Source organism: Melanostigma gelatinosum (assembly GCF_949748355.1).
Source record: "Melanostigma gelatinosum genome assembly, chromosome: 11".
Classification (NCBI taxonomy): Eukaryota; Metazoa; Chordata; class Actinopteri; order Perciformes; family Zoarcidae; genus Melanostigma; species Melanostigma gelatinosum.
In genome coordinates, this window is record NC_136644.1 from 25,106,895 (window position 1) to 25,167,156 (window position 60,262).

At 41.1% G+C, this 60,262-nt stretch overlaps 5 protein-coding genes across 5 annotated transcripts in view; 4 read left to right on the forward strand and 1 right to left on the reverse strand.

Annotated features, from left to right (window-relative positions):
* Positions 1–21,671: 21,671 nt before the first annotated feature.
* Positions 21,672–28,915, forward strand: LOC306784925 (uncharacterized protein). Its single transcript, XM_079279123.1, has 2 exons — positions 21,672–22,140; positions 26,571–28,915. The coding sequence occupies exons 1-2, from the start codon at positions 21,948–21,950 to the stop codon at positions 27,983–27,985; spliced, it is 1,608 nt and encodes a 535-aa protein (XP_079135249.1). The 5' UTR covers positions 21,672–21,947; the 3' UTR covers positions 27,986–28,915.
* Positions 28,916–32,801: 3,886 nt separating this feature from the next.
* Positions 32,802–36,723, forward strand: ccsapa (centriole, cilia and spindle-associated protein a; the record flags this gene model as incomplete). The annotated part of the gene is made up of 4 exons (XM_079277966.1): positions 32,802–32,832; positions 33,943–34,322; positions 35,448–35,791; positions 36,547–36,723. The coding sequence occupies exons 1-4, from the start codon at positions 32,822–32,824 to the stop codon at positions 36,721–36,723; spliced, it is 912 nt and encodes a 303-aa protein (XP_079134092.1). The 5' UTR covers positions 32,802–32,821.
* Positions 36,724–39,791: 3,068 nt separating this feature from the next.
* Positions 39,792–45,444, reverse strand: cdc6 (cell division cycle 6 homolog). The gene is made up of 12 exons (XM_079277944.1): positions 45,325–45,444; positions 43,763–44,090; positions 43,247–43,513; positions 42,540–42,739; positions 41,994–42,142; positions 41,669–41,775; positions 41,362–41,501; positions 41,164–41,264; positions 40,847–40,914; positions 40,581–40,759; positions 40,355–40,495; positions 39,792–40,142 (listed from the first exon to the last, which is right to left on the reverse strand). The coding sequence occupies exons 2-12, from the start codon at positions 44,076–44,078 to the stop codon at positions 40,050–40,052; spliced, it is 1,761 nt and encodes a 586-aa protein (XP_079134070.1). The 5' UTR covers positions 44,079–44,090; positions 45,325–45,444; the 3' UTR covers positions 39,792–40,049.
* Positions 45,445–45,571: 127 nt separating this feature from the next.
* LOC306785083 (uncharacterized protein) lies at positions 45,572–55,157 on the forward strand. The gene is made up of 4 exons (XM_079279307.1): positions 45,572–45,658; positions 46,914–48,556; positions 52,246–52,342; positions 53,118–55,157. The coding sequence occupies exons 1-4, from the start codon at positions 45,587–45,589 to the stop codon at positions 54,762–54,764; spliced, it is 3,459 nt and encodes a 1,152-aa protein (XP_079135433.1). The 5' UTR covers positions 45,572–45,586; the 3' UTR covers positions 54,765–55,157.
* Positions 55,158–59,103: 3,946 nt separating this feature from the next.
* Positions 59,104–60,262, forward strand: part of LOC306785084 (uncharacterized protein) — a 9,161-nt gene continuing 8,002 nt past the window's right edge. The window contains exons 1-2 of the mRNA XM_079279308.1: positions 59,104–59,182; positions 59,959–60,262. The exon at positions 59,959–60,262 is cut by the window's right edge and continues 1,342 nt beyond it. Of these exons, the coding sequence (XP_079135434.1) occupies positions 59,968–60,262 (295 nt within the window). The 5' untranslated portion in view covers positions 59,104–59,182; positions 59,959–59,967. The remainder of the gene's footprint in view (positions 59,183–59,958) is intronic.

Sequence of the window (60,262 nt, forward strand, 5' to 3'; positions counted from 1 at the left end):
CCGCATATCCCTAGGGCGGCGGCTAAATGTAGATTTTTCGGGTTGTTCCTGGTCGAACCATATGTCTCACGTTCCGGAAACCAGACCCTCACCACCAAGCTCCACTCCCAGGTCTGGCTCCAGAAAGGGGCCCCGGTTTCCCTTTTTTCAGCCCAGCTGCCACAACTCTTTTCAGATGTTGAGTAAATTCTTGGTCTGAGAACACAGGTCACACACACGGCCTTAAACCACGTTAAGGTGATGATGTATTGGAAGGGTTTAACATTCAAGACACGTTGCTTTCTGTTCATATTATAACGTTACCCAGCTTTATAGTGTTGTTTTTACCGTTTAAGTTTTGCTGATTTGCCGATGTAAATATCTTCTTGTGTAAAGTTATTTTGCATGTTTAGATCCAGATTTGCAGAAAAATACCAGAAGGCAATTAATGTGTTGATGCATTGACTTCTGCAAATGTGTGTTTTCCTTTATGTAATGTTATAGTTTCTGTTGTCTCTGTTTAGTCAGCCAGTCCTACGCACCTTTTTACTTTACCCACCAGGTGTCCCTGTTTTTCCTCTTGTAGATATTGTTTTTAATGGTTTTGAGGAAATGTGTTGTTGTGATTTAGGTTAGATGTTTTCCCGGTAATATAATATCTCTTTTCTAGTAATGTGCATCCTGAGCTTAGTACATACTGTAATATCAAAATAATGGATCTAAATGTAAAAAAAAACAAGAATGAAATCACACATTGTCATTTTACTTATTGCTGAGGGAGCAGAGGAGCAGAAAAAGATCAGAAGGCAGTTAATTGGTTGAATTTTGTCTTCTGCAGAAGTAAATAAATGTTTGAAAACAATCAATTGAGTTTTCTTTTTTCCATGTCCAACCCACACCCATTACATATGGAAGGTAACTAATGATTGGAATCATTTATAGACTTCAGGAATGAAACAAAGTTCGGGCTTGTATTTTGTAGGTTACCCACCAAGTTTCAGCAGATTCTGTCCTGCAGGTAGAAATGGGAGACATTGCAACTGATGGCAAATTACTGTGCTAATTTACAGGGACACAATGATTCCCACCCTGCAGAAGGAGTGTTGCAGGTGGTCTGGGAGAGAGGGAGGAGTCAGAGGGATCACTTTGGTCGGGTAGACAATGACATTGCAAGAGAATCTGAAGTGTTTGATCGGAGGATAAGCCCCTCAGTAGTTTACCCGGTGGTGGCTCCATGGACGCTTGTGTGGCCTGACATAGACTGGTATTTGTTAGAGGTTGAAAAGGAAAGAAAAAGATGAAGTTGATTTGGTAAGTGCATTTGAATATTATGCAATGAAAGAGTATCGTGATTTTACACAGATTCACACAGATGGTCCTGAGAAACCTGAGACAGGAGAGACAGGATATGGAGCGGCAACACCAGCTAAAGGAAGAGGAATCAACAGACGAACATCTCATCATTTTGGGGTTTACACAGTGGAGATAATGGCAGTGCTGGTTTTACTATGATGGGTGGAAATAACTCGACGAAAAAGAAAATACTTTTTATTACACTTCAAATATTCATTTATTCGATATTTTCTCGATTCAAATGTATGACATTTACTTTGAAATATCTCTTAATTAGGACAGTAAAATGTCTAATATTCAGTGTGGGTGGAGTCAACGATGTCCTCAACACATACATATCAGTCATTGTCTGTACTTATTGAGAAAAATATTTTTGTAGCATCCTAAATATTGTGATATTACCCATTTTGTCCTGAACATTATGCATTAGTCAGTGTGGAATTATTGAGAAAAACATCTTTATAGCACCTTAAACATTTGAAAAATGTGCCATTTGAAGATACAAAGTCAGTTCAGAGTTTTTGCTTTGTAAAATATCTTAATTGACTGTCAGTCAGGTATTATTAACTTCCACCAACCCTCAAATCAAAGAATAAAGACACTTTACGCACAATTTAGGTGTATTTTCCCTTTAACTCAGGAGATGCAGGTAGCATGTTTTATACTTAATGTGAATATAATTCATTTAATCTCATTTCATTGTGCAATATGTATACTTTGTTGGTACCTTATTCTGAAAACCGGATGTTCGTCTGTAGAAAACCGGAAGTTGTCTCACGTTAATCTTTCCGCTAACTTTGCAAAGTCCTTCGCTCGCTCCCGATCTGTGCCGTTTGAATGCGTTTACCGTAAGTTTCAGCGTATAGGTGCACTACAATTTAAGTGTCTGCTGAGTTGACCGCAGTCTCGTATGGGAAGTCGTCATGATGTGATAACGGATCTTGGCGATGTGGAAGAACTCTCTCCCTATAAAACGCTAATCTAACGAATATCGCTCCTTCATCAATGGGATCTCTGAGGAAGGGAGCTGTACATTAATGCAATAGAGGCGTCTTAGTTTGCTCAGCTGGTTTTAATGGATCACCGTGTGTCTCACTTTACATGCACTTCCGGAACTCCTGTATAACCCCCAGTATATGCGCAAGCGCATTAGACTACCGTATATGACAGAAGCTGCCATTTTTTCCGGGGGAGTGGCAAGCTTATCCAGCTAACTTAAGTTCAAGCAGGTTCAAGCTTATGGATGTGTTGCTATGGTGATTTTGCCAAACTTGCTTCGTGGAACCGAAAAGCCTGACTTATGTAATCTTATCTTGAAAAATATCCGGTTAACTCAGTTAGCCAGGTACGAGGAACGAGTCCCAGTTGTCTCCAGTGAGAGCAACAGTTGGTGCACGTTGTAACGCCATCGCTTTTGTAGTCCTCTCTTTTTGATATAACTCGTGTATTCTTCTTGTGATGGTGCGTGTTGAGGCTCATACGTGCCGTCATTCGTTGCTATCCTAAGAACGTTCCTCAGATCGACGTCTTCCCAAATACTAATCGGCTGCAGTTTGTATCCACTTCGCTGTGGCATTTGTTAGCTTGTCTTTTGTTTATCTATACTTCTCCCACACGCTGCAGCCAACGTAGTCTGCCGAAGCCTCCCTTCACCATTTGTTTGTTTGGGTGATTTGCTGGCATCAACGGTGTGTATTGCATTTTTTTTTTAAACTGTGTGCGCGATAAAATAGTTGTCGGTTCAAATGTATTTATGTGTTAACACGATAATAACGTGTTAAGTTGCCCAGCACTAATTATTATATATATATATATACAATACATTTATAAATCATTTTATATATATATTATATATGTATATATGAACCAACCCTAACCCTTATATTTACAAGGATAAGGATGTTTATTGTCATTGTACGAACATACAACGAAATTGAGTTGGCGACTCATCAGTACAGCAGCAACAGTTAAAATGTGTATAAAACATTAAGACAAGACGATTTAAAAAGAAGACATTAAATAAATATATACAAGATAAGGCACAGGCATCAATGGCTTCAAAGTGAAAAATGTGCTTGGTTACAGTGTCGTGTTATTGACGATATTTGTTTCAGCACTGTCCGGTGTGAGCTGGGTGGGGTGGTGGGTGGCGGCCGGGGGGTGATGGAGGAAACTGCTCTGGGGAAGAAGCTGTTCCTCAGCCTGTTAGTCCGGGTTTTGATGGTCCTGTATCTCCTTCCTGATGGTAGTGGAACAAACAGAGAGTGACCCGGGTGAGTGATGTCTGTGCAGATGTATCTGGCCTTCTTCTGGAGACGGCCAGCATACAGTGTCCAGGTCAGGCAGGGTAACTCCCACAATCCTCTGTGCTGTTCTAACCACACGGGCCAGGTCCCTCCTGTTCTCTGCTGTGCAGCTGGTATACCACACAGTAAAGCACATACACAGGATGCTTTCGATCACGCTGTAGAAGTTAACCAGAAGTGCAGGGGGCAGGCCAGCTTGTTTTAGCTTCCTCAGAAAGAAGAGCCTCTGCTGGGCTTTCTTCACCAGGTGTGATGTGTTCAGGGACCAAGTGAGGTCTTTAGTAATGTGGAGCCCCAGGAATTTGATACTGTCCACCCTCTCCACCTCCTCCCCACTTATGTAGAATGGAGAGGGTGTGGTCTTCCTGGATCTCCTGAAGTCCACTATGACTTCTTTGGTCTTGGTGGTGTTCAGGACCAGGGTGTTGTCCCAGCACCACTCAGCCAGATGTTGGACCTCCTGTCTGTAGTGCGTCTCGTCGTTGTTGGAGATGGAGTTGTTATATATTATTATATATACATTATTTATTTATAGATTAACTAACCCTAACCCTAAAATGTATATATTATTATATATATATTATTTATTTATATATTAACTAACCCTAACCCTTGTATTTATATATTATTATATATATATAGATATTATATATTTATAAATTATTATATATATTGTATATTTAAATATTAACTAACCCTAACCCTTATATTTATATATTATTATATATATATAGATATTATATATTTATAAATTATTATATATATTGTATATTTAAATATTAACTAACCCTAACCCTTATATTTGTATATTATTATATATATATATATATATATATATATATATATATATATATATATATATATATATATATATATATATTAAATATTTATATATTTACCAACCTTAACATTTACATGTTATTATATATATATATATATCATACATTTATATATTTCACCCAACCCGCGAACCACTTCCTGAATCGGTCACGTGGTACAGCCAGTTTGCAAGGCTTCGAACGTCACCGCAAACGTCATCAACACGAGCCTCTATACGCGCCTCACAAAAATCTTCCTGATTACTCGACACACGCTTTGAAGCCTCGACACGGAAGGAACCATCACCAGTTAACGGTGTTTTTGACGGAGTTTGTGTCGAGAGAAGGTTTGTGTCGTTGGTGGATTGTCTCCTGGTGTCCTACGGAGCTAATGAAGTTAGCATGCTACCAGGAAGTAGACGGACCCGAACATGACCTAGCAAAACAGCACAGCTCAGAGTGAGCAATGCGTTTTTAATGGAGTTTGTTTGGAGGAAACGTTTCTGTGGTTTAGTGAAAATGTCTGAAGTCCAAATGCTGAGATGTTTACTCAACCAGCGACTAACTGCCGTTGATGAAGAGATATTTGGTGTGTTTGAAAGAACGATAGCAGAGTACGAGGAGGAACTTTCTGCTTTAAAAGAGCAGAACGAGCGACAACGGAAACTGCTGGACGCTGTTTTCAACCCTCAGCTGCGGTTACACAGAGCAGGTTGGTTCACTTTATTTCTTCTGTTCATGCTCCGGCTGATAACGTTTCGTTGTAACGGAGTTGTACCCCAAACCGGGCAGTTTTTAGCTAATGTTCCAATACAATTCACTTAACATGTTGATACAAATGATCGTGTAATGTTTTCAGTTGATTTAATGGTGTTAAACTGAAGTTTAACTTCGTACCTCTCAAACTAAAAGGTTTGTAATTATTAAAGTTAGCTTTGCCTTTACCAGAGTCGTTAAAACGATGCTGACTCCTGTGAATTAGCCGTGCACCGTATGTCCTCGTTGTAAACACTGGCTGCTGCTGGTTTTTCTGGGATATTCACTTGTTCCAGGGTCGCAAAAATGACCATCAATGCTGTCAACACATCCGGGAACGTAGTTCTGTCCTTTACAATAAAATATCGCGCTTCAACAACTCCAAATTGAGCAATAAAAGCTCCTTAATTTCCGTTTGAGCGTATACCACCACCTGCTGGATGTTTTGTTAAACTCTTCTCATGTCAATCACTGGCAAAACACCAGCTGATGCATAGAATTTAACAATTATGTACACATATTGTATATAACAATAACTATCATATCACACATTGCAGAGTAAGAGTTATCTTACAACTAAAAACACAAGTATTCATGATTAAAAAGCTACATTGTTGAAGTGAAAGACAAATAACTTGTGCAAATGATTGAAAAGTTCTATGCAAACATTTATTGAAAAACAAACCAATCAAAAATTTAATAAAAAATCCGGACACAAATGGCATTTAAAATAATCCTCTTCATCATCCAGCTCCTCGTCCCAGCCCACACACACTGTGCCAATATGGCACCGGTTCCTATACGTCCGGTATCTACCGGACCGAAACGCAACGCAGATTTCGGTGCTTCATTTCGGTGCTTCATTTCGGTGCCTGAGCCGATTGAAATACGTTTTTTACACCACTCTGATGAATCCGTCCTGGCAGCAGGACTCGGTCCTCCGCTCCTCACTCATAGTGTTATTACAACGGGGTATTTAGCGCTGCCGCTCATCAGCACAACAACACAGGCACGCGGAAGCTTCTTCTTCTCCTCCTTTTGAGGTGTACTGGCCGTTGGCAAATGACAAATTGGCGCATTACCGCCACCAACTGGTAAAATAAAATAAGTCGAGACGTGTCGTATTTTGCCAGAGAAGGAAAATATGCTCATATTTCTGCAAAATAATTGCTGAAGTTTGAAGCTGTAGTGTGTGTGTTTTGTATTTATTTATATTCATTTAAGTATACTGTAAACTGTTAACAGTTAATATATTGTTCATAGTTTAAAAGTTTGAAGCTGTAGTTTGAAGCCAAGTGTTTTGTATTTATTTATATTTATAGTATACTTTAAACAGTTAATATATTGTTCAATTTGAAGAAAAAAAGTATCTGTTCAGGCACCGGTGTCGTTTTAGAAGTATCGTTTTGGCACCGGTATCGGAAAAATCCCAAACGATACCCATCCCTAATCGGAAGTATCGGGTATCGTGATACTTATGGCAGGTATCGTATCGAAGTCATAATTTTGGTATCGTGACAACCCTAGTCCACGCTGGAAAAATACGTTTAACTCCGAGATGCGTTGTCTGATGGTCAAAGACATTTGCGGCCGCGTCTGCCGGCGTCCCGCCAGTACCCCCGAGACGCGGCAAGGTGCGAGGGCCCATACATCGCTGCTTGCAGCTTTAATTGCAATTTGCATTCCTCCAGTCCGCTGCATGAAAGTGTTTATCGTTGCGATGGCAACAAGTGCCAACTGATGCCTACATTAGCTTTGTTGAATTTAAAGGAGTAGCCATAGTATTACAATTCGTCATTTTTTTTTACAACTAGCAACAGTCATACCTTCAAGGACCTTAATGCATTGTCACATATTGTCAAATTACGAAAAATAATGGCTAATCTGCCGCGGCACCTCTCCCACACAGTGGCAGCTGCCACAACTTGCAGCTGAGCTTGCAACAGGAAGTGCCTCTGCTAGCTGCCACTGGCACAATTTGAGCGAGCTCCGACTGGTTTGGTAACTGTGCACAGGGAGTGTAAGAGGGAATGATGGCAGGAAAAAAAGTGTATCTACAGGAGACTATTTGTTCAATACGAATATTTCTTCGCAACGTCTCTGTGTGTGTTTAATGTTTTCCTGCAGACGTCCAGCAGCTGTTAGTGGTTCAAGAAGAGGTTCCCCCTGAGCAGCAGGAGTGGAGCTCCAGTCTGGACCAGGAGGACCCAGAGCCCCCACACATTAAAGAGGAACAGGAGGACCCAGAGCCCCCACACATTAAAGAGGAACAGGAGGACCCAGAGCCCCCACACATTAAAGAGGAACAGGAGGAACTCTGCACCAGTCAGGAGGGAGAGCAGCTTAAAGGTCTGGAGGAGGCTCGTATCAAGTTCTCATTCACTCCTGTGAAGAGTGAAGATGATGAAGAGGAAGCTCAGTCCTCACAGCTTCATGAAAGACAAACTGAACAGATGGCAACAGATGCTGATGGAGAGGACAGTGGAGGCCCAGAACCAGGTAGGAACTCAGATCCAGAACCAGATACTGATGACAATAGAGACTCTTCTGACACTGATGTCAGTGATGAACCTCAGTCAGGTTTGAACTCTGCTGATGGAGAGGACTGTAGAGGACCAGATCCAGATATACATCCAGAACCAGATGCTGATGACACGACTGGAGAATCTTCTGACACTGATGTCAGTGATGATGGGAAGGAGACCAGAGAACCTCAGTCAGGTTCAAACTCTTTGAAACCTGATGAAGTCCATGTCAGTGATTCAAGATGTAGTGCTGGTGAGAAACTATTTACATGCTCTGAGTGTGGGAAAACATTTGGCGCAAAGGCAGCTCTGAAGAGACACATGAGAACCCACACAGGAGAGAAACCTTTCAGCTGCTCTGTCTGTAAGAAATCTTTTAACCAGCGTTCAAATTTAAAGACGCACATGAGAACCCACACAGGAGAGAAACCTTTCAGCTGCTCAGTCTGTAAGAAATCTTTTAACCAGGGTTCAATTTTAAAGAGACACATAAGAATCCACACAGGAGAGAAACCTTTCAGCTGCTCTGTTTGCAATAAATCTTTTAACCGCTGTTCAAATTTAAATACACACATGAAAATCCACACAGGAGAGAAACCTTTCAGCTGCTCAGTCTGTAAGAATTCTTTTTACCACTGCTCAACTTTACGGATACACATGAGAATCCACACAGGAGAGAAACCTTTCAGCTGCTCTGTCTGTAAGAAATCTTTTAACCAGGGTTCAATTTTAATGAGACACATGATAATCCACACAGGAGAGAAACCTTTCAGCTGCTCGGTCTGTAAGAAATCTTTTAACCAGGGTTCAATTTTAATGAGACACATGATAATCCACACAGGAGAGAAACCTTTCAGCACAGGTCGGCTCTGAAGTTACACATAATTACTCGTAGACAACCGGCTTTAGTGCTTCTGTTTGTATACAAAAGGTAAATCTGACACACCACATGGCACATAACGCAGGGGAAGAAATATGGTGCTTTTTTCCTACCTTTATTCAAAAGCATGTTGTTTTAAACCTTGATTGCTCTGAGAGATCCATGCTTTGTTTAAGGTGACGCCTCCACACGTTGGCAGGGATCTTCGCACTGTCTTTCGTTAGATCCAGTAGACTAATTGAGTTTTTATTTTCTAGTTAGTGTTTGTTTTCTAGAGGGGTCCAGGGCATGCTCACCTGGAAGAAAATGTACATTTTAAAGTTAAATGCATCAATCTGGTGCATTTTGAGACCAAAATCAAGAGGCTCGTTCTATGAAGAACTTTGTGCTCTTGTAAACAACTTTGTGATCTTTTAGCGGTGATGGACTGTAACTCAGTACATTAACTTAAGTATTGTAGTTGACATTTTTGAGGTACTTGTACTTTACTTGAGTACCTGCAGCATTAAAGTGTTAATTTAATGATTTTTTTAAAATGATTTTTCATTAATTGATTAATGTATAATCTTATATACTCTAGAGATGAAAATTGTTTAAGATAAGTAAGTGAAGTAACCTTTGATTGAATTACCTGTTTTGTTGTTGTCAAATGTTGCCAATATTTACAGCTGATAACACCGTTCCAAGCTTAACATTGTTTGCTCTGTCAGCACTTTGTTGTGTGAACTGTTGCACCCTTGTTGCCATATTAAGAGCCGTGCGGAGGCGATCCTTCAATCATATATTTGTTCTGAGTTTGTAATTCAGCAGCTTTAAATGTGTTTTTTCATAGTTTGGTTTTGTACTTAATTCACACTGTTTTCATCCTGTGGCTACAGTTTGTTAAATGTATGTGATTGTACTTATTTTTATTGTTTGAATAACTTGATATTTGCTTGAGTAATAAAGGTATTCAGTTCGTAAATTGTTCCAGCTGTCAACATGTTTATGCAAGGTGGTAAAAGTTTAATAATGGGGAACCAGCTCCCTTATAAGAGACCTTAGATCTCCTGAACATAACGAAAGTTTAAGTTTGGCATCTCAAAAAAGTGTTTAACCATCTACTCTGTAGGGGTGTAACAATACGCGTATTCGTATTGAACCGTTCGGTACGAGGCTCACGGTTCGGTACACATGACGAACCGAACAATACGTTTTGAATAAAAATAAAAAAAATAATATATATATATATATATTTTTTTAAAACCTTTATTTAACCAGATAGTCCCATTGAGATTAAAAAAATCTATTTTGCAAGATGTAAGTAACAATACAAGATGTAACAATACTACATAACATCAAGGAGCAGTTTTAGTTTTTTATGCTGATGTGTTGCTAAGAAGACACCCCAGAAGATGGGTCACTCAGGTATAGTTCCATCATTGTTCAAAGTCAAAGAATAACTTCATGATGTTAGTTGTAATGAATAAATATATTTAAAAATCAAGTACATTTCTCTGGCATTTATAGTTTTCTACTGTACCGAACCGTGGCTCCACTCTGTCGTACCCAACCCAACCGTGAATTTTGTGAACCGTTACACCCCTACTCCTCTGAATGTCACGATGTTAAGTGACAGCAAAGCTGTTATCAGACACCATGAGAAAACCCCAAAACTAGTCTATACCGAAGCCTCCACCAGTCATGTGACTCTCACCTTGCAGGTCATAGCGTTCTGTTGAGTCTCAGCAGATGGAGTCCTCAGGATGATGCCTTCTATTTTCTACCCTTTACAAAACCATGAGAAAAAGCTTAAGGACTGAATCAAACAGCCTGTTAATCTGCTGTAGTGTTAGCTGCAAGAATTAGCATGGGGCTAACGAGTTTACTACTACAGTAGTAACCAGTGGTGAAGGAAGTATTTACATCTTGTACTTACGTAAAAATAGTAATATTGTTACAAGTGAAAGTTCTGCATCCAACTATTCACTTGAAAGTACAAAAGGATTAACATCAACATCTACTTCAGGTTCATTTTTAAACAATATATTGTGTTATAATTATTGATGCATTAATGTTTTCAGCACTTTAATGCTGAAGTGTCTTTAAAACGTGCATTCTCTCTAATGTCCATCAGGGGGCGACTCCTCTGATTGTATAGAAGTCTGTGAGAAAATGACTCTACTTCTCTCTTGATTTATTACCTTTTATGATCTCAATAGTTTCAGGTCTTCAACAATAATAATTTATTAAATGAGCATCAGGCGATGATATCAGTCTTGTTTACAGTTTCTTTCTGCTGCCACCAAGCGGCAAAAAGACAAGTTTCTTATGTATATGTCAGTCAATGTTTAACTCGTATGCTCATTACATCACAGCTTCCACAGTCTCACTAAACATGACATCACTTCATCACTGCAGAATCATCTATCAATGCTACGTCTAGATAAAGTCACACATGTTGTTCAGGTCCGATGCAAAAAGGGTTGGAGAGAGATAGAATATAATATAAATCAAAAGTGTATGGGAATCCAATACTTTCCTCTCAGCCAATCACATTGCTCCTTTCAGAAGTTTTTTAAGTTTTTGCAAAACCATTTGGCACAGCTGTACTGTGCTGTTATTAATACGATATAAATACTTTGTTACATGTTAAATACCTGCATTTAAAACTTAAAGGGAAAAAGCACCATTGACAGAATTGTATATATTAGACAGTATCATCACTTGTATACATTTTTTATTCATCTGAATCCGCAAAGTAACGAGCAACTAAAGATATCAAAACATATTGTCTTTTAAAGTAGCAGAAAGATGGAAACAGTAAAAGTACTTCAAACTTGTACTTGAGTACAATACTTTAGCAAATGTAGTTAGTTACGTTCCATCAGTAGATAACTGCATGTTACACGAAGTTAAAGGTACCCTGTGTACTGTTTGACCACCAGTAGCACGATAGAATAATATATTTTATGAGTTTGTTCTCGTGCAAATGCAAACAAAACATTCACGCTGGCTTCTCGACACGTGGCCGAGGTAATTCACTGCACATATTTTAACCACCATCGCTCCTCAGAAGTTTCAGATGCTGCAACACAACTTAATTCATAAAAATCTCTGTTAACACGGCTCCTCCAGATGGTCCAAAGCTTCCCTCTGTGTCAGTGAGTCCCTCTGCTGAGATAGTGGAGGGCAGTTCAGTGACTCTGACCTGTAGCAGTGATGCTAACCCAGCAGCTAACTACACCTGGTACAAGGAGGATGAAGACTCACCAAAAGCATCAGGACAGATCTTCATCATCACTGACTTCAGAGCTGAACACAGTGGGAGTTATTCCTGTGAAGCCCAGAACATGAGAGGACGTAGTAACTCCACCTTACATCTGACTGTTGTAGCAGGTAAATAATGTGCATTGAGTGATGGTGAGATGAAGCTTCATGAAGCATTGAATATTTTCATCCAATTGGTTCACTCATTTGGACAAACCCCGGCATTTAAGGATGTTGATAACATGGCTGGAGTGGTGGAGGATAGACTACAGACAACATATCAATCATTTACCCCGGCATACACAGATGGATCTAAAGATCCTGATACAGGTAGAACTGGTTACGCGGTCACCATACCAACCTTGCAATACGAAGTTAAAAGGAGAACATCAGATCATCTGTCTGTTTATACAGTTGAGACGTCGGCCATTATAACAGCACTGCAGTGAGCAGAGGAGGTTCGGCTCGAAAAGGTCGTTGTCGGTTCAGATTCCAGTTCAGTATCGTCCTCATTACAATCATTCACATCTCATAGCAGGCAGGATTTAATGAATGAAATATACGAAACACTGTTCCGAATTAAGAATATGGGTATGTGTGTATCATTTATGTGGGTACCAGCACACAGAGGGGTGAAAGGGAACGAAAGAGCAGATACATCAGCAAAACAAGCTTTACGAAGTCAGCACAATACAGACATTTTACTCAGCAAAGCAGAAGCTAAATCAATAATCAAAATAAATATTATTAAGGAATGGCAGCACAGTTGGGATGTTGGAGACGCAGGAATACATCTTTATGCTGTTCAGAGAGAAGTTGGCAAAGGGAGGCCATCCAGAAGAAGCACCACAGAAGAAAACATATTAACCAGACTGAGGATTGGACACAAGGCTGAACAAAACAATGCAACTAATAAATAAACATCCAACAGGACTATGTGAGCACTGCCAAATACCAGAATCTGTAGACAATATCATATGTCATTGCCAGAAATTCTCACTTGAGCGAGACAGGTTGAAGAGGAGGCTGGGAGTGGAGGAACGAAATCTAAAATATGCATTAACCTTGGGGGCAGGAAACAGACTACAATACGTGAAAGAAACAATTGAGCAAAATAATTGAAGTCTCTGAAATGGAGAACCCTTTTTTTTGGTTTAGTTTTTGTAAGGGGATAGGTTATCGGGTCCACACTCCAATATAGTAGGTGGCGGTAATGCACCTTTCACTGGATGCCATCCGCAATAAAACATAAAAATAAGAAGAAGAAGAAGTCACGTGGTACGGCCGGCTCGAGAGGCTTCGAACGTCAACAACACGAGCCTCGATACGCGCCTCAGACAAATCTTCCTGATTACTCGACACACGCGTCGAAGTCTCCACGCAGAAGGAACCATCACTACTAAACGGTGTTTTTGACGGAGTTTGTGTGGAGAGAAAGTTTGTGTCGTTGGTGGATTGTCTCCTGGTGTCCTACGGAGCTAATGAAGTTAGCATGCTACCAGGAAGTAGACGGACCCGAACATAAACTAATAACACAGCTCAGCTCAGAGTGAGCTGTGAGTTTGTTTGAAGGAAACGTGTCTGTGGTTTAGTGAAAATGTCTAAAGTCCAAATGCTGAGATGTTTACTCAACCAGCGACTAACTGCGGCTGATGAAGAGATATTTGGTCTGTTTGAAAGAACGATAGCAGAGTACGAGGAGAAAGTTTCTGCTTTAAAAGAGCAGAACGAGCGACAACGGAAACTGCTGGACGCTGTTTTCAACCCTCAGCTGCGGCTACACAGAGCAGGTTGGTTCACTTTATTTATTCTGTTCATGCTCCGGCTGATAACGTTTCTATGTAGTTTGGAGTGAGACTGTTGATTCAATGAATCTTTTTCTTCTTCTGATCTGTTCTCTCAGCTTCTAGATGACAGAAAATATTTACACTTAAAGTAAAGTTTGTTCTGTTTGATAACACCACGTGGGTTTTGCAGCTTGTTGAATTCTAAAATGATTAATAAGTTGATTGATTGATCAGAGTTTACTAAAATATTCTATTATCTGGTTCCATTGACACACTGGAACCAGATAATATAGTACATAGTAATGTTTTTTGTTCCATATATGGTGTATAAACATTTCATCACATCAGACCACATTGATAGTTCACATTTGCTTGTGTTCTAATGCAGGGATGCACAGATACCAGTATTCGTGTACTTGTGTACTACTCTTATACAACCGCACCTGACACCACTAAGGCAACATGTCGTTAACCTCTCGTCTGTTGAGCCTAAACAGCCGCTCAGCTGTAACGATACGAGGGGTGTCACGGATCACAAACCTCACGGTTCAGGAGTCACGGTTCGGATCATTTTTTGGATCAACAAAGAAAAGGGGAGGAGCCAAATATAACTTTGCTTTCCATTTATTAATTAAAGAACTTCAAGAAGACTTAAAGCAAAGAACTTTGGGCTATAGTCTTACATGAAAACAAAAATATTGAAGATGTCCAATTTGAAACAAAATAAATAAAAATAAAACATTCAAGAATACTCAATTCTGATATCCTCGTCCTTTCATCAATACTGAAAGAAAGAAACAGCCAGTGAGCTAGCTTCCACAGAGTTTAGTTCACAGAGGGGGCGTGTCTACAGCACCGGACTAAGAATCACTCCGCCGTGGTGAAAGCAGTCTCTGCAGTCTTTTCCTTCTCATAGAGGTCTGGAACAGCTTCACACTGAAGTGGGTGCGTGAGTGGATTTCGTAGCGTGGCTCAAGCATTTTGACCAGATTTAGAAATCCTTTGTTTTCTACACCGGAGTGTCCCCGTCGCTGTGTGTTTACTTAGGGCTGGGCGGTATACCGGTTCAACCGGTATACCGGTTTTAATTTCCCGTACGATATGAATTTTTCACATACCGTCACAGCCGCAACAACTTCTGTTGCTCTTCAACAGGCAGCAAAATATATTGGGCTTAGGACCCAGGGGAATGTAGGTGAAGTAAACAGGAAGTGACGGAACGGAAGACACGCCACACAAACAGCTGCTCACCGCTCGCTGGCTGTTTCTTTTCAGCGTTAATTAATGAATGCTTTAACGCGAAAAAAAAAATAGCGTGATACACCGTGAAACCGCCAGAATCTTACAAAATACCGTGACATGCATTTTTGGTCATACCGCTCAGCCCTATGTTTACTGTTTTCCTGCAGACGTCCAGCAGCTGTTGGTGGTTCAAGAAGAGGTTCCCCTTGAGCAGCAGGAGTGGAGCTCCAGTCTGGACCAGGAGGCCCCAGAGCCCCCACACATTAAAGAGGAACAGGAGGACCCAGAGCCCCCACACATTAAAGAGGAACAGGAGGACCCAGAGCCCCCAAACATTGAAGAGGAACAGGAGGACCCAGAGCCCCCACACATTAAAGAGGAACAGGAGGACCCAGAGCCCCCAAACATTGAAGAGGAACAGGAGGACCCAGAGCCCCCACACATTAAAGAGGAACAGGAGGACCCAGAGCCCCCACACATTAAAGAGGAACAGGAGGACCCAGAGCCCCCACACATTAAAGAGGAACAGGAGGACCCAGAGCCCCCACACATTAAAGAGGAACAGGAAGAACTCTGGACCAGTCAGGAGGGAGAGCAGCTTCAAGGTCTGGAGGAGGCTGATGTCAAGTTCTCATTCACTCCTGTGAAGAGTGAAGATGATGAAGAGGATGCTCAGTCCTCACAGCTTCATCAAAGACAAACTGAACAGATGGAAACAGATGCTGATGGAGAGGACTGTGGAGGACCAGAACCAGACAGGAACTCGGAATCAGATATACATCCAGAACCAGATACTGATGAGAAGACTGGAGAATCTTCTGACACTGATGACAGTGGTGATTGGAAGGAGACCAGAGAACCTCAGTCAGGTTTAAACTCTTTGAAACCTGATGAAGTCCATGTCAGTGATTCAAGATGTAGTGTTGGTCAGAAACTATTTACATGCTCTGAGTGTGGGAAAACAACTGGCAGACGTGGAGATCTGAAGACACACATGAGAACCCACACAGGAGAGAAACCTTACAGCTGCTCAGTTTGTCAGGAATCTTTTAGCCTGGGTTCAACTTTAAAGAGACACATGAGAACCCACACAGGAGAGAATCCTTTCAGCTGCTCAGTCTGTCAGAAGTCTTTTAACCGCTGCTCAGCTTTACAGAGACACATGACAATCCACACAGGAGAGAAATCTTTCAGCTGCACAGTTTGTAAGAAATCTTTTAACCAGGTTTCAATTTTGAAGAGACACATGAGAGTCCACACAGGAGAGAAACCTTTCAGCTGCTCAGTTTGTCAGAAATCGTTTAACCGGGGCTCAAATTTTAAGAGACACATGAGAATCCACACAGGAGAGAAACCTTTCAGCACAGGTCGGATCTGAAGTCACACATAATTACTCATACAAGAGAGAACCGGCTTTAGTGGTTCTGTTTGTATACAAAAGGTAAATCTGACACACCGCATGGCACATAACGCAGGGGAAGAAATATGGTGCTTTTTTATGGGGTCAGATCAGTCTCAATAATCACAAGTGCACACAGAAAGATTCACAAATACATTCCAATGCACACATTAATAAATTACGATTTATATAAATGTAAAACAAAATCACAAATATATTTCTGCATTTGTATGTATTTCTTTGCGGATCGCTACACGTCTGTGGATTTATGAGACTCTCCTGACGTGGCTGGATTCGCAAATGCGTTTTTCCAACGTTCTCTTTTTCAACCAATCACATGAGCGCAGCTCCCCCCTCCCCTTCCCAAGAGGCTGCTGGCGTTAGAGTTGCGCAATTTGCGGAGGCGACAGGGCAAACTCAAAGGCACTTCCTGTTGCAAGCTGCCACTGGTAGTTTAGCCTTTATTTGTCATTATTTGACATTATGTGACAATACATTCAGGTCCTTGAAGGTATGACTGTTGCGCGGCACGCTCACCTGGAAGAAAATGTTGTACATTTTGAAGTTAAATGCATCAAACTGGTGCATTTTGAGACCAAAATCAATCTATGAAGAACTTTGTGCTGTTGTAAACAATTCTGTGCTTTTTTTTAAATTTTATTTTATTTTATTTTTATTTTTTATTTTTTTAAGTGGTGGTGGAATGTAACAAAGTACATTAACTTAAGTATTGTACTTGACATTTTCGAGGTACTTGTACTTTACCTGAGTACCTGCAGCATTAAAGTGTTCATTTAATTATAATTTTAAAATGATTTTTCAGTAATTGATTCATGTATAATCTTTTATATACTGTTGAGATCAAAATTGTTTAAGATAAGTAAATGAAGTAACCTTGGATTGAATTACCTGTTTTGTTGTTATCAAATGTTGCCAATATTTACAGCTGATAACCCCGTTCCAAGCTTGTTAAGGTCTGATGTAAAAAGGGTTGGAGAGAGATAGAATATAAATCAAAAGTGTATGAGAATCCAACACTTTCCTCTCAGCCAATCACATTGCTTCTTTCAGAAGTTTTTACAAGTTTTTGCAAAACTATTTGGCACAGCTGTACTGTACTGTGCCGTTATTAATACGATATAAATACTTTGTTACAAGTTAAACACCTGCATTTAAAACTCAAAGGGAAAAAGCACCATTGATAGAATCATATATATTAGACAGTATCATCACTTGTATACATTTTTTATTCATCTGAATCCACAAAGTAACTAGCAACTAAAGATATCAAAACATATTGTCTTTTAAAGTAGCAGAAAGATGGAAATAGTAAAAGTACTTCAAACTTGTACTTGAGTACAATACTTTCGTAAATGTAGTTAGTTACTTTCCGTCAGTAGATAACCGCATGTTACACTAAGTTAAAGGTACCCTGTGTACTCTTTGACCACCAGTAGCACGATAGAATAACATATTTGATGAGTTTGTTCTTGTGCAAATGCAAACAAAACATGCAAACATTCACGCTGGCTTCTCGACACGTGGCCGAGGTAATACTCCCAACGAGTACAGAAATAAAATCAAGCAAACGTTGATGCAAAATGTTTTTATTGTGATGGAAGTGGGTGAGTATTAATGTGCGTTCACATTGTCTCCTCCAGATGGTCTGAGGGTTCCCTGAGGGTTGAGTCCTTCTGGTGACATCATGAAGAACAGTTCAGTGACTCTGACCTGTAGCAGTGATGCTAACCCAGCAGCTAACTACACCTGGTACAAGGAGAACCAATCAGTGCTCAGTAAAAAACCTCAGCTTGTCCTCAAATCCATCCAGTCCTCTGACTCTGGGGAGTATTACTGTAGAGCTGAGAACGATCTGGGGATGACGTCTAAATAAGTCTTTATTAATGTGAAATGTGAGTGAAAACGGCTAATTTAAAACAGCTTCTTCAACAGACTGAACTGGAAGACCAACATCAACGCTGTGTACAAGAAGGGGATGAGTCGACTCCTTTCCTTGAGGAAACTTTGATCCTTCAACATGTGCAGCAAGATGTTGGAGATGTTCTCCCAGTCTGTTGTGGCCAGTGCACTGTGCTTCTCCTTAGTCTGCTGGGGGAGCAGCATTGGAGCCGGAGACACCAACAGACTTAATAAACTGATTAAGAAGGCCGGCTCCATCATTGGCTGCAAACAAGATAATCTGGAACAGGTGGTGGAGAGGACACTGAAGAAACTGTTATCCATATTGGATAAGCCGGACCACCCTCTCCACCACCTCCTGCAGGGACAGAGGAGCACTTTCTCCAACAGACTGATGCAGCTCCGCTGTCACAAGGACAGATGCAGGAGAACATTCCTGCCCTCTGCCATTAGACTGTACAATAAATCACCTCTGGCCAGATCATCCGTCTATCAGCCGTTTTTGGTAGATTCAGGGGCCACTTACTCAGTAATTCAACAGAAATATTTTCCTCATCAGAAGATGAGCGGGCGGTATGTTTATACACAAGGGGCTTCTGGTTTAACAGTAACTGAGAAATTTAGCAGTCCAATGACGAGTGTACACACTGACTTGACTGACGAAAAACCCGACAGAGTGAAACATTCGTTTTTACTTTCGCCAATCTGTCCCATTAATCTGATGGGCAGAGACCTGATGTGCGCTTATGGCATCTGTTTGGCATCATCCCCTGACGGACTGAAAGTGACTAGACACAGAGCCATACAACACATGATGCAGATGACTGCTCCTGTTCCACTTCATGTTTATCAGTGGTGGATTCCTGTGAAGGAAGCCACACGACTGGTTCAAGACGTTGACACTCGTGTCTCGCCTCATGCAGAACGCATGAATCCAGAACATCTCCACTGCACCTCCTATGTCTCTCAGGGTGCAGATGAATCCTACGAGGATACGTTTTTTGAAGGCATCAATGATGCGATTGTTTGCTCTACCTTGTTTTGGTCAACATACAAATCTGCTGTTTCTGTGTCTCTCTCTCCCACACAGAAAGAACTATTTCGAGTGGCAGACTCGTCTCCTCACATCTCGCTGTCCAAGGGTCGAAATGACCAATGGCGAGATCTGGGACCGTTCGTGGCACAATGCGAAGCGCTCACTGACTGGGAATCAACAAATGATCCACTCGTGTTACGCTGAAAGTCGACTGGGTACCATCGTGGTTTTTGTGTTCTCCTGACGGCAGCTTCACGTTCTGTCTATGTTTTTTATGAACACAACAACAAAGCTAAAACGTTCGTCTCTAACGCTGTCTCTATTTCTCCCGCTCTTGCCTCTGTTCCACAGACAATCTGGGCGGCGCACAAATATGACGTGGGTTTGATCAAGAACTGCCAACCGGTCGTCATTACTCCACGCTCTGACTTCCGACCCCACAAACACCAATATCCTCTGCGACAGGAGGCCATTGACGGTATTACACCAGTGTTTGAATCACTCCTGAAAGCAGGAGTGATCGTTCCATGTCCGGATTCGCCAGTAAGAACACCAATTTTTCCTGTGAAAAAGATCAGAGACAAAGACAAACCCACTGAGTGGCGTTTTGTGCAGGATCTGAAAGCAGTAAATGCTTCAGTCCATGCACGCGCCCCGAATGTGCCTAATCCATATACTATTCTAGCTCAGATTCCACCTGATGCTAAATGGTTTTCTGTTGTTGACCTGTCAAATGCTTTTTTCAGTGTCCCAGTCGACAAAGATTCTCAATTTTGGTTCGCCTTTAACTTCAATGGGAAACCTTACACCTTCACACGACTGTGTCAGGGGTATACAGAATCACCAACAATCTACAATGACGCTCTTAGGGAAAGTTTAGAAAGTCTAACTCTCTCACCAGGCTCTGCCCTACTTCAGTATGTCGACGACTGCCTTATCGCAGCTCCTACTCAGGCACAGTGTCAGACGGATACATTAAAGCTGCTACAGCACCTAGCACAGGAAGGCCACAAGGCCACTCTCTCAAAGTTACAGTTTGTAACACAAAACGTTCATTTTCTTGGCCATGACATTTCAGGAGAAGGTAAGACTCTCTCCCCCAAAAGAATCGCTTCAATTGTTTCGTTGCCTCAACCAAACACTAAAAAACAGATGATGTCCTTTCTAGGAATGTGTTCATACTGTCGGTCTTTCATACCTAACTACTCACAAATGGAACAGCCATTGTCATCTTTGATCCACGGTAAGAATCTCACAGCACATGACAAAATAATTTGGACAAAATAAGGCCATGACGCTTTCACGCAAATGAAATGTGCTTTGCAAACTCCTCCTACTCTAGGGTTGCCAGATCCGCAGAAGCCGTTCACTCAAACAGTAGATGAAAGACAGAGCTGCATGACTTCCGTGTTGCTACAATCTCATGGCGACAAACTCAGACCAGTTGCGTATTTCTCCGCAAAGCTTGATCCAGTCGCTGCTGGCCTGCCACAATGTTTGCGTGCTGTGGCCGCGTGCGAAAGAGCGCTCGCAGCATCACGTGACATTGTCGGTTACGCGCCGCTGACACTGCTCGTACCTCACTCAGTCTCTTTGATCCTCCTCGAACAAAAGTCCTCTCATCTCTCTGCAGCGCGATACTTGCGTTATCACACATGTCTCCTAGACATGCCGAATGTAACGGTCAAACGCTGTACTAATCTTAACCCTGCATCGTTACTTCCTATTCCTGGGGATGGTGAGGAGCACAACTGTTTGGCTGAGCTCCAAGCTCAGTGCACTCCTCGTCCTGACCTGTTGGACAAACAGGCTGAAAAACACACCGCTACACTGTTGTTGTTTGCTGTTGGTTGATCTTTGCACTGCTGTTTAGTTTATCTAAAGTAATTTAACTCTAATCTATTTCATTGTGTATATACTGTGCATTTTTGTTCTTTTCTTTTCTTACATTCTTATATTTGATATGTTCTACTCTGTTATTTTATTGGACATATTGTGCATTTTTCATATTTAATATTTGTATTTACTGTGTTACTTCGTTTGCTGAAGTGTATATATATTTGCTGCTGTAACATACAAATTTCCGCCTGGGGATGAATAAAGTAAATATCTATCTAACGAACCCTGACCCTTATATTTATATATTATTATATACATTTATATATTAACAAACCCGTATATTTATATATTGTATGATATTTATATTATATATTTATAAATTATTATATATATATTGTATATTTCAATATTAACTAACCCTAATCCCTTATATTTATATTTTTATATATTTCACCAAACCCGCGAACCACTTCCTGAATAAGTCACGTGGTACAGTCGGCTCGCGAGACTTCGAACGTTAACATCTACGTCATCAACACGAGGCTCTAAACGTGGCTCACAAAGATTTTCCTGATTACGCGACACACGCTTCGAATTGTCGACACGGAAGAAACCATGTAAACCTGAACTACCAGAGTTTAATGGACCGCAAACGGGGTTTTTGACGGAGTTTGTGTCGAGAGAAAGTTTGTGTCGTTGGTGGATTGTCTCCTGGTGTCCTACGGAGCTAATGAAGTTAGCATACTACCAGGAAGTAGACGGACCCGAACATGACCTAGCAAAACAGCCCAGGTCAGAGTGAGCAAACCTTTTTTAACGGAGTTTGTTTGGAGGAAACATTTCTGTGGTTTAGTGAAAATGTCTGAAGTCCAAATGATGAGATGTTTACTCAACCAGCGACTAACTGCGGCTGATGGAGAGATATTTGGTGTGTTTGAAAGAACGATAGCAGAGTACGAGGAGGAACTTTCTGCTTTAAAAGAGCAGAACGAGCGACAACGGAAACGACTGGACGCTGTTTTCAACCCTCAGCTGCGGCTACACAGAGCAGGTTGGTTCACTTTATTTATTATGTTCATGCTCCGGCTGATAACGTTTCTATGTAGTTTGGAGTGAGACTGTTGATTCAATGAATCTTTTTCTTCTTCTGATCTGTTCTCTCAGCTTCTAGATGACAGAAATATTTAACAGAGTTGTATCCCGAACCGGTGTGCGAGATCAATGTTGAGAATGAAACTCATGTTGAGGAGAAAACTCAGGTGAACAGACTTAGGTCGAGGCGTTTAGCTCAATTCAAGCAATAAGGTTTATTTGTGACAGAAGTATTATGTCCAGCAGTTAAACGTGCACGGACCTAGAAAGTTCACTCTGTAGGAGCGAATGAAAAGCTAAAAAGGCGCTTAGACAGAGTGCGCATGCGTTTATATATTAGGTCCTCCTATTGGTCAAAGCAAAGTAGGAGGTGGATCTGTTTTTAGCAGATGACCTGTTGGAGCTCTGAGCATCTCCGCCCACACTGGCTCACGTCCGGGATCCGCCTTCTCTGGAATGTCAGTGTGTGTGAAATGTTGATGTAACAGCATATTGTTATGTTCGGCCGACTAGATAAGCTAGGCGCTAGATATGCAAGGGCGCCTCTTTCTATCTCTAAGATGGAGCAGGCAGTTGAGACTAGTTCTCTGTAAGACTGTGACATTTAACTGGGGCAAAGGCTATCCTTCAGAGTTCTAGTATTTTCCACTTTGTTCAGGCGAGTGCGAGAGTGCCCCACCTGGCGTTTTTGACCTTCGTGTACTAGAACTCACATATCCGCGTATAAGCTGTGTTTAACATTGAATGAATGTATATTTTATTTACATCAACAGGTTTTGGATTAACTTGTTTATGTTCGAATGCGTACAGCTGATGTGTGGTAGGAGTGGCTTTTCAAGACCCACGTAGAATAAACAGGAAATAAACATTTCCATCGTTTCTCGTCTCGCTTTCACGTAGTTTCTACGGTTTCGTTTGAAAGAATATAAACGGAACGCTTTGCTGGAAAATGTACTACTCGTTCGCGAGGCTGTGGTTGAGATTCCGAGGACACATCGCTTATGTTTTATATTAAAGACTACGGACATGCATCTTATGTTAACAATACTCTACACTGTGCAGCACACATTCCAGATTACACATGACTGGTAACTCTCGTTTTGTTACTAGAGGGACCGACATTTAATAACTACACACAGGGGTTAGGGTGTCTGTTGAAACATTACGATGGAGAGGCTTGTTGGAGTATTAATTCAGGATGTCTACATCATTACCACGACCGATTATCCATCTTCATTACGAAAATAAGATTTGTTTTCTGGTGACCATCAATTACCATCAATGCTGTCAACACATCCGGGAACATCCTTCACAATAAAATATCACGCTTCAACAACTCTAAATTGTGCAATAAAAGCTCCTTAATTTCCATGTGAGTGTATACCACCACCTGCTGGATGTTTTGTTAAACTCTTCTCATGTCAATCACTGGCAAAACACCAGCTGATGTATGGAATTTAACAATTATTATGTACACATATTGTACATAACAATAACTATCATAACACACAGTGCAGAGTAAGAGTTCTATTACAACTAAACACAAGTATTCATGATTGAAAAGCTACATTGTTAAAGTGAAAGACAAATAACTTGTGCAAATCATTGAAAAGATGATGCAAATATTTATTTAAAAGTAAAATAAAAAATCCAGACACAAATGGCATTTAAAATAATCCTCTTCATCATCCAGCTCCTCGTCCCAGCCCCCACACACAGTGTGATACCGTGTGTGGCAGCAGTCACACTGGACCCACAACACCAATCCCTCCGAGCTCTCTGGAGGGTCAGGTTCCCGGCACCGGCCACACCCCCAAACTGTGCTCCATCTCTTCAGGAGGGTGACCTATTAAAAGATTTTTGTTTTACTTTAAATTATCAGATTTTCATGGGTTGGCATACGATGAAAGTTTACATGAAGTACACTGCCGGTGGATATCGTGGCTCCAGCAGACGAGGAGCTGGATGATGAAGGTCAGGTCTCTGCAGGTTGGGAGGCTGTATAAATAACAGAAAAAGCATAACCACGTTTTGTTTACTCTTCATTGTGGCTAATGTCGCCTCTGAGTCTGGTCCTGTCAATGTGTGCTCTGTGGCTTGACCCTGCAAAAAAAATGAATTACTTGATCTGTAAAACTAATTATCTCATGTTTCATGAAACTATAATTGGGATGACGACAATAAAACTCTTATTCATTTTTTTGTTACCGCTTCAGTGGCCATAATCTCATTGTATGTTCTCAAGCATAGGGCAGGGTCTAGGTGAGACAGGGACTTAAACCTTGGATCTAGTGCAGTAGATCTATGAAGGTAGTCTTGTCGATTAGGGCGGGCAGTGTGCCTTCACATCTCTAGTCATCCTCACTTGGGGCCATGGATTGCAGAATCCTTGGGGGACTTTGTAACGTGGCTCAAGCACTTTAAGCATATTCTGAAATCCTTTGTTTTCTACCACTGAGTATGGCCTCATGTCCGCAGCAATAAAGACCCCAATTGTAATGGCTTTAGCCCAGTCTGACTCTGCCACAAACGGTTTCTTAAATGCTGCGAGGATACCTTGTTGCTGCGGCTTTCCCCCCGTCGCTGATAGACCAGGATGGTGGCGCTTCAAATGTGTGGCCATGCGCGATGTATTGCCGCGTTCGTATGGCTTTCTTTGTAAACGATGCCTACATACCGTAATGGTTTTGTCTACCACCCTTACCCCGTCATTATAATTTACAGGGAAGACAAAATGCTCCCAAACTTGCGACTTATAAGACGCCGGTGGCCTCAAGTTCCTCCGCTCGCCACGACTCTCACCGTTAAATACTCTTTACACAGTTATACTGAGTTATATAACTCTTATATCCTACTTATATATGTTATAGTTCATATACTGAGTCCACACGTTTGCATTAAGTTAAGTTGGACTATGTAGTAATACAAACAGTTCAGTTTGTCAGGTTCATGCAACATTTATGACATTGTTGGTCAGTCTGTCTGCTTGACATATCATATTCTCATATCATATTTTGCTGCAATAAAAATGATTGAAGTGAGATGAACAGACTGAAAACTTTATCTCATGAGATAAAACATGACACAGTTTTCCTTTGGGGACATAATTTGAAGTTGAAAAAAGTAATAAATTGCAATATAGGCCTATGTTATCGCAATACTCAGAATGTCGCAGTATCGTGATAATATCGTATCGCGGGACCTCTGGTGATTCCCACCCCTAATACCTCGTCAGTGTCCAGTAGGGATGGGTATCGTATGGGTTTTTTCCGATACCGGTGCTAAGACGATACTTTTAACCCGATACCGGTGCCTGAACCGATACTTTTTTCTTCAAATTGAACAATATATTAACTGTTAAAGTATACTTTAAATATAAATAAATACAAAACACTTTGCTTCAAACTACAGCTTCAAACTTTTTAACTACAAACTATGAACAATATATTAACTGTAAACAGTTTACAGTATACTTAAATAAATACAAAACACACACACTCTGTACACACACTACAGCTTCAAACTTCAGCAATTCCTTTGCAGAAATATGAGCATATTCAGCAAAATACGACACCTCTCCTGACTTATTTCATTTTACCAGTTGGTGGTGCTAATGTGCCAGTTCATCGTTTGCCAACTGCCACTACACCTCAAAGAAGAAGAAATTTCCGCGTGCCTGTGTTGTGCTTGTGAGCGGCAGTGCTAAGTATCCGGATGTCGATGGAGGAAGTCGGTAGCTTGCCAGCCATTTGACAGATCTCGTTCTCGGTTGTTTTAATAAATCATGGCCGAAGCTTCGCCAGAATGATGGAGGGGTTTGTTTCTAAGCGCGCACAGCTCGTCCGGCTGTAATAATACTATGAGTGAGGAGCGGAGGACCGAGGCTGCCAGGACGGAGTCATCAGAGTGGTGTAAAAAAAGTATTTCAATCGGCTCAGGCACCGAAATCTGCGTTGCGTTTCAGTCCGGTAGATACCGGTCATATAGGAACCGGTGCTATATTGGCACCGATTTTCGGTACCCAACCCTAGTGTCCAGGGAACGTTTGGGGTGAAGTGAAACCACACTGGAAAGGGGGTGCAGCGTACATTGGTCAATGATAACTGCCCACATGATCAAATCTCAGCGGACTTTATGGAGGATGCAGGTTCTTTGAATACTTCTTAACAATGTTGGTCGTGCCACACTTTTTTGCCAAACTATTGATGACCTCATTGCTGCTGGTGTGTTGTGTCTTTACATTTTGTGTCGGCATGTCTGTTTGGTAACTGTGCACAGGGAGTGTGAGAGGGAATGATGGCAGGAAATAAGTGTATCTACAGGAGCCTATTTGCTCAGTACTAATATTTCTTTGCAACGTCTCTGTGTGTGTTTACTGTTTTCCTGCAGATGTCCAGCAGCTGTTTGTGGTTAAAGAAGAGGTTCCCCCTGAGCAGCAGGAGTGGAGCTCCAGTCTGGACCAGGAGGACCCAGAGCCCCCACACATTAAAGAGGAACAGGAGGACCCAGAGCCCCCACACATTAAAGAGGAACAGGAGGACCCAGAGCCCCCACACATTAAAGAGGAACACGAGGACCCAGAGCCCCCAAACATGAAACAGGAACAGGAGGACCCAGAGCCCCCACACATTAAAGAGGAACAGGAAGAACTCTGGACCAGTCAGGAGGGAGAGCAGCTTCAAGGTCTGGAGGAGACTGATGTCAAGTTCTCATTCAGTCCTGTGAAGAGTGAAGATGATGAAGAGGAAGCTCAGTCCTCACAGCTTCATCAAAGACAAACTGAACAGATGGAAACAGATGCTGATGGAGAGGACTGTGGAGGACCAGAACCAGACAGGAACTCGGAATCAGATATATATCCAGAACCAGATACTGATGAGGAGACTGGAGACTCTTCTGACGCTGATGAAGAGGACTGTGGAGGACCAGAACCAGAAAGGAACTCAGAATCAGATATATATCCAGAACCAGATACTGATGAGGAGACTGGAGACTCTTCTGACGCTGATGAAGAGGACTGTGGAGGACCAGAACCAGAAAGGAACTCAGAATCAGATATATATCCAGAACCAGATACTGATGAGGAGACTGGAGACTCTTCTGACAGTGATGATTTGAAGGAGACCAGAGAACCTCAGTCAGGTTTAAATTATTTGAAACCTGATAAAGTCCATGTCAGTGATTCAAGATGTAGTGCTGGTAAGAAACTGTTTCCATGCTCTGAGTGTGAGAAAACATTTGGCACAAAGGCAGATCTGAAAACACACATGAGAACCCACACAGGAGAGAAACCTTACAGCTGCTCAGTCTGTAAGGAATCTTTTAACCAGCAACCACATTTGCAGAGACACATGAGAATCCACACAGGAGAGAAACCGTTCAGCTGCAAAGTTTGTAAGAATTCTTTTAGGGTTTTTACAAATTTACAGACACACATGAGAATCCACACAGGAGAGAAACCTTTCCGCTGCAAAGTTTGTAAGAATTCTTTTAACCAGCGTTCAAATTTAAAGAGACACATGAGATCCCACACAGGCGAGAAACCTTTCAGCTGCAAAGTTTGTAAGAAATCTTTTACCGATTGTTCAACTTTACAGTCGCACATGAGAATCCACACAGGAGAGAAACCTTTCAGCTGCGAAGTTTGTAAGAATTCTTTTAACCGGGGTTCAATTTTAAAGAAACACATGAGAATCCACACAGGAGAGAAACCTTTCAGCTGCTCAGTTTGTGATAAAAGATTTCGGCAGAAGTCTGCTCTGAAGGCACACATAATTACTCATACAAGAGACAACCAGGTTTAGTGGTTCTGTTTGTATACAAAAGGTAAATCTGACACCACATGGCACATAACGCAGAGGAGGAAATATGGTGCTTTTTTCCTGCCTTTATTCAAAAGCATGTTTAAATTTGAGAGCATTGATTATTGATTCCACGTTCAGATTTTGAATTGTTTCCCTCAAAACCTTGTCCTCGCACATAATTAGCCCCCGCTTGCGATCAGTGACACAATAAACCTTGATTGCTCTGAGAGATCCATGCTTTGTTTAAGGTGACGCCTCCTCACGTTGGCAGGGAGCTTAGTGCTGTCTTTAGTTTAATCCAGTAGACGAATTGAGTTTTTATTTTCTAGTTAGTGTTGGTTTTCTAGAGGGGTCCGGGGCATGCTCACCTGGAAGAAAATGTACATTTTAAAGTTAAATGCATCAATCTGGTGCATTTTGAGACCAAAATCAAGAGGCTCGTTCTATGAAGAACTTTGTGCTCTTGTAAACAGTTTTGTGATCTTTTAGCGGTGATGGACTGTAACTCAGTACATTAACTCAAGTATTGTACTTGACATTTTTCAGGTACTTGTACTTTACTTGAGTACCTGCAGCATTATAGTGTTCAATGATAATTTTAAAATTATTTTTCATGATTTGATTAATGTATAATCTTATATACTCTAGAAATGAAAATTGTTTAAGATAAGTAAATGAAGTAACCTTTGATTGAATTACCTGTTTTGTTGTTGTCAAATGTTGCCAATATTTACAGCTAACGCCGTTCCAAGCTTAACATTGTTTGCTCTGTCAGCACTGTTGTGTGAACTGTTGCACCCTTGTTGCCATATTGAGAGCCGTGCTGAGGCGATCCTTCAAGCATATATTTGTTCTGAGTTTGTAATTCGGTAGCTTTAAATGTGTTTTTTATACTTTGTTTTTGTACTTAATTCACACTGTTTTCATCCTGTGGCTACAGTTTGTTAAATGTATGTGATAGTACTGATTTTTATTGTTTGAATAACTTGATATCTGATTGAGTAATAAAGGTATTCAGTTCGTAAATTGTTCCAGCTGTCAACATGTTTATGCAAGGTGGTAGAAGTTTAATTACGGGGGAACCAGCTCCCTTATAAGAGACCGTAGCTCTCCTGAACATAACAAAAGTTTAAGTTTGACATCTCCAAAAAGTGTTAAACCATCTACTCTGAATGTCACGATGTTAAGTGACAGCAAAGCTGTTATCAGACACCATGAGAAAACCCCAAAACTAGTCTATACTGAAGCCTCCACCAGTCATGTGACTCTCACCTTGCAGGTCATAACGTTCTGTTGAGAGTCTCAGCAGATGGAGTTCTCAGGATGATGCCTTCTATTTTGTACCCTTTACGAAACCAAAAACATGAGAAAAAGCTTAAGGACTGAATGAAACAGCCTGTTAATCTGCTGTAGTATTAGCTGCAAGAATTAGCACGTCTTGCTAACGAGTTTACTGCTACAGTAGTAACCAGTGGTGAAGGAAGTATTTGCATCTTTTACTTACCTAAAAATAGTAAAAGTACAAAAGGATTAACATCAACATCTACTTCAAGTTAATTTCTAGATATTAATTCTACATAATTTATTCGATCATTGGCCATGAATATACCCCCACACATTAAAGAGGAACAGGAGGAACTCTGGACCAGTCAGGAGGGAGAGCAGCTTCAAGGTCTGGAGGAGACTGATATCAAGTTCTCATTCACTCCTGTGACGAGTGCAGATGATGAAGAGGAAGCTCATTCCTCACAGCTTCATCAAAGACAAACTGAACAGATGGAAACAGATGCTGATGGAGAGGACTGTGGAGGACCAGAACCAGACAGGAACTCAGATCCAGATAGACATCCAGAACCAGATACTGATGACAATGGAGACTCTTCTGACACTGATAACTGTAATGATTGGAAGGAGACCAGAGAACCTCAGTCAGGTTTAAACTCTTTGAAAGCTGATGAAGTCCATGTCAGTGATTCAAGATGTAGTGCTGGTGAGAAACTATTTACATGCTCTGAGTGTGGGAAAACATTTGGCAGACGTGGAGATCTGAAGACTGTAGGAGTTGTAGGAGTTCGCTGAAGACATATACTATCACTTTTTAATTGTATTTTTGACATATTATACTATGACTTTTATCTTGATTTCTTTCGACATATTATACTATGACTTTTTAATTATATTTTTGACATATTATACTGTGACTTTTATCTTGATTTCTTTCAACATATTATACTATCACTTTTTAATTATATGTTTGACAAATGATGCTATCACTTTTTAATTATATTTTTGAGATATTATACTATCACTTTTTAATTATATTTTTGACATATTATGCTATGACTTTTATCTTGATTTCTTTCAACATATTATACTATCACTTTTTAATTATATTTTTGAGATATTATACTATCACCTTTTAATTATATTTTTGACATATTATGCTATGACTTTTATCTTGATTTCTTTCAACATATTATACTATCACTTTTTAATTATATTTTTGACATATTATACCATGACTTTTATCTTGATTTCTTTCAACATATTATACTATCACTTTTTAATTATATTTTTGACAAATTATACTATCACTTTTTAATTATATTTTTGAGATATTATACTATCACTTTTTAATTATATTTTTGACATATTATACTATCACTTTTTAATTATATTTTTGACATATTATGCTATGACTTTTATCTTGATTTCTTTCAACATATTATACTATCACTTTTTAATTATATTTTTGACAAATTATACTATCACTTTTTAATTATATTTTTGACATATTATACTATCACTTTTTAATTATATTTTTGACATATTATACTATGACTTTTATCTTGATTATTTTCGACATATTATACTATCATTTTTCAATTATATTTTTGAGATATTATACTATCACTTTTTAATTATATTTTTGACATATTATGCTATCACTTTTTAATTATATTTTTGACATATTATACTATCACTTTTTAATTATATTTTTGACATATACTATCACTTTTATCTTGATTATTTTCGACATATTATACTATCATTTTTCAATTATATTTTTGAGATATTATACTATCACTTTTTAATTATATTTTTGACATATTATGCTATCACTTTTTAATTATATTTTTGACATATTATACTATCACTTTTTAATTATATTTTTGACATATTATACTATCACTTTTTAATTATATTTTTGACATATTATGCTATCACTTTTTAATTATATTTTTGACATATTATACTATCACTTTTTAATTATATTTTTGACATATTATACTATCACTTTTTAATTATATTTTTGACATATTATACTATCACTTTTTAATTATATTTTTGACATATTATGCTATGACTTTTATCTTGATTTCTTTCAACATATTATACTATCACTTTTTAATTATATTTTTGACAAATTATACTATCACTTTTTAATTATATTTTTGACATATTATACTATCACTTTTTAATTATATTTTTGACATATTATACTATGACTTTTATCTTGATTATTTTCGACATATTATACTATCATTTTTCAATTATATTTTTGAGATATTATACTATCACTTTTTAATTATATTTTTGACATATTATGCTATCACTTTTTAATTATATTTTTGACATATTATGCTATCACTTTTTAATTATATTTTTGACATATTATACTATGACTTTTATCTTGATTTCTTTCGACATATTATACTATGACTTTTTAATTATATTTTTGACATATTATACTGTCACTTTTTTCTATTGTTCGATATACTATACGATGACTTTATTGTTCATATGTTCGACGTACTATACTATTACTATTACTTTTTTACACATATTTAATGCTGACGTTTTAATCATATTTTTTGAGAAATTACTTTTTTTGTTCGACATACTATAATATGACTTTTTTCAACTATTATAAAATTACCTTTTATGAATTTATTTGTATGACTTATTATATATTTTTTCGACATACTTTACGATGACCTATTTTTGACTTTATTCTCGACATATTTATTCTGTGACTTATTTATAACTTTTTTCGACATTAAAATAACATTTATTTTTACAATAAATGTTGTAATAGCTCTTTACAAGATGAAGAGGAATTCATCTTTGACAGTTGAAGGAGTTTGAAGTTGTCACCTGCTGTCGTCACTGCGCAGATGGAGGCAGAGCAGGCTTGCGCAGTCCGTCCCTGCATCTTCATGAAGAAATCATATTTCATTCTTCATTACTACAAAATGTTCCGCTCTGCTCCATCATGCTCGCGGGAGTTAATCAGAACTGCGCCGGAAGTATAGAATCTATCTTTCAAAATAAATGTTACACTGAAATGGCTACAGTTTAAATATTCACCATTATCTCAGTTTGAGGGGCGTAAAGAGATTTGCACAAGCAAGTAGTTTACATTTACTGTATGACCAAAAGTATGTGGACATTTTCCATACTGGCTTTTCTTTGACATAGAAATAACATTTATTTTTACAATCAACACTTGCAAATGACAAGGTAGTAACAATATCAACGGTACTTTAGTATTTCATTGACTATTACTTGCCTAGAAGGAAATAGATCAAATGAGAAGAGAATGGAAATACAAACTATACAAGAGCAATGACACTAAACATTTACAAGGAAAAAAAGTAGTCCTCGCCGTTTTACTCTGAAAGGGTACGCCGGAAGCTCGTTGCTGTACGTCAGCCAGCTTGTCGCGTGGCTCTCGGTGTGTTCTGGCATCGAGTAACGGAGCGATGTCAGGCGTCTGACCGACGGGACTGAAGGGATTGACGGGGTTTTGACATCAGACCGGACCCCTCTGGGATGAGGTCTGGGTGAGTAAAATCACACCTGACTTGAATATTCAACCACGATCCTCAAATTGATAAAACCCATAAAACCTCACCGTGTTTACAAACGTGTCTTAACGAGGTGTGATGACGGCTGCAGCCTGTTTTCACACGACGATCGTCGTTTAAAAACTCATATTATCACACATTGGGACATTTGTTTGATCTTCAGAAGATGTAATTGTCTGTCTTGTTTTCCTCTGCGGTGTTTTTAAAGGCTAAAATTCAGAAAATACGATGTTTTTGGGGTGTGACTGGGGAAGAGAAAGCCATCAAAATAAGAGTGTTTCAGTTAAAGGAAGAAAAAATAAAATACACGTAAGAATGAGCAATCATTTGCAGTAAATATTGTCCTGGTTTCGTGGACAGTTCAGATAAATGAAATGAATAATTTATGTTGTTCATTTTTCACTAAATACAACATGTTTTTTAGATAATGAAAGGTGATATGTGTGTAGGCGATATGAATAGGTCTGTTAGTATGAGTACTAGTTGCAGTACAGTCAGTAATACGACTATAATAAGCTTCAACCCTCCTCTGACGGTAATCTGTTGCGAAGGGGGGTGGGCGGGGCTTAAAGGTAGACCACACCTGGTACACGCACGTCACGAGGTGCTGCAGGTATCCTCTCAGAAACTGTAACTACGTACATTTACTCAAGTACCTGTACTGGTTCGTGTACTTTACATCAGTATTTATTTTCATGCCACTTTCTACTTCTACTCCACTAGAAAAAAAGAGAAACATACTTTTTACATCAATTAATGGAGAAAATAATTAGCAGATTAATGAAAATAATCATGAATTCATATTTAAAAATCTTTAAATTTCTTTCTTTAAAAGGCTGGTCACACTAACTGTGTCACTCTGTCGGTGAGGGGATTAAGCTCTAAAAGTTGTCAACCTATCATGTTTTATTCCTAATGAATGCACTGATTGTACTATACTAATGAAGTACTCTCGGTATTAGTTCACTGGGAATACTTGTCCTTCTCCTGCCGTGAGATAACACACGGACTACATTGCCCATCATGCTTTATGGCGCTCTGATTTCATTTTATTGTGTGAATGTCACTGTTTCATTTCCTCCACAGTGATAAGGGCCAGACAGGAGCAATAACAACAACCATGGTGACCAAGAAAATCCGGACGGAGTACATGAAGAAGTTCAGGGATCCCAGATGGGAGACGTTCTCCAAATGTTACGAGGACTCTCTGAAGTACCGTCTGAGCCGGCGGGTGATGGAGCATTCCCACAAGCCCTGGTTCTGGGAGGGCTGGGACAGCAGCTCCGAATCCAGCGGCTGGTCCACGCCGAGGCTGAACAGGAACAAAATCGCCCCCCTGACCCTCCCGCCGCCGGCCTCGGAGGTGAAACATAAGGTGGGCAGCCCCGGGTCGAAACCGCCTTCTGAGGAAGGACGGACTGAGCTGGGAGGAGGAGACGCAGACGTAGACGCTGCACCGACCGCCGGTGAGGAGACCGTTACCGACACTGGCTGTAGTTTTAATAACTGATCAACAACCACATACATCAGTTGCCAAGTAAAAGTGTTTCTTTATGGGCCGTTGGTCGGACGAAACAAGCAGGTTGAAGACCTCTCTTTTGTCTCTCAGAAGCTATGTTAGCATACTGACAACTGAACTGAAGGTGAAGAGGACAATGCTAAACATCAGCATGTTAGCATTGTCAATGTAAGGATGTTAGCATTTAGCTCAAAGCACCGTCAACAAAACGGTATTTTCTGTCTACGCTACTCTGACAATTTATAGACGAATGAAAATAATCAGCTGTCTGCGATCTTCATCACTCTGAGTTCAGGCGTTCTGAAACTCGAAATTAATTTGCGTTTAAAACCAAATGTTCAGTCAAGGACTCTAATCTCACCGGGTTCGGGATTCATGTGAGAAAACAGGGATTTATACGACCGGCTGTGTACTTTGAAGTGAATGTTCCCGCTGTTTCCTGTCCTCTCTTCCAGGGATATTTTTGGGATAATCTAGCAGAACCCCAGGAGGAGTTCCTCTGTGTGTGTGTGTGTGTGTGTGTGTGTGTGTGTGTGTGAGTGTGTGTGTGTGTGTGTGTGTGTGTGTGTGTGAGCGTCACTCTGACCGTATAGAGGGCCAAAAGCTGATTAAACTCAGGAGACGCTGATGCTAAAAATATTTCCACTGAAGGTTCAGAGATCAGATGGGACTGTTTCCTCCCGTTCAGACACTGAGCGCAGATATAAAAGACATACTGGGTCTCCAGACAGGAAGGTCTTTATACACAATCTTCAACAACATGATGAACGGAAAACCAGCCAGTTATCATTGTGCACCAATAAATATTTAATCTTCTCAAAGTCGCTTCTACATGACAAACAAAGACGGTAGAAACTAGAGCAGAGACCTTTTGAATATTCATTTTGGTTGGTAGAGAATCCAATACGCAGCGTAGCAAAGTGTAGCGATGTCACAGTCTTTCCAAAGTTTTGACTGAAACTGAACGACACGTTGACCAAACAGACAAAGTGTAAAAATCAATGAGAAAATGTTTCTTTGGTAGAACGCTTGCCTCTGTGACTCTGTGTCTCTGTGTCTGTGTGTGAACCAGCAGTTGTCGAAAACGGTGTGAACGAAGCCGGCGGTGATTCTGCGGCGGCGGCTCCGAACCCCGGCAGATCCTCGGGGGACACGGACAACGGGCCCGCCGACACGACGTCCTCCGACGGGGAGCCGGTAAACCCGGTGCCAAAGCGCCGCCCCCGCCGCCGCAACCCTCGGCCCGAGCCGGGACACCGGGACAGTTCCCGCGAAGATGAACCAGTCGTGGTCCGCAAAACGCCGAGAGCGAAGAGCCAACCGCCGATCAGCACCAAGGAGAAGGAGAACCGGAGGCCGTCCAGCCGACTGGACTGGACCGAGAGACACACGGAGCTCAAGAGGACGCCGAATGACGTGAGTGTTGCAGTGAATGATTGAAGAGGCGCCGGATTATTTACACAACATCAATAATTATGTTGGGTAGTTTAATCAATAACAACGAATCTATAATTACTCATATTTTATAAAGCGAGCGTGTGTTTTGTTGTTCGTTGATCTTTGAACAGACGACATCGCATCACATCCTGGTTTTAGTTGATTTTAACATCTTACTCATCACTTTTAAAGCACGTCTGGGTGCTGGCCCCAAAACCTACATAGAAGAAATGTCGCCCGCCGTAGATCCTGAGGGCCCTTCTGGCTGCTCCAAAGTCGAGGATGAAACCTAAAGGTGACCGTGCTTTTGCCTTCAGGACCCCTCGGCTCTGGTACCGCCTGGCTGAGGATCCATCTATTGTTCTGTTTCATCAGGGTTCAACTCTCATCTTCCTTTGTTTTGCTTTGTTTAGGCCTCACTGTCTCTTTTTTAAAGGTGCTATGATTATAACGTTACATAAAAAGCAAAATAGTTTGGATGTAAAGCTTCAATGAAGCCTGAGGAGTCTGTCAGAGCGGCCGGACCTCGTTCACAGGACACCAGAGAAGTGAAGCCGAGTCACCAGAAACTCTGCGGCCATTAATAATAAAACGTCGGTGTGCTTTTCGGAAACGACTCCTCTCTCTCTCTCCCTCTCGCTCTCTCTCTCTCTCGCTCTCTCTCCCTCTCGCTCTCTCTCTCTCTCCCTCTCGCTCTCTCTCTCTCTCCCTCTCTCGCTGGTTCCTCCTCTCAGAACAACACGTCCGCCTGCTCTCAGACCCGGCGGGAGTCCGACAAACGGAGCTCCAACCCGGACCGCCGGCGGGCTCGGTCAGCCGACCTGGAGAAGACGAGGCGGTCGCAGCTGACGGTGGTGGACGACCGCTGGATGACGGAGTACATGCGCTGCTACTCTGCCCGGCTGAGGTAGAGACGGGACCCCCCCCCCCCCCCCATGACCCCTGACCTCCGCCACGTTTCCTTATCAGACGGTGGAACTGAGAACCGTGTTGTCTCGTTAAAGTCCAATCAGGGTCCTTCAGAGTGAATCGCTGCTGTCGGAAAACAAACAACCAGAAGTGTCTGAATTTAAAGTTTATGGTCATTTATTACTAAACTCTGTAATTTAAATATGAAGATATTCACCAAACTTTAAACAAGACGGGGTCCATGATCGTAGGGTTTAGTGATGAAGTGAATCCCCATTAAATATCAAGTGCAGCTAAAAAACAACAGACATCTTTATACAATAAATCATTAAAAAGTCTTTATTTAACTTAGAAATGTCATTAAAACAGCGTGAGGACCGACAGAGTTTTGTTTAAACTTCTCTCCGCTGATAAAAACACATCTTTTTGATACAAAATCTGATTTTAAACGATAAGTATTTTCATTTCAAGTGACTATTTCCTCTTAAAATACACTTTTATAGGGTTGATTGCAGTATTCTGCATTGTTCAAAGGCGGAAGAGGAGTTGCTTGTTCGCCTCGAATGAAGACCGACGAATTAATAAACTTTTATCAATCAATCAATGATTTAAAGTTTTATTTATAAAGCAGCTTTACAAATGTTTGACAAGAGGAAAATGGAGAGAAGATGAAAAGACTAATGCACAACAAATTAATAAAATAAAATAAATGTTTATGAATAAATATAATACAACACAGAGTACATCGATCATGTTTAAAAAATAAATAAATAAGTAAAATAAGAGAAATAAAACCTGAATATTCAGAGAATTTAAAGCTTATAATGTGATGTAGTTAACGAGTGATCTGCTTTAACAGGTTTGTCTTCTTCTCGTTCAATATTTTTTTTCCTGTTAAATACAAAATGTTTCAAAAAAAATCACATAATTGATAAAGAAATGAATGTGCTTGAATATCGGGACGTCATCTTTAAATACAGTAAATAAATAATGTGGTTCAAACATTAATTGTAAAATGATTGAGGAATGACAGTAAAATAATATTTTTGTTGCAGTTTGGTGTTTAGAACCAGCGACGGGATGAAAAGTGGGAAAAAATAAACGTTTATATCGAATATATTATAAGTTTTAATTTTAACATATTTCAGCGCCTTGTTGCATTTGACGTTTCGACTTTATCCGTTTCATCAAAGTGACGGACTCAATCACCGGTTTGTGACTGTTTTTCTGACCGATCGATGAAACGAACGATTGTAAAAACGTGCCGATGTCAGCGTCGCGTCCCGTGACTCAACCCGAGGGCTAAAGTTCACTAAAGTTCATGTGTTTCTACTCGATGTACAGTTTGTGAGAATACTTTTGAAACTGAATGTATTTAAACTGAGAATGTTTACAGATTTTAACACCGGCTGAACCTCGTCACTCTGAATGTGCAAAACTATTTGTTTCTCTTTTTATTGAATATCATTCTTTATACTCGTGTCCAGTCTGAAACAACACAGTGCCGTCACTTTAACGCAGCGCACCAGTCTGTGTTGCTATTTAAGTTTCTGTTCAAAGTGAAATCCTTTTGAACCCCTGATGTGACTTTACTCACATGTTCTCTCTTTATAAGAACAGAAATACAAACATCCAACTCTGAACATTCGCTGTTTTGGGGGAAATTTTGGAATATAGAAAATGAGAAACTTAACGTTTGAAAGAAGATTTCCCTTTTTTAAAATGTTCAAAATAATCAAAATGGCCACAAAATATCAACTTCTTCAGGTATTTCACACATGCTTTTCGTCTGGAAGTGAAAGGTGTGGTTTTAAAGTGGACACGCGGACGTCTTCGCGTCTCTTCATGTCTTTACTTTAGTTCGTGGCTCTGATGTCTTCAGCATCAACAATCTGTTCTTTGTTTCTGTGTCCGAGACTCGTGAAGCGTTGATCTGGTTTCACTAAAAGGAGACGAAGCCGTCGGTCAGAGCTGCAAATCATTTAAAAGAAGAAGTCGTATCCCCTTTATATTTAAAGCGTATTAAAATCCAGAGTTACATATTCCACATCGGCTTGTTTCCCTCCACTGAAGCTGTATTTCACTGAGTAAAACGTTTTGTTTCTTACCGCTTTCAAACATATTCGGCTTCTTTTGAAACTTTGGCAGCTCAACTAGAAGCAATAAAAGGTGGGTTTGAAGAAGACATTAAACAGATAAACTATTCAGTATTTGATACTTTGTTTTGTTCCTGACGAGTCCAGACGTTTCAGACAATCACAGTAAAATATGAACTCGATAAATCAGCACTGAAGTATGATTATGTGAGGAGTTTGTGAAATGCACTGTTGGCTTTGATTTGCTTGCTGTATCCACTAAAGCTTTGAGTTAGTGTGGTTTATTATCATAGGTTTGAATATTGAATCATATTTTATCTGACAATGTTTACATTTTTGGTCACTGTATTTGTATTTGAAAACATGCACTACTACATATATACTATATATTTTCATCCACTTTGCTGTGAGAAAATCATATTTGAATAAAAATCTGATTTGAATAGTTTATATTTGTCGAGTATTTGAATATGGAATATTGGAATATTCATCTGCATCACTGAGACGTAGTAGAGTACTTGTACTTAATAAACGTCAACAAGACTTTTTGTGGAAGGTGAGCGACGATGCATTCAGGGTCTTCACAGAGGAATCGGAGATCTAAGCGCTGCACTCTGCTGGACAAAAGAAAGCGAGCTGTGGTTCGTTGAAGTCGTGTTACAGCCTGAGCTGAGCTCCAGTGACGCTTTAAACCTTTAATCCAGTCAGAGGAGCGGCTCGGATCAAGACGCCCGACAGTTAAACACGTCGGTCCCGGTTATCGTGATCAGGACTGAAGATTTCAGTTTTGTGCGATTTACTAATTATATTCGAGTGAAAACTAAATTAATTGTGCTGAGAGTTCATCAGTCTGGAGCTGGTATTCAGGAGTGTGTGCTATCTTTTACCCTCTCTCACTAATCTAGTCTCTCTGTCCGATACACGAATAGTGATATTGGGAATGAGAGCCGGAGCAAAAAACACACAAGAGGAAATCTGATTAAAATGTCTGTCTGTACATTTGTGTATTTACAGCATAAAAAAGGAAACGTTTCAAATCCAAACTGAAACAAAACGCTGTAACTTCATAACAGACGAGTTAAAAACATTTTCTCAACAACTCAAAAACTGAGCGTCAACATCAGTATGAGAAAAACAAATAATAAAAAGTTAATTTTAACAAATTCTCTGCAAAAACGAGAGCAAAAAAAAAAAACACCAAGCAAAAATCTTTGTAGATAAAAGTAAACCGATCACGAGGAGAGTCCTGCAGCGAGGATGCTTCCCAGCAGCGTTCGGTCCTTCAGAGCGTTTTCAACGTCTTTCTCCTCGATCTTCAGAAACACCTGCAGGAAGAAACAGACGTCCGAGATTAGATCCTCGACTTCAGGATTCACAGGTAACACACGGGGCAGTTTGTGAGTCGAAACCAGAAGATTAAAACGCACAAAAAGCAGCCAACTGGAAAGCTACAGAGCGACGAGACACTATTTTCTGGCGTCTTCCACCCTTCAGAGATCTTTCCCGCCGAGTTGAACTCTTTGCTCTCCGAGTGTACCTTCGTGAGACGAGCCTCTTTGGCTTTCTTCAGGGAGACGATTCCTCGGCTCTCCAGCAGACCGCAGAGAGACAAACACTCTCCCTGACCGACAGCGGACACCTGCCGCCGGGCGCACAGCCGGCTGTAAACCTCGTGGAGCTGAAACACGAAACACGGAAAATGAAACGCTGAGATGTTTTCGTCTCCTCTCAGTGTCGCGCAAACATCTACTTGAGTGACTCACCTTCCCGAGGACGATCTCTCGGCTCTTCCCGTTGCGCGTGAGCAGCAGCAGGCAGCAGACCAGCAGCTTCTGCTGCAGCGGGAAACTCTCGCCGTCTGCGCCGCCGGACCGAGACGCCATCCGGTCGCCGTAAACCTCCGACAGCACCCGCGCCACCTGAGGAAGGCTGACCCGCGACGCTGCACGAGGACAACGAGTTGTTAGCGGTCACGGTTCTTGAGAACGGTCGCACCTTTTTCCCCTCAGTGAACGGAGGAGAAACTCACCTTTCGTTTCAGCTTTTGGATCCGTCGCTTTCTTCCTCTCGTCAGACTCCACAACCTCAACCGCTCTCCTGAAACAAAAACAACTCTTAACTCAAAGAATCAACACAGGAAGACAAACAAACAAACACATACGTCATCGTAAAGGTTTGTTAAGATTTTCACCATCTTCCCGAATTAACCTTTTATTATGATGGACCACATAAATCAGGATCAGATCAAAAAGCAACACTGGCAGATTTAAACTAAAGCAAAACAGCGTAAAGAAATTTAAAGACAACACGGAGGTTGAACTTTACTTTGGCGGGAGAAACTCGTACCTGCAGATGTCCAGAGCTTTCCGGGCGTCTCCCGACACCGCCGACACTTTTCTGGCACAAAACTGAACGGCGGAGGCGTCCAGGATCCCTTCAGCCGACGCCTGAGAGGAGCAGCAGGAAGACAAATCAATACAAACGTTTAAAAGTCAAGACAATCACACACACACTCGTGTTGTACTGTGTTGAATCTCAGTCTACCTGAGAGAGCCGGTCCTGCACGATGGCCGTGAGCTCCTGCCGGCTGTAGGGAGGGAAGTGTAGCAGCAGGGGGCGACAGTGAGGCCGAGCCTGCAGTCGGGGGAGGATGCGGTCGGTCAGATCCAGAGCGTTGGCGATACCTGAAAAATAAAAATATCTTCATTCATGTCCTTTAGTTTAGACACAACACAGAATGTCTCTTCACACCGCTGATACAGATGATAATAAAACGTATAAATCACATGTAAACGTCTTCACGCGTGTATTTTACAGCCGATACGTTATCGTTGGCGGGTGAAGCTCTTACCGACGAGACAGAGGCGAGACTTCGGCAGGTACGGCCACTCAAAGATGGTGTAGAGGACGTCCTGAGCTTTACTGTCCAGCTGGTCCATCTCATCCAGGACTAGCAGCCTGAGGACCAAACAGAGTCCCGGTTATTGATCGGATCAGAACCTCAGCGAGGCAGAAACGACACGGAACCAAACAAACGCAGTTCTTCTGAAGTCTGAACCAGCAGCTAAATATTTGCAATTAGTTATTAAACTAAAAGACTTCCAGAGGCGGAATGTTCCCTCAGTGACCGGCTGCGTCACATATCTGGTTCCTCAGAACCGGGTCGGGTTACTCACACAGCAGGCCCCGGGGCCGTCAGGAACCTCTGCAGCCCGTTCTGCCCGCCGGGCGCTCGCAGCTTGTCGGCCAGCAGCGGGAAGACGGCGTGGGAGCTCCGCAGACTCATACAGTTCACCAGCACCGTCTGAACGGACGCCAGCTCGGCCTAAAAAACAACATAAAAACACTGAATGATTATTATTATTATCTAAACAGGAAGCAGATCGATACAACGTTCTCTTCACGGTCTTATCTCCAGAAAACTAAACTTCAAATCTCTCCAGGGTGTTTATTTCTTCCACTCTCCTGTAGAACCGAGTACACACAGTAATACTTCATCTTAAAGTACTCTATTACACGTAAGAGTCTTCATTAAATTACATGCATCAGCATCAAAATATACTTTAAGTACCAAAAGTACAAATTATGCAGATTGTCCATTTTAGAATCATGCAGTGACTCAAAGTCTCCAGTAGGTGTCACTGCAGCCTTCAACATCTACTTTCACTATGAACTACTCCTACAGTAAGATACCCTCACCACCATAAGTACTACTAAAGTACCTTCATCTCCTGCAGCACACAGTTGAAGCAGGCCGTCTTGCCGGTTCCCGGGGCTCCGGAGATGTAGAGGCTGCCGGGGAGGCGCCGCAGGGCCTTCTCCTCCAGGAAGGAGCGGATGGACGCCCGCTCGGCCTCCCGGGACAGGAGCCGCTCGGGGACGGCGGTGTGGAGCGCCTGCTTCACGCTCACAAACCTCGACTCTGGAGGAGAAAGGAGAAGGGACGGAGTGAGCGCCGCTGAAGTCAAACGCATCCTCGTTAAATGATCAGATCCCTGCAGCTGGATTTACATCTGTGAGACGGAGTTAGCTGTGGATGTTTTCCCACTTGATTAATACCAATCATTATAGATTATACAACATCTGAAAATGTCCATCACAGTTGTCCAGAACCTGAGGTGAAGTCTGCAGACGTCTTTTTTTTTTGTTCAGCAGATCAAAACAAAATAAACTCCGTTTGTAACGACGCAAATCAGCTAAATCGTCACGACACTTAAGGCTTAAAAACACATTTCAACAAATAAACACCGAATATTGTTCCTGTGATATTACACGGAACATATTTGGTTTTGAAACAACAAAACACGACATTTAAATCGGGTCAATTCGGGCTCTGCGAACCTGTGATCTGTTACCATCTGACATCTTCTGGACTAAACGGAAGGAAACACAACGGCTGGATTATTAAGTAACACACGTCGTCTCTTACTTTCTCCAAAGAGCCGAACGACCGGCGGCCTCCTCTCTGGTTTCTGGCGTGCCGGGCTCCCGGCGGGGGTTTCTTGGCGCCTCGGAGACAATCCGGCGGCGGGAGAGAGCGGTCGCCGCGGCGACGAGGACGGGACCAGCCGCCGGCGAGCCGAGACCGGCGAGTTCTCGTCCGACCCCGGCTTCCTGGGCGAAGCCGGGGTCGGCTTTCTCTGCTTGGGCGGCGAACCCAGCAGGGCGACGCCGAGGTTACAGACGTTTTCATCACCTGGAGATAAATAAAAAATACAAAAGAGTGATGACGTTGATGAAGAGGAAGACCTCAAATATAATAATCAAAGCTAATTCAAAAGCCAAACAACAACAAAGCGGCCAAAACCAGAACGTTTGTGAACAAACGTGGGTATTTGTACAGCTGTAAATAACGTCACAGATTAAATATTTGGTATAAAGCTCAACGACTACCAGAATGTTTCCTACATTGTTGTTTGCTCATTAAATTCTCTCCGGTGCTCACCTGTGCGTTTTCGGGGGCTGAGTGGAAGTCGTGGCTGGAGGGCCGGAAGTGAGAGGGGAGACGGGCGGTCGGCCGGTAGTTTGGGGGAGAGCGGTCCGATCCGGGTCGTTACGGGCCGCTGGGGTCCGATCCGGGTCGTTACGGGCTGCTGGGGTCCGATCCGGGTCGCTACGGGCCGCTGGGGTCCGGGCTCGGCCGGTGACGGCGCTGGAGGAGATTTGTCCAGCCGGGGCGTCTTGGAGGAGACTCTGCAGGATTTGCGGCGCGGGAAGGAGAGCGTGGGCTGAGCCCGACCGTTAGAGCGCGTACTCGGCATGTTGTGTTCACTCTGAAACATGAAAGGAAAGACGGATAGATTAATACACACACGGGGAACGCCTGCAGACGTGAAGTTATCCGTCAGGTACCCCGATATTTAATGTTTACCACAATGTATTTTGTGTTTTATTCGAGTCCGTTACTGTTTCCATTCGACTACGAGTACTTCAGATTTTAAATCATGCAAATATACTTCTTTACTTTAATGAGCACACACCAAATGTTCCGTTATCTTTCTGTACTTGTCTGAGATGAAGACTCTGCAAACTAAAAAAGGTACTGAAAGAATATTTAGGCACCGATACTATACAACATGTATATATACTAAATACTACAACATATCATACAATGGCAGCTGTTGTCTTACGGCCGTGGTGGTGAAAGTAAATGTTAAGTAAACGTAACAATACTTCACTGTTGAAATTCTCCTTCATTCAAAACTTAAGTTAAGTAAAAGTACAAATAGTAACAGCATTAGTAAATGCACTTAACAAAGTACAAGTACTCATTGTGCAGAATGATGCATATTATTACAGTGATGCATTAATGTGTTCATCACTTGGTAAAGGTAGAGCTCATTACTTTACACACTTCTGGGTAGTTTATTATATATAATATATCATCTGTAACTAAAAGGTATCACGTAAACAGAGTACAATATAACACAAAATAGAAGTACTCAAGTAAAGTGCAAGTACCTCAAACTCGTACTTAAGTACAATACTTAGTAAATGTACTCAGTTTTGTCCCCCAATGGTTTACAGCACTGTTATTGTAATTGAAATATTACAATAAAGTTTCGGTATTTTGAATCTAGCTCCTTCATCAGATGACCCAACAAATACTACAACATGGGAATCAATACTATAACGTGTGTGGAGTTCGTAAAAACCTATCCAGCGGGTGTATTATATATAATATACGTGTATTTACAGTAAAATACACGCAGAACAAACAATGCAGCGTGGTTGTTAAATGGCGCCAAGATAGCAGAGGTCCAAACGGATGATTTTACATCAAATATACTCACATTTCGGGATTTACATGACTTCAGTTTAATCGGAAACATATTACGGTATTCTGAGAATATTTCTGCATAATGTGAAACAAAGTAATTGTTGCATTTTAGACGCTAAACTACCAAACCGACTCTGAATAGTAGAGGAAGAACTCTCTTCCGGTTACGATGAACAAACATATTCAACGTTTCCCGGCTTGTATTAAAGCGTTAGTGGCAGCTTTACCTTTTTAAACGTTGTGAGAAGTGTTCTCAGCTGAGAGCAGTGTTTCCTCTCGTCTTTAAGTCCTCTGCGTGTCTCTATCTGTCTGTCTTCTTCCGCACACTGAGCTCCAAACTAGCGCCAATTCTCCTCCTGGGACCAGCTGTGCGCTACGTCACCGCGCTCTGATTGGTCTGTTGAAGGTGACACAACAGCTTCGCCGACGCTGATTGGCTCAGCGTTGTAAGGGAGAAGTTCCGTCGGCGCTTGAGAAGCCGGGCAGGATATGTGGCGGGAGTTTCAATCGAACAGTTTTTTGGCGGATTGTATTATAAGAAGCAGGGCTACTGTGAAATTGGTTAGTAGTGATTTCATCCATTGCTTTTCATCCTCTGAATAGCCCGGTGGGGCGGTGCTTATTTTGGCTCGAGATATTTTACGGCTAAACACGACACTAAAATATGTTTTTGAGAACATTTGAGGCGATAGAAAGGCCAATGCAGTTACAGATTATTGATTCATGTTTGATCAGCGCTGCCTAGTTTCACTCTTTGACACGAGTTTCGCTGAGGTTGTGCAAGTTTACGTTGCACGTCCGTCACGCGGCAGAGAGCCGGCTCCTCGTGACTTTGAGGAGCGCTCCCTCTTTCGCATCGTCCAGTGTTTGAGACTCTCTAGCACTCTCTAGTCTTTAGTTTAAAAATACTTCTCCTGAAGTGAAAGTTAGTCTGAGCGACAGCAGAGCTGCAGTCGAGACAAGTCTCTCTGCTTCTCTCTGAAGAAACATTCAACTGAATCCAGCAGCTTCTTCTCAACAACAGAGTCTCCGACAAACTCTGGTGAGTTCACTGTTCTACAGAGAAACTCAACATTTGGTGTAAAGTGAGTTCAAACCAGGATCCATAACAAAGAACAAAGTAGCAGCAGATAAGCTAGGCCTGCTAGAAGCTAACTAGCCTAGCTGCTACTCCCTTTGGATTGTCCGAACACAGAGAACAGCATGTGATGTAATGTGTGGATGTATTTATTGATTATAGAGGAACAACATTGATGTGTTATAACTTACATAACTGTTGTGTACTCTGGTAAATATCCTTGGACTGTAAAGCCTTTCCTCTCAACGTCTCTGTCTCTGTAGTTCCTGCTGTCTGTGTTTGTGAGGAAGTTCAGCTGATAATATTTACTGTGTTTCAACTCAAACACTTCAGCTCGACTCAGACAGGAAGTTCAACTCACATTCAACCTGAGGTCCAAATATGTCAGTAAATAGTAATGTGTTCAACGTAAAAGTGGAATTAAAATGAATAGGCTCCTTACAAATGATATAAATTCACTCTGATAATATATAAGCAGCAGGGCAGCAGTATTATTATTTAATATGTGATGTGACAGTGATGGAGGATCACTCTGTGTTTTTAAATTATATTCAGTGAGCACCTCTCTAAAGTACTCAAACCCTCTTCTGTAATGTTCCTCTACAGTAGGCGTCTCCAGGACACATTCCACCATGATGACACACAGAGAGACACACAATGTGAAAACAATACCTGACACACACTGTTGCTGCTGCTGAAGATGTGATAACAGTTTGTTTTCTCACTTGTTGTCCTCAGAGTGTAGATATGTCTGCTGCCAGCTGTCTGCTGACTGAAGATCAGTTTCTGTGCTCCATCTGTCTGGATGTGTTCACTGATCCAGTCAGCACACCATGTGGACACAACTTCTGTAAAGCCTGCATCACTCAACACTGGAACGTTAATGTCCAGACTCAGTGTCCAAACTGTAACAAGCTCTTCTACACCAGACCTGAGCTGCAGGTCAACACCTTCATCTCTGAGATGGCTGCTCAGTTCAGACAGTCAGCTCAACAGAAAGCCAGCAGCTCAGAGCAACAAGCCGCCAAACCAGGAGAAGTTCCCTGTGACGTCTGCACTGGAACCAAACTGAAGGCCCTGAAGTCCTGCCTCGTGTGTCTGGCCTCCTACTGTGAGACTCACCTGGAGCCTCATCTGACAATGTCAGGTCTGAAAAGACATCAGCTGATCGACCCTGTGGAGAACCTGGAAGACAGGATGTGTACGAAGCACGATAAACCTCTGGAGCTGTTCTGTAAGACCGACCAGATGTGTGTCTGCATGCTCTGCACTGTTTTAGACCACAAGACACATGATGTTGTTCCTCTGGAAGAAGAATATGAAGGAAAGAAGGCCGAGCTGGGGAAGACTGAGGCTGAAATCCAGCAGATGATCCAGAAGAGACGAGTGAAGATTCAGGAGATCAAACACTCAGTGGAGCTCAGTGAGGAAGATGCAGACATAGAGATAGCAGATGGTGTTCAGGTCTTCACCGCTCTGAAGGAGTCTGTTGAGAGAAGCCAGGCCGAGCTCATCGACACCATCAAAGAGAAGCAGAGAAAGACACAGAAACAGGCTGAAGGCTTCATCAAAGAGCTGGAACAGGAAATCTCTGAGCTGAAGAAGAGAAGCACTGAGGTGGAGCAGCTCTCACGCTCTGAAGACCACCTCCACCTCCTCCAGAGCTTCAGGACCCTGAACACTGCTCCACCCACCAAGAACTGGACAGGAGTCGGAGTCAGTCCATCTTCACATGAGGGGACTGTGAGGAGAGCTGTGAACCAGCTGGAGGAGACGCTCAGTAAACACATGAAGAAGCTGTTTGAGGTCGAGCTGAAGAGGGTCCAGCAGTCTGCAGTGGATGTGACACTTGATCCTGATACAGCACATCCCTGGCTCATCCTGTCTGATGATGGAAAACAAGTTAAACATGGTGACGTAAAGAAGAATCTCCCAAACAATCCAGAGAGATTTGATACTCGTGCTCGTGTCTTAGCAAAGCAGAGTTTCTCTTCAGGAAGATTTTACTTTGAGGTTCAGGTTAAAGGGAAGACGAGGTGGTCTTTAGGAGTGGCCAGAGAGTCGATCAACAGGAAGAGAATCATCCCACTGACTCCTCAGGATGGTTACTGGATGATATGTTTGATTAATGAGAATCAGTACTGTGCTTTTGCTGACCCTCCAGTCCTTCTCTCTCTGAAGTCTCAGCCTCAGAAGGTGGGGGTGTTTGTGGATTATGAGGAGGGTCTGGTCTCCTTCTATGACGTTGATGCTGCAGCTCTTATCTACTCCTTTACTGGCTGCTGCTTCACTGAGAAACTCTACCCATTCTTTGGTCCTGGTTTTAATGCTGATGGTAAAAACTCTGCTCCTCTGATCATCTCTCCTGTCAATCACACTGAGTAGAACAAACACTTGATCTTCTACAGAGACTCTTTCATTTACTGTCACAAATCTATATTATTGGTGATTTACGGTGTAAACTTTATTGATTTTGATGTTTTTTTCTATTTGTCTGTAAATGTATTTCTACTCCAACACACAGACATTAAGCCACTGATTGATATTATATAATGTCGTCTAATTCATTCTAATAACTGCATAACCCGCCTTCAAGACTGTTGAATCATCAAAAACAATGTACTCAGGAATAAGAAGCTTTTGCACATTCCTTAAACATCTGAGAGCCAAATGAAAATGTTTATTATTGTGTGTGTGTGTGTGTATATATATATATATATATATATATATATATATATATATATATATATATATATATATATATATATATATATATATATATATATATATATATATATGTATATGTATATATGTGTATATGTATGTATGTATATGTATGTATATATATATATAATGAATGAATACTGACACACATTATTGGATAAAGTCATGTAACACTTATTTTATCGTTTAAAAAAACTGTACTGCATCTTTGGTGTAAATATTTTCTGTGTTTCTAACAACCAGCATAAATAAAATAAATGAAGTAAAGACTGTAAAAGTCTTTCATTCGTAACTTTAGTTCTGCATGAAGATGAGATGATGAGATGACAGAGATTACACTGTGAACCTACCAGAGGAGAGAGGACGAGGAGATTTACATTCAACACATTCACTTAAAAGAAGATCGGGAACAATCTCCATTCAGACATTCTTTGTATTTTTTACTCAGGAATGAATGTCAGAAATGTGCTGACTGACACCAAGAACACGGAGTTTCCTCAGAAGATGAAGTCGCGGTGAGCTTCTCTTAAAAACATACTCTGTCCTTCCAGAGAAGCTCACGTGTTCAGAGCTATTTAAATGTTCAACATGTTGGCCGTCATGTGAAACTGTGTTTGAATGTTGTGACGATGCTTTTTTCCAGCTGATCCAAGAGGCTTTTTAAATAGTTTATCTGAAGAAGAAGCAGCATTTTCAGGAATATTTCATCGTTCAGTTTATTCAACATGAACACATCTGGAGATACACGACTCAAACTAAACAGGAAGGAAGAAAATAATGACGCACAAATGAAGTGGAGTAGAAGTATAAAGTTAAGTACAGTACATGAGTACATGCACGGAGTTACTTTCTATAGATTTGACCAGAAATATAATCCAGCAGTTGTCCAATTCTTTCACTTCACATAAGCAAAAGTAACAATTTACAGTAATGATGTAAAAGAAATGCTCCGTTACGAGTAAAACCCTGCATTCAAAAAGAACTGCTCAAACGTGTCATCGTCAAAAAAGAAGAATCCAAAAGAATACCAGTGAACTGAGAAGACCTCAGTGCTGACACACGCATCACTGATGTCTGGATGAAGCCTGCATGCTGAAGGCCAACAGAAGCTCATTCATCCAACCACTCCAGGTCCTCTCCGCTAAAGGACGTCCTCTGGACTCCGTAGTCAAACCGAAGTTCTTCGTCCACTTTGACGTCCCTTCGGGTCTTGAAGAGGATCACACAAGTGTCCTCTCCACCTTCAAAACACACTGAAGTGGCTTCAGGTTTGGCTTTTTGCAGGAGTGATTTATTCTTCTGCCAACTGTCTCTACATTTGCGTGGCACTTGCACGGATGGGTGTGGGCGTCGATGCAGAGGGCCCTATCGCCAGACTTGAAGAAGAACATGTACCCAGGTTGGTTTTCAAGGGACTCCATCTTCTTATTCCCCTCATCAGCTGTGATGACCTCACCATGGTAATCGCATACAATGTCGCCTTTGGAAAAGGGCCTGGTGGCAACCACTCCTGTAATCAAGAAAAACGTGAAATTTTGAGTTAGATCTAAATATCAACTGCATAAACATTACAGATTTGGGACCAGCTGTGCGCTACGTCACCGCGCTCTGATTGGTCTGTTGAAGGTGACACAACAGCTTCGCCGACGCTGATTGGCTCAGCGTTGTAAGGGAGAAGTTACGTCAGCGCTTGAGAAGCCGGGCAGGATATGTGGCGGGAGTTTCAATCGAACAGTTTTTTGGCGGATTATATTTTCCCGGGAACTTCAGTTGTTGTTTTGTTACATCCGTCTGTGACGTTTAAAGTACCAGAGTCCATTTAAAATATCCCTGTTTTAAAGGTAACATTACATAAACTCAAGGGCTGACTTATACTTAAAACACCAGTCGAAGTATTTTGGTCCTTCACTGAAGTAAAAGTACTAATAACCCCAGATTCCATGTCAGTACAGTAGTGAACGATGCAAATGTATCTCTCTACCTCCCTCCCCCCCCCCTCTCTCTCTCTCTCTCTCTCTCTCTCTCATGATGCCCGCCCACCGTGATTGGCTCGTGATGGTCTTGTACTTAAGGGACAACACCAAGGCCCAGAGAGTGATAAAAGCTCCTTATGCTACATCAGCAAACATCACAGTTTGATTTCATGCAAAAAAAATGAAGGTATCAAACACACATTACCACTTTGCAGTTAAATATTTAACATTCATTCCAACACGAAAAAAAGCGGTAAATAACACTTTGATAAACACATCAGGACATCTTATTGTTGTCACTCTCACAGGGAATTCAGCATAATATTCAGTATATACATATATCATATAATAATATTCAGTATAATATAAAACACACACACACACACATATATAAATATAATATAATATAATAGAACATGTTTATGTATTGAGATGCCCCTATGGACCTTGTTATAGGAGGTAAAGATCAGGAGAAGTAAACATGAAGTGTATCTCTATTACATGTTGATGCCTCCATGACCAAGTTAAGCAGATGAGACTGCTCATCTCTCAAGGGGAATAAATGTTCTCAAATAAAACATTTAACATCAGGAGTGACAAAAGCACTTAAGTATCTGAGACCTCTCTCTGACACCTGAAGAGGAGATTGTATCGGCGTATTTTGGGGGACATTGAAAGGCTTAGATTAGTTTTATAACCAGACAATAAAATAGTCCTTCATCAACCTTGTTGGATGTTTTTTCCGGATGAATGGTTCTCGTCATGAACCACAACCTCTGTCAATGCTTCTGCGGCGCTGTGAGGGTCTTCATCCCTCTATTGGTCCGGTCGACATCTTCTTCTTCTTTCCTCTGAACGTCTTCTTACAAATCTCTGTGAGAACATGGAAACCACTTTGAGACACTAAATTCATACAACTTAGGAAAGTCTGTGTATATTGTTAAGAACATCTCATACTGACCTCTTCTGTTATGTTGTCTGTTTGTACTCGTTTGTTCTTTTTGCGGCTGTATATTTTATTGTATAATAACATTTTATTATTATTATATTTGTACCTTAATTTAACCAGCTAAATCTCATCAAGAGTTCATCTAACCAAGACATCAGCAATAGGATGTTTAAAAAAACACACAAACCTTTAAAATGTGTAAATAAAAAAAAACACAGTATTTCAGATTTAACGTTTAAAACACACAAAAAGAAGAAAAAGGAATAAGAAGTAAAAAGTTAAACTGCTGTTTGAATGTCAGGGTGTTCCTCAAAGAGGCAGTAAAAGCTCGTTCACAGAGCTTCACTGAGGAGGAACTGAGAGAGGAGAGCTGCTGAGTCACTTCTCCTGAAGTGAAAGTGAAAGTTAGTCTGAGCGACAGCAGAGCTGCAGTCGAGACAAGTCTCTCTGCTTCTCTCTCAAGAAACATTCAACTGAATCCAGCAGCTTCTTCTCAACAACAGAGTCTCCGACAAACTCTGGTGAGTTCACTGTTCTACAGAGAAACTCAACATTTGGTGTAAAGTGAGTTCAAACCAGGATCCATAACAAAGAACAAAGTAGCAGCAGATAAGCTAGGCCTGCTAGAAGCTAACTAGCCTAGCTGCTACTCCCTTTGGATTGTCCGAACACAGAGAACAGCATGTGATGTAATGTGTGGATGTATTTATTGATTATAGAGGAACAACATTGATGTGTTATAACTTGCATAACTGTTGTGTACTCTGGTAAATATCCTTGGACTGTAAAGCCTTTCCTCTCAACGTCTCTGTCTCTGTAGTTCCTGCTGTCTGTGTTTGTGAGGAAGTTCAGCTGATAATATTTACTGTGTTTCAACTCAAACACTTCAGCTCGACTCAGACAGGAAGTTCAACTCACATTCAACCTGAGGTCCAAATATGTCAGTAAATAGTAATGTGCTCAATATAAAAGTGGAATTAAAATGGTTAGGCTCATTACAAATGATATAAATTCACTCTGATAATATATAAGCAGCAGGGTAGCAGTATCATTATTTAATATGTGATGTGACAGTGATGGAGGATCACTCTGTGTTTTTAAATTATATTCAGTGAGCACCTCTCTAAAGTACTCAAACCCTCTTCTGTAATGTTCCTCTACAGTAGGCGTCTCCAGGACACATTCCACCATGATGACACACACACAGACACACAATGTGAAAACAATACCTGACACACACTGTTGCTGCTGCTGAAGATGTGATAACAGTTTGTTTTTCACACTTGTTGTCCTCAGAGTGTAGATATGTCTGCTGCCAGCTGTCTGCTGACTGAAGATCAGTTTCTGTGCTCCATCTGTCTGGATGTGTTCACTGATCCAGTCGCCATACCATGTGGACACAACTTCTGTAAAGCCTGCATCACTCAACACTGGAACGTTAATGTCCAGACTCAGTGTCCCAACTGTAACAAGCTCTTCTACACCAGACCTGAGCTGCAGGTCAACACCTTCATCTCTGAGATGGCTGCTCAGTTCAGACAGTCAGCTCAACAGAAAGCCAGCAGCTCAGAGCAACAAGCCGCCAAACCAGGAGAAGTTCCCTGTGACGTCTGCACTGGAAGCAAACTGAAGGCCCTGAAGTCCTGCCTGGTGTGTCTGGTCTCCTACTGTGAGACTCACCTGGAGCCTCATCTGACAATGTCAGGTCTGAAAAGACATCAGCTGATCGACCCTGTGGAGAACATGGAAGACAGGATGTGTACGAAGCACGATAAACATCTGGAGCTGTTCTGTAAGACTGACCAGATGTGTGTCTGCATGCTCTGCACTGTTTTAGACCACAAGACACACGAGTTTGTTCCTCTGGAAGAAGAATATGAAGGAAAGAAGGCCGAGCTGGGGAAGACTGAGGCTGAAATCCAGCAGATGATCCAGAAGAGACGAGTGAAGATTCAGGAGATCAAACACTCAGTGGAGCTCAGTGAGGAAGATGCAGACAGAGAGATAGCAGATGGTGTTCAGGTCTTCACCGCTCTGAAGGAGTCTGTTGAGAGAAGCCAGGCCGAGCTCATCGACACCATCAAAGAGAAGCAGAGAAAGACAGAGAAACAGGCTGAAGGCTTCATCAAAGAGCTGGAACAGGAAATCTCTGAGCTGAAGAAGAGAAGCACTGAGGTGGAGCAGCTCTCCTGCTCTGAAGACCACCTCCACCTCCTCCAGAGCTTCAGGACCCTGAACACTCCTCCACCCACCAAGGACTGGACAGGAGTCAGAGTCAGTCCATCTTCACATGAGGGGACTGTGGTGAGAGCTGTGAACCAGCTGGAGGAGACGCTCAGTAAACACATGAAGAAGCTGTTTGAGGTCGAGCTGAAGAGGGTCCAGCAGTCTGCAGTGGATGTGACACTTGATCCTGATACAGCAAATCCTTATCTCATCCTGTCTGATGATGGAAAACAAGTTAAACATGGTGACGTAGAGAAGAATCTACCAGACAATCCAGAGAGATTTGGTTATTGTGCTCTTGTCTTAGCAAAGCAGAGTTTCTCTTCAGGAAGATTTTACTTTGAGGTTCAGGTTAAAGAGCAGACGTGTTGGTTTTTAGGAGTGGCCAGAGAGTCAATCAACAGGAAGGGACTCATCCCACCGACTCCTCAGGATGGTTACTGGACGATATGGTTGATTAATGAGGATCAGTACTTTGCTCTTGCTGACCCTTCAGTCCTTCTCTCTCTGAAGTCTCGGCCTCAGAAGGTGGGGGTGTTTGTGGACTATGAGGAGGGTCTGGTCTCCTTCTATGACGTTGATGCTGCAGCTCTTATCTACTCCTTTACTGGCTGCTGCTTCACTGAGAAACTCTACCCACTCTTTAGTCCTGATCTTAATGCTGGTGGTAAAAACTCTGCTCCTCTGATCATCTCTCCTGTCAATCACACTGAGTAGAACAAACACTTGATCTTCTACAGAGAGACTCTTTCATTTACTGTCACAAATCTATATTATTGGTGATTTACGGTGTAAACTTTATTGATTTTGATGTTTTTTTCTATTTGTCTGTAAATGTATTTCTACTCCAACACACAGACATTAAGCCACTGATTGATATTATACAATGTCGTCTAATTCATTCTAATAACTGCATAACCCGCCTTCAAGACTGTTGAATCATCAAAAACAATGTACTCAGGAATAAGAAGCTTTTGCACATTCCTTAAACATCTGAGAGGCAAATGAAAATGTTTATTATTGTGTGTGTATGTATATATATATATATACACATACATACATACATACATACATTATGAATACTGACACACATTATTGGATAAAGTCATGTAACACTTATTTTATCGTTTAAAAAAACTGTACTACATCTTTGGTGTAAATATTTTCTGTGTTTCTAACAACCAGCATAAATAAAAGAAATAAAGTAAAGACTGTAAAACTCTTTCATTCGTAACTTTAGTTCTGCATGAAGATGAGATGATGAGATGACAGAGATTACACTGTGAACCTACCAGAGGAGAGAGGACGAGGAGATTTACATTCAACACATTCACTTAAAAGAAGATCGGGAACAATCTCCATTCAGACATTCTTTGTATTTTTACTCAGGAATGAATGTGTTGCACATTTTAACCTGGGCTTCTTTTATTTACGAACATTGTGTCAACATGAGGCTTCTACACAACATGGAACAACAGCTTCAGGTCTTCTCAGGTTCTTCTCTGATGTTTGGTTTCATAGTGTCGTCGTACATTATACTCTTTCATCACTGCAACACTTTCATTGCAAATCAAACACACTTCCTCTTGACTTCTATGAAGAAATATTCATTTTCCCACAACGTCTGATATTTTCTACACTCACTTGCTATCTTGCGTTTCTTTGTTTCTGACATGTTTGGTCATCTGTGGCAGAACCTCTCTTTGATTGCTCTTATTTTGTGGAGAAGCTGCCTTGTTCATGACAGTAACTCCACTTCTCTTTTCATTGTGAAATATTGGCTAATTTAATCTCTTTGGACCTCAAACGGTTATTTGATGAAACTATGAGAGACGTTTAGAATAATGACTCTTCAGTGGAACATCTACTCTGTTGCATTAACAGCATTGATGCCACTTAAAGGACTTCAACACATGTTAGTCTATAGCGCCTCCCAGAGCCCAGAGATCTACAGTTCAGGAGACCGTACCAGGCAGGAAGGTGAAGAGTTGAATCACTCTCAATAGTTTAGTACTAAATGTGCTGACTGACACCAAGAACACGGAGTTTCCTCAGAAGATGAAGTCGCTGTGAGCTTCTCTTAAAAACATACTCTGTCCTTCCAGAGAAGCTCACCTGTTCAGAGCTATTTAAATGTTCAACATGTTGGCCGTCATGTGAAACTGTGTTTGAATGTTGTGACGATGCTTTTTCCAGCTGATCCAAGAGGCTTTTTAAATAGTTTATCTGAATAAGAAGCAGCATTTTCAGGAATATTTCATCGTTCAGTTTATTCAACATGAACACATCTGGAGATACACGACTCATACTAAACAGGAAGGAAGAAAATAATGACGCACAAATGAAGTGGAGTAGAAGTATAAAGTTAAGTACAGTACATGAGTACATGCACGGAGTTACTTTCTATAGATTTGACCAGAAATATAATCCAGCAGTTGTCCAATTCTTTCACTTCACATAAGCAAAAGTAACAATTTACAGTAATGATGTAAAAGAAATGCTCCGTTACAAGTAAAACCCTGCATTCAAAAAGAACTGCTCAAACGTGTCATCATCAAAAAAGAAGAATCCAAAAGAATACCAGTGAACTGAGAAGACCTCAGCGCTGACACACGCATCACTGATGTCTGGATGAAGCCTGCATGCTGAAGGCCAACAGAAGCTCATTCATCCAACCACTCCAGGTCCTCTCCGCTAAAGGACGTCCTCTGGACTCCGTAGTCAAACCGAAGTTCTTCGTCCACTTTGATGTCCCTTCGGGTCTTGAAGAGGATCACACAAGTGTCCTCTCCACCTTCAAAACACACTGAAGTGGCTTCAGGTTTGGCTTTTTGCAGGAGTGATTTATTCTTCTGCCAACTGTCTCTACATTTGCGTGGCACTTGCACGGATGGGTGTGGGCGTCGATGCAGAGGGCCCTATCGCCAGACTTGAAGAAGAACATGTACCCAGGTTGGTTTTCAAGGGACTCCATCTTCTTATTCCCCTCATCAGCTGTGATGACCTCACCATGGTAATCGCATACAATGTCGCCTTTGGAAAAGGGCCTGGTGGCAACCACTCCTGTAATCAAGAAAAACGTGAAATTTTGAGTTAGATCTAAATATCAACTGCATAAACATTACAGATCTGGGACCAGCTGTGCGCTACGTCACCGCGCTCTGATTGGTCTGTTGAAGGTGACACAACAGCTTCGCCGACGCTGATTGGCTCAGCGTTGTACGGGAGAAGTTCCGTCAGCCCTTGAGAAGCCGGGCAGGATATGTGGCGGGAGTTTCAATCGAACAGTTTTTTGGCGGATTATATTTTCCCGGGAACTTCAGTTGTTGTTTTGTTACATCCGTCTGTGACGTTGAAAGTACCAGAGTCCATTTAAAATATCCCTGTTTTAAAGGTAACATTACATAAACTCAAGGGCTGACTTATACTTAAAACACCAGTCGAAGTATTTTGGTCCTTCACTGAAGTAAAAGTACTAATAACCCCAGATTCCATGTCAGTACAGTAGTGAACGATGCAAATGTATCTCTCAACCCCCCCCCCCCCCCTCTCTCTCTCTCTATCGCTCTCTCTCTCTCTCTCTCTCTCTCTCTCTCTCTCTCTCTCTCTCTCTCTCTCGCTCTCTCTCTCTATCTCTCTCTCTCTCTCTCTCTATCTCTCTCTCTCTCTCTCTCTCTCTCTCTCTCTCTCTCTCTCTCTCTCTCTCATGATGCCCGCCCACCGTGATTGGCTCGTGATGGTCTTGTACTTAAGGGACAACACCAAGGCCCAGAGAGTGATAAAAGCTCCTTATGCTACATCAGCAAACATCACAGTTTGATTTCATGCAAAAAAATGAAGGTATCAAACACGCATTACCACTTTGCAGTTAAATATTTAACATTTATTCCAACACGAAAAAAAGCGGTAAATAACACTTTGATAAACACATCAGGACATCTTATTGTTGTCACTCTCACAGGGAATTCAGCATAATATTCAGTATATACATATATCATATAATAATATTCAGTATAATATAAAACACACACACACACATATATAAATATAATATAATATAATACAACATGTTTATGTATTGAGATGCCCCTATGGACCTTGTTATAGGAGGTAAAGATCAGGAGAAGTAAACATGAAGTGTATCTCTAAGTGTATCTCTATTAAATGTTGATGCCTCCATGACCAAGTTAAGCAGATGAGACTGCTCATCTCTCAAGGGGAATAAATGTTCTCAAATAAAACATTTAACATCAGGAGTGACAAAAGCACTTAAGTATCTGAGACCTCTCGCCGATACCTGAAGAGGAGATTGTATCGGCGTATTTTGGGGGACATTGAAAGGCTTAGATTAGTTTTATAACCAGACAATAAAATAGTCCTTCATCAACCTTGTTGGATGTTTTTTCCGGATGAATGGTTCTCGTCATGAACCACCACCTCTGTCAATGCTTCTGCGGAGCTGTGAGGGTCTTCATCCCTCTGTTGGTCCGGTCGACATCGTCTTCTTCTTTCCTCTGAACGTCTTCTTACAAATCTCTGTGAGAACATGGAAACCACTTTGAGACACTAAATTCATACAACTTAGGAAAGTCTGTGTATATTGTTAAGAACATCTCATACTGACCTCTTCTGTTATGTTGTCTGTTTGTACTCGTTTGTTCTTTTTGCGGCTGTATATTTTATTGTATAATAACATTTTATTATTATTATATTTGTACCTTTATTTAACCAGCTAAATCTCATCAAGAGTTCATCCAACCAAGACATCAGCAATAGGATGTTTAAAAAAACACACAAACCTTTAAAATGTGTAAATAAAAAAAACACACAGTATTTCAGATTTAACGTTTAAAACACACAAAAAAGAAGAAAAAGGAATAAGAAGTAAAAAGTTAAACTGGTGTTTGAATGTCAGGGTGTTCCTCAAAGAGGCAGTAAAAGCTCGTTCACAGAGCTTCACTGAGGAGCAACTGAGAGAGGAGAGCTGCTGAGTCACTTCTCCTGAAGTGAAAGTGAAAGTTAGTCTGAGCGACAGCAGAGCTGCAGTCCAGACAAGTCTCTCTGCTTCTCTCTCAAGAAACATTCAACTGAATCCAGCAGCTTCTTCTCAACAACAGAGTCTCCGACAAACTCTGGTGAGTTCACTGTTCTACAGAGAAACTCAACATTTGGTGTAAAGTGAGTTCAAACCAGGATCCATAACAAAGAACAAAGTAGCAGCAGATAAGCTAGGCCTGCTAGAAGCTAACTAGCCTAGCTGCTACTCCCTTTGGATTGTCCGAACACAGAGAACAGCATGTGATGTAATGTGTGGATGTATTTATTGATTATAGAGGAACAACATTGATGTGTTATAACTTACATAACTGTTGTGTACTCTGGTAAATATCCTTGGACTGTAAAGCCTTTCCTCTCAACGTCTCTGTCTCTGTAGTTCCTGCTGTCTGTGTTTGTGAGGAAGTTCAGCTGATAATATTTACTGTGTTTCAACTCAAACACTTCAGCTCGACTCAGACAGGAAGTTCAACTCACATTCAACCTGAGGTCCAAATATGTCAGTAAATAGTAATGTGCTCAATATAAAAGTGGAATTAAAATGAATAGGCTCCTTACAAATGATATAAATTCACTCTGATAATATATAAGCAGCAGGGTAGCAGTATTATTATTTAATATGTGATGTGACAGTGATGGAGGATCACTCTGTGTTTTTAAATTATATTCAGTGAGCACCTCTCTAAAGTACTCAAACCCTCTTCTGTAATGTTCCTCTACAGTAGGCGTCTCCAGGACACATTCCACCATGATGACACACACACACAGACACACAATGTGAAAACAATACCTGACACACACTGTTGCTGCTGCTGAAGATGTGATAACAGTTTGTTTTCTCACTTGTTGTCCTCAGAGTGTAGATATGTCTGCTGCCAGCTGTCTGCTGACTGAAGATCAGTTTCTGTGCTCCATCTGTCTGGATGTGTTCACTGATCCAGTCAGCACACCATGTGGACACAACTTCTGTAAAGCCTGCATCACTCAACACTGGAACGTTAATGTCCAGACTCAGTGTCCAAACTGTAAAGAGGTGTTCAGCTCTCGACCTGAGCTGCGGGTCAACACCTTCATCTCTGAGATGGTTGCTCAGTTCAGACAGTCAGCTCAACAGAAAGCCAGCAGCTCAGAGCAACAAGAGTCCAAACCAGGAGAAGTTC

Bases quoted from the DNA above. Each gene is read 5' to 3' on its own strand.
- cdc6 (XM_079277944.1), bottom strand. From the start codon at position 44,078: ATGCCGAGTACGCGCTCTAACGGTCGGGCTCAGCCCACGCTCTCCTTC. The intron at 41,776-41,993 runs GTGAGTAACCCG...TTTGGTCCTCAG, and splicing joins ACGGCCCCGGGGCCTGCTGT to GCTGCTAGTCCTGGATGAGA. The intron at 41,265-41,361 runs GTAGACTGAGAT...TGCTCCTCTCAG, and splicing joins TGCAGGACCGGCTCTCTCAG to GCGTCGGCTGAAGGGATCCT.
- LOC306785083 (XM_079279307.1), top strand. From the start codon at position 45,587: ATGTGGCGGGAGTTTCAATCGAACAGTTTTTTGGCGGATTGTATTATA. The intron at 48,557-52,245 runs GTAGAACAAACA...GAGCGACAGCAG, and splicing joins TCTCCTGTCAATCACACTGA to AGCTGCAGTCGAGACAAGTC. The intron at 52,343-53,117 runs GTGAGTTCACTG...TGTTGTCCTCAG, and splicing joins AGAGTCTCCGACAAACTCTG to AGTGTAGATATGTCTGCTGC.
- LOC306784925 (XM_079279123.1), top strand. From the start codon at position 21,948: ATGTCTGAAGTCCAAATGATGAGATGTTTACTCAACCAGCGACTAACT. The intron at 22,141-26,570 runs GTTGGTTCACTT...GTTTTCCTGCAG, and splicing joins GCTGCGGCTACACAGAGCAG to ATGTCCAGCAGCTGTTTGTG.